The sequence below is a fragment of the Phragmites australis genome, chromosome 7, assembly GCF_958298935.1.
Source record: "Phragmites australis chromosome 7, lpPhrAust1.1, whole genome shotgun sequence".
NCBI classification, from domain to species: domain Eukaryota; kingdom Viridiplantae; phylum Streptophyta; class Magnoliopsida; order Poales; family Poaceae; genus Phragmites; species Phragmites australis.
In genome coordinates this window covers 27,157,156-27,227,454 of record NC_084927.1, presented here as the reverse complement: position 1 = coordinate 27,227,454, position 70,299 = coordinate 27,157,156, and the positions used below count along the sequence as shown (strand labels likewise).

General features: G+C 40.7%; 6 protein-coding genes across 11 annotated transcripts; 2 read left to right on the top strand and 4 right to left on the bottom strand.

Annotated features, from left to right (window-relative positions):
* The first annotated feature begins 5,644 nt into the window (after positions 1-5,644).
* LOC133924490 (transcription factor bHLH153-like) lies at positions 5,645-10,002 on the top strand. Of its 2 annotated transcripts, none has more exons than XM_062370060.1 (6): positions 5,645-6,018; positions 8,567-8,762; positions 8,851-8,916; positions 8,992-9,057; positions 9,150-9,203; positions 9,429-10,002. In XM_062370060.1, the coding sequence occupies exons 2-6, from the start codon at positions 8,604-8,606 to the stop codon at positions 9,552-9,554; spliced, it is 471 nt and encodes a 156-aa protein (XP_062226044.1). In that variant the 5' UTR covers positions 5,645-6,018; positions 8,567-8,603; the 3' UTR covers positions 9,555-10,002. The 2 variants fall into 2 exon arrangements, with proteins under 2 accessions (XP_062226044.1, XP_062226045.1); XM_062370061.1 differs by lacking the exon at positions 5,645-6,018 and adding an exon at positions 6,032-6,833.
* Positions 10,003-18,809: 8,807 nt separating this feature from the next.
* Positions 18,810-20,211, top strand: LOC133924489 (B-box zinc finger protein 24-like). Its single transcript, XM_062370059.1, has 3 exons — positions 18,810-19,264; positions 19,351-19,686; positions 19,796-20,211. The coding sequence occupies exons 1-3, from the start codon at positions 19,079-19,081 to the stop codon at positions 20,024-20,026; spliced, it is 753 nt and encodes a 250-aa protein (XP_062226043.1). The 5' UTR covers positions 18,810-19,078; the 3' UTR covers positions 20,027-20,211.
* A 213-nt stretch (positions 20,212-20,424) lies between these two features.
* Positions 20,425-24,054, bottom strand: LOC133924488 (uncharacterized CRM domain-containing protein At3g25440, chloroplastic). Of its 3 annotated transcripts, none has more exons than XM_062370055.1 (4): positions 23,643-24,054; positions 22,944-23,253; positions 22,074-22,481; positions 20,425-21,671 (listed from the first exon to the last, which is right to left on the bottom strand). In XM_062370055.1, the coding sequence occupies exons 1-4, from the start codon at positions 23,795-23,797 to the stop codon at positions 21,090-21,092; spliced, it is 1,455 nt and encodes a 484-aa protein (XP_062226039.1). In that variant the 5' UTR covers positions 23,798-24,054; the 3' UTR covers positions 20,425-21,089. The 3 variants fall into 3 exon arrangements, with proteins under 3 accessions (XP_062226039.1, XP_062226041.1, XP_062226040.1); XM_062370057.1 differs by having other exon boundaries at positions 20,426-21,671; positions 22,944-23,237; positions 23,643-23,887; XM_062370056.1 differs by having other exon boundaries at positions 20,426-21,671; positions 22,944-23,517; positions 23,643-23,782.
* A 13,571-nt stretch (positions 24,055-37,625) lies between these two features.
* LOC133924487 (probable calcium-binding protein CML22) lies at positions 37,626-38,859 on the bottom strand. The gene has a single exon (XM_062370054.1). The coding sequence runs from the start codon at positions 38,738-38,740 to the stop codon at positions 38,003-38,005; it is 738 nt and encodes a 245-aa protein (XP_062226038.1). The 5' UTR covers positions 38,741-38,859; the 3' UTR covers positions 37,626-38,002.
* Positions 38,860-42,314: 3,455 nt separating this feature from the next.
* Positions 42,315-59,276, bottom strand: LOC133924486 (eIF-2-alpha kinase GCN2). Of its 3 annotated transcripts, none has more exons than XM_062370053.1 (30): positions 58,893-59,271; positions 57,889-57,960; positions 57,726-57,785; positions 57,539-57,644; positions 56,850-56,954; positions 56,135-56,608; positions 55,315-55,446; positions 55,149-55,235; positions 54,978-55,064; positions 54,773-54,869; positions 53,573-53,690; positions 52,871-52,925; positions 52,602-52,768; positions 51,899-52,086; positions 51,085-51,233; positions 50,531-50,780; positions 49,855-50,113; positions 49,602-49,698; positions 46,409-46,489; positions 46,222-46,278; positions 45,882-46,013; positions 45,719-45,805; positions 45,181-45,289; positions 44,963-45,099; positions 44,501-44,605; positions 44,172-44,272; positions 43,982-44,084; positions 43,775-43,897; positions 43,157-43,316; positions 42,315-43,021 (listed from the first exon to the last, which is right to left on the bottom strand). In XM_062370053.1, exons 1-29 carry the CDS (start codon positions 59,009-59,011, stop codon positions 43,206-43,208), a joined length of 3,768 nt encoding a protein of 1,255 aa, XP_062226037.1. In that variant the 5' UTR covers positions 59,012-59,271; the 3' UTR covers positions 42,315-43,021; positions 43,157-43,205. The 3 variants fall into 3 exon arrangements, 2 of the variants coding, with proteins under 2 accessions (XP_062226037.1, XP_062226036.1); XM_062370052.1 differs by having other exon boundaries at positions 43,179-43,316; positions 58,893-59,269; XR_009910817.1 differs by lacking the exons at positions 42,315-43,021; positions 43,157-43,316; positions 43,775-43,897 and having other exon boundaries at positions 44,172-44,256; positions 58,893-59,276.
* An 880-nt stretch (positions 59,277-60,156) lies between these two features.
* On the bottom strand, positions 60,157-64,655 carry LOC133924485 (uncharacterized). Its single transcript, XM_062370051.1, has 8 exons — positions 64,386-64,655; positions 62,741-62,904; positions 62,519-62,581; positions 62,288-62,354; positions 62,096-62,196; positions 61,489-61,533; positions 60,866-61,327; positions 60,157-60,617 (listed from the first exon to the last, which is right to left on the bottom strand). Exons 2-8 carry the CDS (start codon positions 62,870-62,872, stop codon positions 60,447-60,449), a joined length of 1,041 nt encoding a protein of 346 aa, XP_062226035.1. The 5' UTR covers positions 62,873-62,904; positions 64,386-64,655; the 3' UTR covers positions 60,157-60,446.
* Positions 64,656-70,299: the final 5,644 nt, after the last annotated feature.

Genomic DNA, 70,299 nt, shown 5'->3' with positions numbered 1-70,299 from the left:
TTTTGTGATAAAAAAGGTCAATTATTTTATCTAGTAATTAGCTAACAAGTATCTCAAATTTAAAGACGTTTACTTGGATCACTTTCAAAGGTTATAGTTCTAATTCTTACTTATTGATCTTGTGGTGGTATATAATTATTCTGATCAAGAATTTGCATATCAATCGGTTCAATAGTTTGATCAATTGTTGCATTAGGATTTTCATCACAACCGAAACTTGAAACAACTAGCTTATAAAAACTATCGATCGTCCCTGACCTCTTCATCATAACTAAAGAAGTCAATATGTAAAAGCTATCAAAACATACTAAATTTGAAAAACATACGGAAAAGATTTTTCATGGCATTATCAATTCTACTATAATTAATCCCACCCGTACCCAATTAATATAATCTTAAGGCAAAGTTTCGTACCTTTCTGGAGTTTGTGTCTTCGCGGCTCTAGTACTAAAGCAACGATAAGTAACGAGTGGAGCATCTGCATGGACGATTTACAGCGGCACGACTCGAAAAATAGAGGAAGTCATCAAGCACGCGGTGCGAAAAGAGCACGTAAATTACTAATGATAGACAAAAGGCTTATTTACTATTTTTCTTACTCAGGTTAGAAATACAACACCTAGAGACATACTTAATTAAATACTCCATTAAGCAATTAATTAACACCTAAATTAATTCGGGCTCCCTTACTGGTTACTGGTTAGGGGGGCAGGCTCCTGCGGGGTCCCCTTGTCTCCGCCCCTGCATAATCTCCCACGCTGAAACAGTACTATGACTTGCTGATCCACTGAGAGGCGTCCCGTCGTTCTCATATCAGGACAATCGCACTGCGGTACAGTTAGCTGATTAGTTCTGGAAGCTTTAACCGTAAAAGGGAAGAGTTTGCTCCTCACTTACCATAATACAGGTACGGAGCTCTAACTATGCCTGAGAACAGAAAACAGGTACGCATCCAATTCTGCACGCAGGTATATCCTGGTAAGCGCATCTGATCGTGATCGACGACGTTTGCGATCTGTATTAGTTCTTTCCGTCCTCCGTGTCATACAAATTTTAGAAGAGCTAGAGAAAAAGATCAGAGAGACAAACACGTACAAGGGAGGACCTGTAGGCATGCATGCGCTCCCTTCGCCAAAACAGTCCAGGCTCCAGACGGTGTACGTGCCGCAGCTTTGACAAGAGCCGACACGCAAGCACGTTATGTACCCCAGGCCCGTCCTTGGTATCCTTGTCGTCTTGTCGGCACCCGGCGCGGGCCCGTCTTCCCGTGCGGAACCGAAACACGCGGAGGCACCAGCATCCTTTTCACGCGGCGTCACATGCCACATGCACGGACGGCCGCAGACGGCGTGGTGCGTCCACGCACGGCTGCGCCTGCACGGCGCGGCGCCTAACGGACGCGGAGAGATCACGACCAGGCCGAACCGGTTCCAGCCGGGAATTTTTTTTATTTCAACCTTTTAAAAATAATATTTTATAACATCACGTGAAAAACTAAATTTTTAAGAACTAACTATGTTTTCACGCCAAAGTTCTTAGCGTGACTCTCTAACTTAATCAGCCTAATACAGATGGCGTGATCAAGGTGATCACACTGACGTCTGCTTCGGCATCTTTACACGTGGAAGCGACGTGGTAGCTCTGAGTCAGGTGAATGCTTTGGCGTGACTCGGGACAAACATTAAGTGACGCATGAACAGTACCAACTACACACTAGGATTACAAATTTTCACCTCACTTTTTCTCTATTTGGACAGTGGGGTTATCATGCTCCAAAATTTATGAAATTTTCACTACAACAAATTCGATGTTATTGGACAAAGCTAGTACGTCATGAAAGTTAGCACTTTTGTCATGAAAACTTATCTATGATAAAAAAAATTAGCGTTATGATGGTCGCCATAAATAGTACGTTATATAATTATTTTGTAACAAAATTTGTTTGTATTTTCATAAACCTAGAACCCAGATGCCTGCCCGGGCAACCTATTATGTGTGATGAAATTCATTTGTCATTGATAAGCAACATTCTGTGACGTGAGTTGCTAGCTTGCCACATGAGATTTATGATAAAATATATTATCATAAGAGGCATGAAAATATAGTATTTCATATTCTATTTGTACAATTAAATTATATTTGTACATCTATTTACATCCATACAAAATTTACAACATCTATACACTTTCATAAACCTATTTACATTCATACAAAATTTACAGTATCTATACCAATCCAAATGGCTCCTGCAATGTAGATTGTGAAGTCAAACTCAAAGTGACAAGAGAATGAGCAGCGAGGTATCTATGTGGCTAAGCCAAATCAAATCATGTTTCTAAGAATAGTACTCAATTCACTTGTGCATACAATAAGACAAATTATCATCAATATACTGAATGATGAAACAAATAGCTACAACCTAGTACTTAACCGTTGTAATAATACACAAGAAAAAGTAGCATGAAAAGAATGTCAACACGGAGGCCTAATTGTTATCCAGTTTGCATTTAGATTGATACTCCACAAATCCTAAAAAAGAGCAAGGTAAAAAATTCAATCTGCATAATTTGTGAAGATATTAGCACTCCTAAGAAATTAAACATAATACGGTATGATTCGGTTTATATAGATTTGCTCTCAGCTGTAAAACAAATATCAGAGGTGTACTATATGTACAAAGGCTCAATTTACAGGAACTAAGAAAGTAGCATAATAAAAAAAGTCTAGCTCTAATAGTAATTCAATGTCTTAAAATTCTCAATCTAAATCACTAACACATGGGCGCAATAAGTATTGACATCTATAAATAGAAAGCAATCATTATGGGCTGTAATTTGATGTTACGGGGGTTAAAAACGAGCCCCCGTCCGATCCTGCCGTCATTATTCTGCTTTTCAGTGGGTGCAACGGGGAGGGTCCACTGGGCAGCCACCGAGCAACCCAGCGTGCCTGACACAGCAGAGCGGCTGGCGATATGTCTCGAGCCCTGCAACGATATCCCGAGACGCGCTGGATGACGCGCGATGGAACCCGCCGCATTAAATGTTCCCACGGCTGCCTGCCTGGCGGTGGCAGGGACTGACAGCAGGCGCGGGGGAGTGGTTAGAAGTGACAGGTCACGCTCCCTCTTAAATGCAGCATCGGGCCTCTCACCAATTGACACCTCACCGCTAAGCCCTTGTGGGGTCCACCGGCAAGGGGCTTCTCAAGTCCTCGGGGAACTCTGGGTGCTCGGGGACTACTGTTCATAGCCCCGAGCACTCTCTTCCGGATAAGCCTTTTCTTGGTCCTCGGGGAGCTCGGGTACTCAGGGACCATTGTTCATGGTCCCGAACGCCCTCTCCCAGAACTTGTACTTCTTGGGTCCTCGGGGACCACTGTTCATAGCCCCAAGCACCATCTCCCGGAACTTGGTCTTTTTGGACCTCGGGGAAAAGTCCCCGAGGGATGGCGCCACGTGGCACTCTGCTGTCCTGGCCTCGGGATTCGGGGGGCCCTGGTTCCCATGTCACCAACAACAATGAAATGGTAGGAAATGCCTCACCTTAGTGTATGGCAGCTTCCTAGCGGATCAATCCACTCCGGAGAAGCTCCGGTTTGGAGATCGGGCTCCGGAGTGGTGTGCGGGCTTGAGGTTAGATGAGCACGTCTCTAGCGAGGGAGAAGAGGGAAGGAGCTCGGGGAAGTCCTCCGGAAGCTTGGAGAGATTCCCACTGTCGATCTTCGGTTGTCACGAACATCGAGGGGAGCTCTCCTTCTCTCTCTAAGGCGAAGTGGGAAAGAGAGTGAGGAGTGAGTGTGAGAGAGAGCAAAAGAGAGTAATCGATTCACTTAAGTCGAGCCTCTGTGTTCTAGCAGTCGAACTGTTAATGCACCTGGTCAAACCGCAGTAAGTCTACGCGACAAGACCACATGGCTGCACACCTGGTGGTCAGACCGTGGATAAGCCCAGTCAGACCGTGAGGGCGATTTTTTGGTTAAATTTTTCTAAGTGTCCTCTTATCTTCATTCTCCATCTTTTGCTAAGTATTTGAGGCTTCTTCAAGTGCTTTAAACCATCTCTAAAGTACTTGAAACATATTTCGATTTAACTCGATAAACAAATTCGTATAATTACATACGATGATGATCATACCTGTTTAATTACGTAATTAGCATTTTGGGACGTGACAAGATCAAAGTCTTCGCAAAGGATGACTTGGGCTATGACTTTTTTTTTTGGATTTTCACTTATAGATATGAAACCACGCAAGAATATAGAACAACACAAAGTATACACAAAGAATGGATGATTAACGACTAAAACAAAGACTCTAACGGACAGAAAATCACCAAAATAGTAGATGTAAACAAAGGGCTTTGGTAATTCTTTTTTTTTTTGGCTTTTTAGTGGATAGGACGAACACAAAATATATGGAGATAGGGATAAATGATCCTACCATGGCAACGGAGGCTCTGATACTAGATGAAATGAGATCAAATAAAAATTACATGTTTGAGTTCACATTGAATTAAAAAGAAAATATCACATGAAATGATAAGAATGCATATAAATAGAGTATTGCAAAAGAACTAACTTTTTCATCAAATAACCTAGCGTTAAAAATAATTTTAGAAATTATCACACCACATGAGAGGAATATTAGTGATTTTTCCAGATTTTTGGTTATTTCTTTGAGGCCTTAAAAATTGTTAGAAGTTCTAAAAGTAGTATTTTTTAGATTTTTTTATTTTGAAATTTACATGGGGTATTGAAGTGAATCATTTTGAAATAGATTAATCATGAATTATTGAACTTATAGAAAAAGTTTCTTGAATTTCAGAGCACGGCAACTCCACTATCTAAATAGAAAAAAAGAGAAGGAGAAAAATTAAAATCCCAGAGGATACTATTCATCCGACACTCAATGATGATCTGAAGTCATGTCAAAGTATTTGGCGAATATCAGTGTGATTATCTTGATCACATTATATTTTTTGATGTGACCAAATTAAAAGTCACATAATTTTTTTTGGCATGTTAAAAAGGATTAGTTTTTAAAAATTTAGTTTTCTAAGTGTCATTATTAAAATATTAGTTTAAAAAGCTAAAATAAAAAATTCTCCCCTGCGCTGGTTTGGCGCAGTTCGGTCTGGCGCCACGCGGCGCGACGCCACAAGCGGATGTGCGGAGCGAGGCTGGCCGCCCGGCGACGGGAAGGCAGGCAGCAGCAGGCGAGCGGAATCAAGCGCGGCCGGAGCTGAACTAATAAACCCGTTTGTCCCTGTCTCCCTGCTCTCGCTCTCCCGCTGTGGTCTGAGCATATGGCGTCACCTCCTGTCCTCTTCTCGCCTCTCTCTCTCTCTCTCTCTACATCCTCTGGATATTAGCTGTCATGGAAACCGATTGCGACCAAAAAAAAAAAAGAGGCGCGAATGCATGAAAAGCGAGACGAACTGCTAGGCTAGGCGCACATACATGCATGGGACGCGAGGTGTAGGGTTGCCACAAACATGCCATGCGCTCTCATCCATCCTTGCCAGCCACGTACGCCAACGCCAGTACCAGTTGGTGTCCACAGCATCTGCTTTTCTGCGGTCCCGTATAGTTCCGGGAGGGTGCACCTAACGATTTCATAAGAAATCCATTTTCCCCGGCCGTCGTCAGCGCAAATAGAGTAGAGAACTCGTTTTCTTGTATTCGAAAAATAGAAAATCTGTATCTGCATTCTGCAACACCATCCAGCCAGGTAGCAACTCCTCTTCTGTCTATAAATGCTAGCTCAGGTTCTCCCTGACCCCCAATGTTCCCGGCCCCTCTGCGTCCATCCTTAAACCCTCCATAAGCCTCCTCTCCCCTACCCAAGCCTTCTTCTCTTCCTGCTTCCTCTTCTTTTCGGCTCTGGTAGACAGGAGGAGCACGGCTAGCTCCGCCACTGGTTCAGTCGTTTCCCGGCCGGCGACAGATATATAGCTCGTGCTATCTCGATTGCTATCGTCTCTTGTGCTCCCTCTCCTTCAGGGCTGTCATCGATCCTGGTAAGAGCCTTCCCGTTCTCTTGCCTCAGTCTCCTCGATCTCCAAACAGTTCTTGAAGTAATATACTAGTTCTGTATACTTCTAGCTAGATTCTTTATATCTGTGGTTAATCGCTTCTGTATCGCTTCTGTATAGTTAGCAGTACACAGTACTAGCTAGCTGCACCAGTTTACCACGGTGACTTTTTCTTTGCTCAACCGTGGCGCCTCCACAAGTGCATGGATCGTATCGACCGGCCCGCCTTGTTCTTGCATCAGTTCCTCTCTTCCGTACACACACCGACACGGAGAGGGAGAGGGAGAGAGAGAGAGAGAAACACGGAGAGAGAAAGAGAGGAGGCAGCCATGGAGACGACGGCGCATGTATGGCGTATGCGGCGTAATGCACGTACGTGTCAGTAGGCGCAGGCGCAGTGAGCCGAGTCTCGGTTGGCGCGCGTCCTTTCGGCACAGCTGGCCCTGGGGTGGACGGATATCCGGCTACGTCCGCGGCCCGATTGATTAGACGTGACCAGGCGTGATTAGTCGTCTCTAAAGAGAATTTAATTGGCTCGCCGAGAGGTACTAATTACGTCGCGACGAGGAGGGTACGAGCGTATTAAAGGCTGCTAGTACATACAGTACTTTAGTTGGCAGCTACCAGTAGCAATAAGAACAGCACTCTTTCGCAATTGCGAGACGGTGGAAACATTGATGAAGTGGTTTAGGACTTTGCGTCAAGGGGGTAAATAGGGAGCAGCGAGAAAAAGGGGACTGAAATTGGAAACAACCTAGTGCTACTGGACAAATTCATCAATCATGCATGGTTTCTGCTGTGTAACTCCCTATGCACTTGCGCACACACGACGTCTCATACGGTACACGTCAATTCGTTGATTCTTTCTCATTTTATATTTTCTTATGTATCTTTTCAACACGAATCTTTAATATAAACAAACGGCTCTAATAAACTATACATCCCTATGCCCTGTATTTTTGTGTTCCGAAGGGAACAGGCTCTTTGTCCTCTTTACTTCCCTGATTTTTGTTAGTTCCACACGTATCCTTTTTTTTTCTTAAATAAATAATTAAAAGAGAAAACCAAGTATGACACTGGAGTTTACGTAGACGCTAGCTTTGCCTTAATCCTTCCAGATGGATTAACAGGGTGTGGTGGCCTAGCTACTTCTAAGTTCTAGAGTAACTTCAAAGAACGGTCCAAACCTGTCTGCTCTGCTAGTACGTAGTCAGTGGGCCTGTTTGTCTGAAACTCTCAATCAGAATCCCTGGAATGATGCACAAATGGAAGAAGCACCAGCGTCGCTGCTACTGCTAGCTAGCCTGAACAACAGCTGGCGCCTGCTCGTTGTCTTCGGCACCAAAAGATGGGCCCCTCCTAACTGGAATATTATGTGTTGACAAGAATGCGTGTTTGTTCATCATCACAAGCCACACCAACTTATAATGAAGGATATAATATAGATTCGTATAATTGTGCTGCAAATGGTAGCTTTCGTTCATACTAAGACACGATTATGATTTATGTGAGCTATCCCGTTTGGGATGTACTTGTTTTATATATCTATGTCAAGTACTGTTGTGGACTCGGTGAACATGCGGTAGCTTATCGTTTCTTAGGGCTTGGCTTATCGAGTCAGAGGATGCAATAATATTGGACTATATATTGCCTTTTTTTTTTCCTTTACCACACCGCGTACTGTTCACAATATACGAAGCACAGTACACAGGCATGTCTGAAACTGAAACTGAAACCATCAGCTCCTGATGTCCTACAAGCGTTTGGAACTCTGAACTCACACGTTTCTAATGTTGATGGATAAACATTACATTAGATTATTTGCTCTGACCAGTCTGGTCAGCCATTGTTTTAAGTTCAACTGGCAAGACAACCTTTGGGCTATGAATCAACTTCTGCACTCTGTATAAATCCTTGGACTGCTCTCTGAGACCTTGTCTTCTCAATGTGTGTGATCACTTCCAACCAATTGTTTTATGCTGCCAGATAGAACCTTCGGATAAGGCCCAAATGGCATCATTAGAAACAAACAAAATCGTCAATTAACAAACGAACAGTATAGTATTTTAACTGATGGAAGATCGTGGGCCTTCTTGAGAGAGAAAAAAAGGGCAGCAATAAGACGACAGTACTAGCCAGAATCTTGTAGTGCGATTGCCCCCTGCACTGCACTTGAGTCCAAAGGTGAATAGGCTAGGCTTTCGAGGGAACCAAAAGAAGCATTTTTTCTTCTTCTTTTTGGCCACTGCTTGGATTGATTTTCTAGAACAAAGGGTTCTTCAGGCTAATGACACCTTTGACCTTGTCTTGTCATGTCGATCTTTTATTGTTACTTTGAAGCAGTTGAGTAGAGTACTAGCTCATAAAACAACGATAGGTTTCTTTGAACAAGACCTGGCTTTTGAGTAGAGTGATAGTGATCTTCCATGAAACCGACTTGTGAACCAACGATTCCAGCTGCAAAAGTCGGCTTTTACCTGAGTAGGAGCAAGGAGGCTCATCTTGCCTATCCTTTCCTTCTGAATTTCCGCAGGGAACCAGGGTGAAGAGATAGCGAACAGGAGCAGGAGATGATGATGGCTGAAGTGGCCAATCACAGCAAAAGGAACCACACCGACAGCTACTTCAGTGGCAAAGCCGTCACCACCACCAGCTCAGAGGAATTCGGAAGCATGAGCTCCAAGAAGCCGAGGAATACGAGCCCAAGAACCGCTCCCATATCACCAAGGGTAAATGTATACTGTTAATGTTGAAAATCTCTAGCATCTTACTCCTACGTGGTTGTTTAGCTGAAGTTTTCTTGTCCTGATTGAGCAGGAGAAGAAGGACAAGATTGGTGAGAGAGTGGCAGCGCTTCAGCAGCTCGTGTCACCATTTGGAAAGGTATTCGACTACTTCATTTTTGCAATTGAAGTTTCGTTTCGCAAGCTCTGAAATCATCGTTGCTTCTTTTTGCAGACGGATACAGCTTCTGTTCTGCATGAGGCCTCGGGCTACATCAAGTTCCTGCACCAGCAACTCGAGGTCTTACTTTCAGTGACTGCACAAGACACTATGATCTTACTAAGTTTGCTAATCCTTCATTTCTGCTGATGGCAATGCACTGATGTTTGCAGGTCCTGAGCTCCCCCTACATGCGTGCTCCTCCGGCTGCTGGCGCTGCGCCCGAGGTGAGTACACACACCATCCCTCGCCTCCTCCACTGAAATGTGAAAACAACTTGATAGATGCTAAGCAACTCTTGGTCGTACAGTAAAGACCGATAGAATGTACATACTTAAAGTCCTGAATTTGATCAATTCTGCTAGAACTGAAACTCAACTGCATACACCATTCTTCCATCCAAGAAATATGTCATAAGATCATAACACGTCTTGGTTGTGCCATCAATTCAGGATCCCGACCACTACAGTCTTCGGAACCGTGGCCTGTGCCTGGCGCCGGTGGACCTGACGCTGCAGCTGACCCAGAGCAATGGGGCCGACCTGTGGGCGCCGGCGAACACGACCAGGCGCAGGTGAGGAGAAGTCCGCCTCATTAGGAGCCAAGAACCGGGGTTTGGTCTGGACTCTGGAGGAAGTACTGCGTGTGCCGGGTGTAGAATCACAAATGCCTGAGCCTGACCCAATTCAATCTCCTAACAAGAAACCAAGCAAGCATCCCTCTCAGCTTGTATTATAGTGACCTGTCTGTCTGTCTGATCTCCCTTTAGCGCCGGGCATATATGTATGATTACAAATGGTGAGAAACTGCGCCTCTATGTGATATGTAACTATGTGTTTAGTAACATGTTAGCAACCTATTGCTGTCAGCAACTAAAGCAGCACCGAAGCAGTTCCTCAAGATGCCCAGTTTTATATTACTGCAGTAGTTATCAGGATCATGATCCTAGTAGGATCGTTTTTATGCTTGACAGGATGGGATGGTAGAATCATGATTCTATCAGATTTTAAAAAATACATATATTTTATATAAGAATTGTAATATGTTCTAAGAAACAAAGTCTAAAAAGTTGATAGACGTAATTCAATTATGTAAATTTAAGTGCACTTATTCACATCAAATTTAATTAAACCTAATTCTAAACATTATTTAATCAATCATTCAAAAATCCCCATAAATAAATAATAACATTATTTCACATACAACCACATGTAAAAAGTAAAAAGATTTCAAATTAAAATAATAAAACTTGATTAATCATAAGTATTACCTAATTTTAGATGTTGACAACAAAGTTGTTAGGATTAGGATCCTAAGTATGATCCTTATGCGATTCTACTTGACCCTACAATGATCCTTTCACGGAAGGACTTGGATCATTTGCAGTGGAGTGGCAACTGCAGAGAGTGAACAACTCTATAGTAATGCCAAATCTGCACCGTCCGATTGGACAGCAACAGTCAAAATGAATGGCTACAGCAACACTGCTATACTATTATGGTAGAGAACTGTAGCACAATACACATATTACTGTATGCAGCGCTACAGTTCTCTACATTGTCTCCTTCGCTGCAGAGGACCCAGAGGATCTGATCGTGGGATGGTATCGAGATCCTAACAACCTTGGTTATGTGTTAGTGTGCTGAAACTGAAACTGCACCTTCAGGAATGCAAGCCTGACTGTCCTGTGTACGTCTACGAGTGTATAGGTTCTGAGCATGCAAATCTTCCATGCTAAAAATGGCAAGAAGAATTGGGGATAGAACGATACCGTCTCCCTCTCCATGTGTCAAGTGTTGGTTTTTGAAATCTGATCAAACAGCTCTGAAAGAGCAGTGCGGAGAGTCAAAACAGAAACTCTCGTTCTAGCCTTTCTTTCAGTGGACACGTCCTCTTTCTATGCTGCAAATGAAGGTTAAACCGTTCTTTATGCTGTTTGGAACACGGTAATTTCACGATTACAGGAAACAATATAATTCCTGCTAGCATCGACGGGCCTTTTACTCGTCCAACGTTGAATTGAGAGACAGGCCCATCCTGAATGGGCTTACCATGACGGCCCAACTCGTTTGGGTTGTAACTGCTATGAAGCATTTGCCTACCCGGCTGGAGTTAGATGCGATGTTCAATCAAACCAAAGCTAGCATGTTTAATTCTGTACCGACGCACACTGACCGAACGGACCTAACTGGGGTCCAATGCGCTGTGGCCTCTTCGCCTTGCGTCTACGGGACGAAGCAACGCAGGGCACAATTCAGATCGACAGGGGGGATGGCGACGGTTCCCAGGTCCAAGTTATGGATAATAATAAAATTTTAGAAATCTATAACTATTTTCACATATATTAAAAAACTATATTTTTTTATTTATTTTAAAAATCAATAATTATTTTAACACATATTTTAAAAAACTATAATTTTTTCACCATAAGCCCACCCATCATCCCCATGACGTTATAGCGAAAATAATCCTATTATATTATAATTATGATTTTAATGATTAATGATAACATAGTTATTGACTAATATATTTATCAAGAATATATATTAGCAAATCTCATCAACACTATATCCTAAGCGTGGAAGAATTGGACCCTCCCAGGGGCCCTGCTACTGTAGCAGTAGGCATGAGTACTATATGTACCTACATGTATATATATACGTATACATATATACCTACACGTATATATGTGCATACATACGTATAGATATACATGTATATATATGTATACATACATATGTAATTTTTTTTTCCAAAAATTCTAGAAAAATATCGAAATGAATATTAGTTACATTAATAAATCAGCTGAAAAAAATCTACAATGCAAAGAAAAATATCTAAAACTCAAAAAAATATGAAACAAATTTTTTTTAGGTTAGTATTACTTTCACCTACATGTTAAAACTATGTGCATGCATAAAAGTACTATTGTTTTCTCTATAATTAATTTAATGTGTTTAACATTAATAATTTTATAAATAAATATTGAAATGTACAAAATTTGTGAACTTAATTTTTTAGTCTTCTTTTGCCGTGCTCTACACAGCAAAACAAAAATGGGCGCGGCGTACGCGCGCCAATCAGACTAGTAGATACAATAAATGAAGAAGTCATTGAAGCCAGGATAAAGTTTGATTGAATTGGAGAAGTCACAAGAACAATGACTACATCGAAAGATCCAGTGTTACCAGAGTTATATATATCAGAGCATTTTTCAGAAATATGAAAAACTGAATTAAAATTAAATTGTACTTAGCGGAAAATCCGGTGCTCAGAAGATTGCAGACACCGGAGTGTTTCCACTCAAAGGAGAAAATAAATGACTTCACCAGATAGTCTGCTAATCTGTGTGCTTTACACACCAGAGTATTTATTCTAGAGAAGACTGTAACTGTCGAAGACTGAAGATCAATACACCGAAAGGTCTGATGATTAGATAACAATGCACGCCGAAGTATTTTCTAGAGAGTTTGTAAAGAGATGAAAATCAATACACTGGAAGGTTCGGTGATTGAAAGATCTACATATCGGATAGTTGAACAATGTAGAAGATGGTTCGGTCAGGCTCAAGTCTACACACCGGAAAGTCCGATGATAGAATTGAAGGCAACACCATAATATCCGGTGTTAAGATGAAGTTTGAGTAGAATTGAAGGCAACAAACCTATTTGGGTGTCCAATGAAGTCATCACCAATATGAAAGGGCTTTAATCGATTTGGGTTTCAAAGAAGGCTTGAAGTCTACTAACTCGGGAATATGGAGACTTGGGTCACAAGATGAAGTGAAGATTCAAGCAAAAAAACCAAGTGTACAAGATTGGATGCATTTATAAAAATTATGATCATCATATACCCAAGTCCCCATCCAAAGGTGAAATGTACTAAATGCAAAATCGTTTCAATTTGTACATTTACCTTATCTAAGATTGTATGCTCTTAATTTAATTTATTGTAATACATAATGTAGGTTTTTTATATGATAGGTTGATTGTGTTTCTCTCTTTATTATGAGTAATCTGTATAGTTTATTAGTTGTAGGTTACTTACGTGGAACTAGTTTTACAATTGGTATTCTTCATGTCTCATGGACCAATCTATAGGGCACACTCTCCATTGTTATTAATAACAAGTGTATATTTTTCACAAGTATTTAACACTTGTATGCATATATTTAGAGGAGTATATTCTATGGGTTGTGATTTTGAGACTAATATGTATTTCAAGTAATTATGGAGTGATCAACAAGTCTTCAGAGGTATGCAATGCTTAAAGACTTCAATTGATATCATTATGAATTCATTTCTACATTTAAGTTACCTGCATGTATGATATGACTTAAACTTACTAAATCTACTTATTGTCTAGTTGTGCATGTATTGCTATATTCCTATAAGTAGTATTCATAAATGAGTCTCATTATATGTATGCATATATATATGAAGAGTTTATATCACGTTATGTGAGTTTTATGAATTATAATCTTTATTTGCCTTTTTCAATTGATATCAATGTCTTCAATCCTTATAATTGTTATATCTTTTCAATTGGTATTAATTCCTCATAATTTTTCATAAGTGATATCATTCATATGGATCATGTTTATGAAGCTCTCTCATAAATGCTCTAATATTTTCCTTTAAGTTCAACATACGTTTATAGCCTTTTTAAGATTGTTAACAAAGGAGGGAAATTTTGAGACCAAAGCAAGATGCAAGAGAAACAAACAAGATGTAAGAAATATCTTGAGTAGATTGTTGACAAATGGGAATGCATCTCGGATTGATAAAGATGAAGAAACTCTTGCATAGGTCAATTAAAGGTGATAGTGGCAATGAAAAAAAAAGAAGAAGAATTATCTACATGGCAATCACAACAAAAAGGGGACATAATGTTGAAGAAAATTATAGCAAAAAGGGAGATATAATATTGGTAAGAACATGATTGTCCTTACAACTGGTATCATAATTTGTTCTTACCATGCATCCAAGTAAAGATGTATTGTCTTGCAAACTTTTGAAAATTATGCATTTTCTTAATTGGTATCATTTGCCTCTTCCTTTGATTGTGTTGTCATCAATCATTAAAAAGGAGGAGATTACAGCGAAAATAGCCCTATGAAATCATGATTGTGATTTTCATGATTAATGATGACATCGTCATTGGGACTAATATGTTAGTCAAAAATATATGTTAGTAGGTCTTATGGATGCAATACATGAAGAAGCTATCAAAGTCGGGACAAAATTTGATTGAATTAAAGAAGTCATAGTAAAAATATTACACCAAAAGGTCCGCTGTTACTGAAGTTATACACACTGGAGCATTTTCTAAAAAGATGAAAAAGTGAGTTGAAATCAGACTGTACTCATCGGAAGGTCCGGTGCACAGGAGATTGCACACACCAGAGTATTTTCACTCAGAGGAGAAATAAATGACTTCACCGGATAGCCCGTGATATATGTGCTTTACACACCGAAACATTTGTTCCAGAGAATACTGTAACTGTCAAAGACTGAAGATCAATACACCGAAAGGTCCGGTGATTAGATGACATGGCACACCAAAATACTTTTTAGAGAGTTTACAAAGAGATAAAAATCAACACACTGGAAGATCCGGTGATCAGAAGATTCACACACCGGGCAGTTGAACAGTGTAGAAGATGGCTTGATCAGGCTCAAATCTACATACCGAAAAGTCCGATGATGTGATTGAAGGCAACACCATAATATCTAGTGTTAAGAAGAAGTTTGAGTGGAGTTACAACGGCTAGTATCCACTGATGTACACACCAGATGGTCTGGTGATTGTACTACTGCTATCACCGGACCATCCGGTGTTCACAGTAAAATTGAACCGTTAGAGCAACAGCTAGTTGACGAGTTTAAGGCTATAAATACCTACTCACTTGGTCATTTAAAGGGGCTGGAATCTAGAGAACTTCACACACATGAGAAGACATGCAAGCTATTAAAGTGCTTAAAGTGTTCATTCGAGGCAATTAAGTATACCATTAGAGAGTGATTAGTGCTTATAGGCCTAGAGAGAAGTGTTGCTAAGTACTGCAACCTAGAGAGTGGATTAAAGAATAATCCAACCATGTATCGATAGGTACGCCGGTGCTTTGGAGTCTCGGTGACTTATTGATAACTTATTGACCCTTTGATTTGGTGTGGAGCGATGGAAAGAAGATTATGCAGGGATGCAGAAGTCTTTTATCTTTGTGACTAAAGCTTTGATATGAAGACGACGCACAAGTGACCAAAAGAAAGATTAGTTGTGAGTTCTCTTCTTGGTGGCTCATCATATTTGAAGTCTTATCTTGGTGACTTGGTATATTAAGAGTCGTGACCGAAAGAGACTTGGCTACCAGGAGCACATCCTTTGTGAAGCTACAACGTGAATTAAAAGAGACTTTGCTACCAGGAGCACATCCTTTGTGAAGCTACAACGTGAATTAGGGGTGGGTTGTGTGCCACCTATAATACCGGATAAAAATTCCTTGTATCGAGTTTGTCTCTTTACCTTATTACATTTTCTTATTTACATACTTGCAATTTATCTTACTAGAGTAGGTTGCAATCTTCTTGAGCAGTCGAGTAGACACACTAAATAAACCTAAAGCATATTTAGATAAAAATTAAGATAGATTTATCTTGTGAAGGTTTTGGAACTATTAGTTTCTAAATGTCCTAATTCATACTCCCCTTAGGACGTCAGTGTTCCTTATAGGCGTATAATAGGAGAATTAATCGTGACCCCATCTATTATCAGAGGATACAGGTAGACCTACAGTGAGAAAATTGTAGTTTTTACAATATGTGTCAAAACAGCTGTAGGTTTTTGAAATGAACAATATAAATTGTAGCTCTTTTACAACATGTGTTAAAATAATGGTAGACTTTTAAAATTTACTTATAATAATAACTTCGAACAAACCTTACCACTATATTTCTTTTCTCCCCTTCTCAATCGAGTAATGTGTTCATGACGAGGAAGAAATAGGGAATCTTTTTAGATGTGTTTGGTTCTCCACGTCTTCTCTATCATACCTTAGCGCATACATAGAATCTTTAGAATAGTTTGTATTGGAACAAGAGTAGGTCTTATCCTAGGAAGTACGATGGGAGTTTTTTCTAAGGAGGAGACTTAAACTTGGAGACGAAGTTTGAGAGGAAGGAACACCATAAATGTATTGATAGTAAAAATATAGACTGGGCTAGGGGGAGTATCACAGGAAGACTGTGATTGTGCTCTTCCGTGCTGTGTTGAGCGTGCTCCTTCTAACCTCCTTCTTCTAGGTGACCACGACCTCTTATTTATAAGGTAGTACGTAGCTTAGTGCACAATTATCACGATATACAAATATCTAAGATTTGACTAAATTACTGAGCTTTATCTTGGATAACTATCTTTTACCCTACATAGAAGATAAATATCTATTGTGGTAATTATTATGGTGTCTGCCTCCTGAGGGGTGAAACGGTTACCAATTGCGGCCCGGCGCCGCTCTGTCGGGGGTGTCAGGATGACTTGCATCGAACTGGGATGTCAGGATAAGCACCACTTGCACCGGCATTAATCGCCCGTCATCTCGCGGCAAGTCGGTTGTAGGGGTGCCTTTTCTTCCTTGATAGTATCTCCGGAGGCCGGCTACGTCTTTAGGCTTTGGAAGGCCGCATGGGTACCAGAGGGGTGGCCCGAAGGGGTCCGCAGCCTCTGAGGATAAGACCTCCTGCTGAGTTCGGAGGCTAAAGGCTCTGGAGAGACTTGCTGTAGCTTCGAGTTTTCGAACGGCCACGTACGTCCCGGAGAGGTGGCCCGAAGGGGTTCATAGCCTCTGGGGATAAGGCCTCCTGCTGAGTCCGGAGGCTGAAGACTCTGAAGTGACCTTTGATAGCGATCGTCAACCATTATCCTTAAGCTTTCTATTTCCCCCTAACAATTTGTTTAGTTATTTATATCCGTTGTTGCAGCTTGGCTCGATAGATACATATATACATACTCATCTTGGCTCGAGAATAAAGCCCGATTCGAGCTTCACTATGTAGCTGGTCTGATAGACACAATGCTGATATTATATAGACGGATCCACTTATTAATCTCAGAAAATCAGCTTCATATAAATAACCAATCATAATTTTAACTATTGCATCTGTTCATGCAATATCAGATTTAGTTAACTAAATAAAAATTTAACTCAATCTATCCAGATAAATACAACTAATCAAATACTCTTCTTTTTAACCAATATATCACTACAAAACTAATTTCTTCTCAATCTATTTATATCGTACAACTCACAAACCAAACACACACTCTATCGTACGTGGTTTCAGTCGAGACCTAATTCAGCCTCTCCGGATCCGTACGGACATTGCGCGAGTTGCGATATGCGAGGCTCTTCTGTGCTGTGACTGAAGGTACTGCTCGGCGTACGCGCCACCACAGGATCCCCATAAAATCAGCTCGACATGAAAAACCCGAGACGGGCACAGGAACGAACATGCTCAGCTACCCTGCTAACCTGTTCCGTTCCGTGTGAGATGATGGCTAGAAGCAACACGACTGGCGCACAAGGACTCATCACAGGCCTGTGAAATGAACCTTTGTCTTGAATGTGAATGTGACGTCCTGTCCGGCCGCATTCAAGTCCTCTGCCCGTCCCGTTCTGGCTCTCAATTTCGGATGCTCCCTGTTGCGTGCTCGAACCAGTGCTATGCAATTGTGTAGTCATGTCCGAAATGCTATCCTTTTTGGAGGGAGAAATACACAAGTAAATCGTTCGTGGTCTGCCGCTCACGTACAAGCATCTCAGCTCTCTACTTGCAGGCGTAAAAAAAATAAGGAGATTTTACTATTTATTATTGAATAAATTGTCTGTTTTATAATATATTATTAGTGTGTCAATAATATATAGGTATTATTGACACACTGATGATATATCATATAACAGGCAGTGACAAATTGTAGATGGTTAAAAAGATATGAGCTGCCGTGATGCGGGCGTCTGCCTGTAACCGAAGCAATTTCCGGCTGGAATACAGCCTCGGAACTGTAGACACGTGCGCCAGTTCGCGACAGGTGCTGCGACACGGAGTGGTTATCCATTACCCATCGGAAAATATCAGGGCGGGCTCCATCGCCACGAATCCTCAGACATCAGAGAACAGAGGCAGACAGCCCAGGAGGCCAGGACCCTGATTCGCAACGTCCAATTGATTCCGTAGGGTAAATTTCAGAGAGAAAGGGATTATGTTAAAAATGAATTAGAGTAAGTTAAGTTTTTCAACTCTCAGTATCTAATTTATTTAAGTAATCATTTTTATAATTTTTTTAAAAATTTAAAACTATCGTTTGATAGAATTTACATCGATTCTCTTATGAGTACTAGTATTAGAAACCGTACTGCAGCCGTTTTCTTACCAACTTTTGACATCAACCATCGCCTAGATATCTTCGTCATATGACTGCAGTTTTACTTCACTCGTCTGTCGTCTCTCGTCCTGGAGTGTTCAGGTACAGCTCACAAAGTTGTGCTGCACTCATGTCGACACGATTACACATCTTCAAGCATGTGGCACGCAAGAATTTCCCCTGTCGCCGGCCACGCCGGACCAGATACCCTGGCGAACGATGCACGGCCCCCGTCCGAAACGGGAAAGAACCCAGCGCGCTGCTCTGCTCAAGTGCAAGTTGCAAGTGGCCACGAGTCCCTCGCCTTCTCCCATCCACACGCGGGGACCCACCCGGCGTCAGCCCGTACGCCACCAGATCAAAATCTTGGCCCGCGCCGCAGCGCCCGAGATCGGGAGGAGATACTGCTTGCCTGCAGCTGAAGCCGCCAAGGAAACGGAGAGCGCCTCTTGTCCACACAACCCAGCCCGTCCGGCTGGTCCTCCGGGCCCCCCACACCCACCGCGTGCCGGACCGGGGCGTGGCGTGACGCACGTCGCGCGATCTATATGCGCCAACCACGAGGCTCCCCGCCGGTTGTTTGCTACTACTTCGCTCCCGTCCCGTTACCCGCAGCAGCCGGAGTACGTGAGGCCTGAGCCTGAGCCTGAGGTGAGGAGTGAGCGCGCGCGGGCGGGCCGGCGGCATGAGGATCCAGTGCGACGCGTGCGAGGGCGCGGCGGCCACGGTGGTGTGCTGCGCGGACGAGGCGGCGCTGTGCGCGCGCTGCGACGTCGAGATCCACGCCGCCAACAAGCTTGCCAGCAAGCACCAGCGGCTCCCGCTCGACGGCGCGCTCCCCGCCGCCCTCCCGCGCTGCGACGTCTGCCAGGTACGTGTGAATAAGCGGCTCGATCCAGCAGCTGTGGTTTGGAACGCGTATGCTAAAATTCTGTACGTCCGTGGGGGCGCGCGCAGGAGAAGGCAGCGTTCATCTTCTGCGTCGAGGACAGGGCGCTCTTCTGCCGCGACTGCGACGAGTCCATCCACGTCCCGGGGACGCTCTCCGGCAACCACCAGCGCTACCTCGCCACCGGCATCCGCGTCGGATTCAGCTCCGTCTGCAGCACCCACGCCGACCAACTCCCGCCCAATGGCAGCTCCAAGCCCGCGACCGTCGGCGCCGGCGCTGGCGGGGCTACCAAGACACCGGTCCCGGCTGCGCAGGAGGTGCCATCGTCGCCGTTCTTGCCGCCGTCGGGATGGGCCGTTGAGGACCTCCTGCAGCTGTCGGACTACGAATCCAGCGACAAGGCAAGCAACTAACATACCAGAACCTTTCTTGATGACAAGATAGCCAAGATACCAATCGACAGGTGATCGTAGTTCTCCATCTTACATCTGTTTGTGTTGGCTGTTGCAGAAGGAGTCGCCTCTTGGGTTCAAAGAGCTGGAGTGGTTCGCGGACATTGACCTGTTCCATGGCCATGCGCCGGCCAAAACCACGGCGGCGGAGGTCCCTGAGCTCTTCGCCTCGCCGCAGCCAGCGAGCAACGCAGCGTTCTATAAGATGACCAGTGCGCGCCAGAGCAAGAAGCCACGGCTGGAGGTGCCCGACGACGAGGACTACTTCATCGTCCCTGATCTTGGCTGAGATCTTGCATGGTTCTCTATGATGTAATTATATAAGGCAGTTTGGGGCTAATACTCTGAGCCTGAGATTGAGATAGGTTTGATGTATGCGATGAACTTACTTGGTGCATATGACATGTTCACAAATCATTCTATCAAATCCTTACCCCAGTACTCGCCAAAAAAAAAAAAAAACCTTACCAGTGATATCAAAGCTAGTTACCAGTTCTGTATAACCACCTGAACAGCTTCGAATGGATGAATACATTGATCAGTGCTGAATTTACACAAACAGGGAATCACCAATGGAATGAAAAATGCGATCTAAGTACATTGATCAGTGCTGAATTTACACAAACAGGGAATCACCAATGGAATGAAAAATGCGATGTAAGAGATCATTCAGGAGACCCTAAAAATCTGCAGATTGGATAATTTATGCGTTTACACTTCGTACATAGTTCGTTCTACAAACTACTTATAAATTAGCTCATATCTGGTGAAAAAAACTGAAATCTCAGGTTAACAACAATACAGTTGGGGGATCAACCAGCACGCAAGCACGCAGGCAGTCTGGCTCAACTAAAAGCAACAGTAATGAGCTTCAACAAGAGAACCAAATGGAGCACTGCCAGTACGGGATGAAATTCCCAATCACCATAGCTTCCAACGCTGAGAAACAGATAGTTTCTGTGCAATGCTGTGCACCGCGAAGCAACCATTGATACTGACATTTCTTCATGGGTGCTTCCACAAAAATTAGCACGTACATAGGAGGGCTAGAGCTAACACTAGGTCCCAAGCGTTTTCCCCGTTTTGATAAATGCTATGGCACTAAACAAAAGCATGAATCCATACGAGATAATCTCATCTTTGATATTCAAACTATCAATTTCCGAATTTAAATGAGTTCACCAAATTTCAGTTGTATTATGACCACCATAAAACTATTGCAAGTATAAACCCAGGAATGCCAGTCTGTTCCCAGTAGATTATAAATCCTTTTGAAGATGCCATTGAACTGCACGAATAACTTTTCACATTGCATACAAATATCAAGTGCATTGTATACAAATTCCAAATGGTCACCTTTTCTTCAGCAATGAACTAGCTCTCAGAAAGATTTTATCAATCTCGTCAAGCTCGGACACGTTCAGTTCTTTTGAAGGTGAATCAGTCTTACCAGAAAGTGAAGCGATCTTCCGTAGATGCTCCTCAAAATCATCTGGTTCATCATCATTATTTTCTGAGGGAAACTTATCCAGCCTATCCAGATACAAGGGGCGTTCCTTCTTGTCTTCTTCCTGCTCCTCTGATTCTGTCTCAAAAATGTCAGAGAGATCCTCAGACTCTGAAAATGACATAGACTCTGAAGCTGAATCATCCTCAACCTCAGAACTTTCATCTTCTAACCTCTCGGATCCCTCTATTCTTTCTGTTAGCAGGAGGTCTGATACACTTTTATTGCTAACTGAGCTAGAAGACTCTTTTCTCCTTGGCATACTGTTTGCACTATCTGAAATTAAAACATCTTTCCCCGTACTTTGTCCTTTATGCTCTCCAGCTAATTTCATCTGTGCATGAAGATCTTCAAGCTCCTGCTCAAGCCTGGGAATGTACCTCCTAAGAGCTCTGAGACGATCTTTGTATTTGGATTTATCCAGTGCCTGATTGAAAATTTCAAATATTGCCATTGATTAACGAAACAACAAGGCAATTACAGTAACATAAGGACAAAATTTTGTCTTCTCAACTGCATATTTGTTTAAGTTGGAGTGTTTTCTAATTACACCTCAAAAACCCTGGACTCTACCTAAATAAAATTGGCCAGATCATCTCCTATTCTTTCATAAAACTATGTTGAGTGATAACTTGTTGAAAAAGATTCCACAAATTAGGAAACCCTTGTTGTGGCTTATCCAATCCCGGCCAGTCATTGCTTGAAAATTTTGAAACTGTCCTGTTACTAGAGTGTTTTTTATGTTTTTTTCCCCAACCTAGATTCATATTCTATGCTAAAGATATCAATATCTTACTCCATATGGTACAATAGAAAAAAGAGAACATACCTTTTTTCTAGAGAGTGAAACTTTCGGAGACATGATTTCTGGTGGCGGTTGTGCATAGTTTTTCCCTCTGTACATAATAATTGTATTCCCTTCTTGAATATCAAGCACAATCCCACCACTTAGTCTGGCTAACTCTATGGCAATTTCCTTGATCTCCTCTGGTGTGAATGTCTTCACAATTACCTGTAGAGTTTGGTGCTTTTTCCAGTGCAAGTGCATGTTCAAGATCACTCCCTGGTAAATTCCACGTCTTCCAACAGGCACATAGTTTTTACATTTTTGGCCCATCTTGAGGAAATAGAAGTGCTCTTCAGGTGTAAGCACCTCAGGATCGTGTGTAGGTTCTGACGGATCCTCTGGTTCAATTTTTTTCAGTGCTGCAACAAGCCGTTCTTCCTTCTTTCGAGCCTTTATGAGCAATCCAAAAAAAGAACAAGAAGAAATTATTTGTCCGTATAACGATAAATTTAGGAGTGAATATCCACACCAACGTGCATGAAAATAAGAAAAAATACTTTCATCACAATGTTAACTTCAGAAGAGTGAACAGTAAGTTGTAATGCATGCAGGATACAAATGGCAATCAACATCTGATAAGAATTCCCAGAACTGTTACTTTTCCTCCTGAGAGTGATAAAAAAATATGAAGCATAATTACCAGTTTTTGTCAAGAATGAAGGTTCACCATTTCTTAATGCCCAACACGAATAGGAGTACCGGAAATCAAGCTACCTCACATGAAAGTAAGCAATCCTCACTCCTTTATATATTTTTTTTATAAATCACTTTTTTATACTTTAATCTATTCTTCACAAAGAGAGTTATCAAATAAAAAAAGATAAGTATGGAGGGAATGACAATGCAACTTACTAGCTTCAGTTTGTACAAAATCTTCTCCTCCGCAGTCATTCTCTGAATCTCCTTTTTCTTTTTCCATCTCAAGGATTTCAAAAATCTTGTTACTGCCCTCTTTCCTTTCAGCTTTTCTCTCTTCGGTTTTGGTTCACCAGAATCATCAACTGATACAACCGCTCCTGGATTTTGTTGAGCCTCTGCCATAGCCTGATTTTCACTATTAACCGATCGACTTGTATGGATAGAATGGCAGGCTTGAAGGTTGCAACTTTGGAACCAACTGAAGGATCCAGCATCTCGGTTGCAAACCTTGTGGAAAGTATAACTACAACAGTATCAGAACATGGAAAGAGGAAAAGTGCTAAATTATTGAATTGCGTCGTGAATAAACTACCGCCAAGGATCCGAATGTGCACATCCACTTGCACACGCACAGAAACAGATCAAAATGTAACATACTAGAAATCAGAAATGTAAAGACATAGCTGAAAGCACTGAATTGCGCCGACGGTTCCGACTCCGGCATTCCAACAAACACCTGATACGCACTATGCCCCGGGGCAGCCTCTAACGTTTCAGCACATACCTACTGCACAGGAGCAATTGAAAGCACAGCGAAAACACGCAAACATATTTCATCATCGGTTCACTACGTTGCATCGACCACTTAAAGTAATAATCAGGGCAAGAGGATCAGTGAGTTTTTTCTCTTACGATGGTGAGCTGGGCGGAGGCGCGAGCAGCCCCAGCGTCCCGTGGGACGACGCCACCTTTCCGCCGCCAGACGGTGGGAAAAGTGGAAGGGATCTTGGCGGCTGCCGCCGCCACCCCCTTGTGTACCGCCGGAGCAGGAAGAGACGGCTGGCCATGACCGCACAGTACGGCGCGCGTTGCAGGGAGCGAGAGAGTGTGTTCGCGAAACCGGATAGGAGCTTGGACCAAAGCGCGCGGAAGCTTTAGGCGCTATGCCGGAAGAGAGACCGGCGTTCCGCCGATCGCGTGGGGGCTCTTGCGCTGGGCTGGGCAGCTCGAGTGTGCGCCGGCATTGCGGCGTGAGATTTCTGCGGGAGCGGACGGGAAGCGCATTCCTGCCAATGGACACAGTTTACCCGTATCCCCACGGGTAAAAACCCTAAGGCTTCGTTTGGCAGCGGTAGAATACTGCCTCTAGTAGGCATGTTCTTTTAAAAGTCAAAATTTGTATATTTTAACTAACATTTAATTAAGTTATAAGAATATTTAGTTTATAAAAATTATACATCTAGGTTTATAATTTAAAATGATTTCACAATATAAATATTTTGTAGCTATAAATGGTATATTTTGTGAGAAAATCTTAGTAAAAATCTAAATTTAAAGATCAAAACTAAAAGAAATATAAATACTATTTCTGAATGGAGTGAGTACTAACTAAGGCCTCGTCTGGAAGCTCGTGTATTAGCGTGGATCGAGCCCTCATTCGGCCTGCTAGGAAATTTTATACACATGTGGCCTAAACCACGGGGTGTCCAGAACATGTATTTGGTTGGGATGTGGATCAGGCCAATCCACACCGAACCAAGGGAAAAGAAAAATCCCCATTAAGGTGTGGAATGGGACGACTCTCGCATTTAGCGCTGGAGGCCGCGACACCCGCTGCTCTTCTCCTCAATCCAACGGTTGCGGTGCTGCTCCTCTTCTCGACTCCGGACTCCGACAATGCCCTTCCCTCTACCCCGGCGAAGTTAGCCGGTGAGATCCTCTCTCCTCCCCAACTCTTCTCCTCCTCTTCCTGCACCTACTGGTACTACTATGGTTTTGCGTGGTGAGAAGTAGATCCCGTTGTCCAGCACACCGCCGCCGTCCCCACCCTACCTCTCTCCTAGCACGCTGTCATCCCACCCCACATCAGCCCCAGCACGCATATTACTACTTATTGCCACATGTTGCTCTGTCCTGAGCAATTTTGATTTAGGTTAAATTGCAATTGATATTTATTTTGTAGAAAAATAGGTTTGAGAATAGATCATCTAACTAGGAATAGAGATGAAGACGATAATGAGATAATATTCTTTCTTTTACGTATTTTGCATCTGTTGGGTACTAGTGGAGGGAGAGAGAAAAGATAAAAGCATACATCTAGGTTTCCTGACAAGGAGCATCTAAAAGAAATACTTTGACACACATGAGAAGAATTGTCTTGTTGTATTCCGTATGGAACCTAATATCTTTATAGCGATTACAAACTTCCTTAGCACGGACATCTCTTGCATGATACAAGAGGAGTTCGAGTTGAGGAGAAATTAGGTTTCTTCACGTTCATATTGTCCCATAATGCAAGTTATGAGGACTTGCAATATGAATTTCAGCACAGTGGAGAAGCCATCCACCGGCATGTTAAGGAGGTGTTTGTTATAATCCCAGCTCTTACCTATAGATTTTTGAAGCCTAATGCTGCAATCAGAACTCACTGAAAGATTAGCAGTGTTCCACGATTCTTCCCTTACTTTGAGTGAACATTTTCACACTCTTGTGTTAGATATTTTTCTATTTTTCCTAAATAATTCAGCTTAGTCATATGCATATTTTGTTCTTTCAGAATTGCATTGGAAATTGATGGCACACACATTTATATTACCATTTCTCATGAAAAGGCTGCTCCTTATAGGAATAGAAAGGGTACATTGAGCCAAAATATCATGCTAGCCTACGATTTTGACCTGAAATTCACTTTCATATCATGTGGTTGGAAATGATCTACCACAGATGCTAGAGTCCTTAGACCTGCACTACTTGGAGGTTTTCTTGTTCCTCAAGGAAAATTATTTCTTGTCGATGGTGGCTATGCTAATATACCACCCTTCCTTGCACCCTATCGTGGTGTCTGATACCAATTGAAAGAGTTCGGTCGTGGTCACCAACGACCAAGAAACTACAAGGAGTTATTCAATCATCGTCATGCTATATTGCAGAATCACATAGAGAGAGCGATTGGAGTTCTAAAGAAACGTCTCCCTACCTTAAAACTAGGAACATTGCATCCTATTAAGAACCAAGTGAAGATACCAATGACAGCAACGGTGTTCCACAATCTTATCTAAATGCACAATGAGGATGATGGGTGGCTCAATGACCAACCAAACAACATATTACCTAAAGAATTTGTTGATCTTCCCAGAAGAGACAATGACTACAACAATGATGTGTGTCACTTAACAGTCAAATAGACAATGGAAATTATGTTAGAGATATGATTGCCATGCAAATTTGGGATGATTATAGTCATAACTAGTCATGATAGATGGGTGTATTTCTATATTTGCACTTTTTCCCATTTGTTTGGATGTTTAAATTTAAGTTTCAGATGCTTATATAATATTAATAAATAATCATATGTAATTTTGTTTTCAATGCATTCAGTGAAATAGTACAACCATGACATTTGGAAGAGGTTCTCTAAGATTCAACATGACGCAAGCTGCATTTATGCAAATGAAGCTATCGCCAAGTAGTGGTAGACAACAAAAGAAGGGAGCATCACCGAAAGTGGCACCATACAGAAGAAGAAGAAGAAGGTGTCATCACCAAAAGGTATTTGCTTTTGTTTTTTCCTTTTGCTTGAAAGTCCTTTCGTGTTTTCCATAAGTATTATTTGAGTCATCTTGAATTTAGTGCAATATTGTGTCACGTAGACCGTTCTAGACTATCTTGGAACACTGGACTCGAAAAGGGATTGGTTGATTTGCTTCATCAGCACAATAATGACTCCTGCATGGGTCAAAATGGATGGTCATCGGAAGCATGGAACATAATTGTTAGATTTTTCCACTAGAAGTTCTCATCTGTCTCATTTTCGAAGTCCCAAATTCAAGATGAAGAGAAGGAGCTCAAGAGAGAGTATAATATGCTTAATGAGGCTAGGAAACAAAGTGGGACACATTGGAGCGAGCACAAGTGCATGATAGAGGTAGAACAACCCATTTGGGATAACATCATCAAGGTAAATTGATTATTTGTCTAATTCTTGTTTTAACTCATGATATTAGAGATGTTGATTCTTGACGATTCTTGTTATATGTGGACTTTATATTAACCTCTTTTGCTAATTAGTTGTTGTATTTCTTATATTGAACAATTCTTCCCTAAAGCTAAGAAGTTTCAGACTAAGCCTTTTTCTCTCTTTGATGCTTTGGGAGAGTTGTATGATGGTAACATAATAATGTTGAATCTTTAAATATTCTTACCAATAATGATGAAGCAAAGACACTGAGAATGACCCTTCTCTATTGTTAAATTCCTGGTGCAGGCCATACTACTGAGGGAACCATGAATTTTACCTTTGTTGAGTCAACCTAACCTAGTATCACACAAGTCAATAATGATGAGGCACAGGACACGGAGAATGACCCTTTTCATGGTGTACATGATGACGAGGAGGTGATGGTATTGCATCAATCAGAATTCAAAAGTGTTGCTTCTTCCGAAGAAGACTTACTCTAAGAGAGAGAGGATGTTGCCCAAAAGAGAAAGGGGGAAAGGTCGGACAAAAGCGCAAGAAAACTGCAAATATGCCTGATATGATGGGGAAGTACCTAGAAGCTAAAACAAAGCAAGTATAGGAGGAGGCTGCAAAATAAGCTAGGGTTAAAGCTAAGTCACAAGAGGATGATTTCTCCATCAAAGCTTGCATTGCCATTGTGAATATAATACAAGAACTGTCAACTGATGAGAAGTCTGATGCTTTTGATGTTTTTAGGATACCCAGAATAGAGAGATATTTATGAATGCAGAAGCTACCTCGCGATTAATTTGGCTAAGAAAAAAATTGTGGAAGAATTATTTTATGTTTTATGTCTTCTTCTAGTTCCTTCCATAACAAGTTATGCTTGCTTTTGCTTGAGATGGTTGGTGTTTATGAACTTCTGGAATTAAATAGGTAAAATCCTGATGAATCTCTAGTGTTGGTTGTTTCTGTTCATCCAAAGTTTTGAAGCCTAAATCAAAATGAATTGTCCATGTTTCAGTACTTCAGTTAATTTTAGTATTAAACATCTTAGTTCTATTTGAAATACTTGATTTTGGCTTAGTGGTCTGATCAATATGAAAGAAGTACTTGATTTTGGCTTAGTTGTCTGATCAATATGAAAGAAGAAGCTGCGGAATCATTTTGCTATCTACCAAAAGGATTGTCACGTCCTAAATCCTTAATCACATATTTAAGCATAATTATACTTCTTAAACATTATGTTTAATTTTGTGTAATTTGTTTTGTAACTCTAGAGCAATTCATTTCAAGTCAATTAGATGAGAGGACGAAATCCAGGAGAGAAAAGAATGAAATTCGCAGTTAAAACAGACTCTTTCTCTAACACGTGGGCCCCACCAGAGTGAGCCAACCACCCCACTCTCTCTCCCTCTAGAGTGGCAGCCCTCTCTCTCCTCCCTCACTCCCTCACGCCACCCCACCGTGCTCCCCTCCCCTCTCACTCTCCCTCTCACTCCCTCTCTCTTTTCTTCCAAAATCCGAGCTCAAGAGAGGGATTTGAGGTGAGTATGTGATACCATTGCGACCACAAGCTCATGAGCTATCCATCCCTCCAATTCATTTTCGTTTTCCCAGAGGATTTGAGCCGGATTTGGTGTCTTTTGGTGTTTATAGTTGAAATGTGAAGAACACCAGATTTCTTCGCCTCTCGAGCTTTTCCCTCCGTTTCCTCCTTCAATTGGTGGTCCACAATCTTGGTAAAGGCCACGGTGAGTCCCCTAAACTCCCATGACAAGAATCCGCCTTTTGGATGGTTGGATTTCTAATTTTGAGCTAGGGGTTTGAAGTTCATGAGTTCTTGATGAATTAGAAGTAATAGCCGAGTTTTGGTCGATTTCGGCATATACATGTCCTACGCGGTAGAGGAAGTCAATGTGATGCTCTAAGTACAAGTCCCCACTCCAAATGTCGCCGAAATCGTCACTAGTGAGCTCCCAAAGTGCCCCCGACGACTCCCAGCGGTCTGACTGCAACCCCAAGGTCGGTCAGACCGCCAGGGGCCAAAACCCTCTGCACGGAGGCGGTTTGACCGCCAGTATACCTGCGGTCTGACCGCTGTATACCCAGACATCACAATTATTGCTTACTAAAATTTGTAAAATTCATAATAAATTCTTTGTAGCTCCAAAAATTATGAAACAAATTTGTTTTCATAATAACCTACTCTACCTATTAAAAATATCCCCAACCATGAAATAATGAATTAAATTTCTGAGATTAATTAATTAGCTTAAAGCTTCATTAATTCACCATTAATTCATCATAAGTCCAAAATTGATGAATACAATTTTGCTAGTTTTCTTATGACTTGTTCTATCTAGGAAAAATATTTCCATCCATTATGTGCATATTATGGCATATTATTGTATTTCATCCATACTCATGGCATTGCACACGTTATTCTTTTTAGAGAACGTTGAACCGGTAATCCAGGAGAGCGAGGAAAATTTTGGGCAGCCACCTAAACAGCAAGGCAAGCATCTATCATATTGAACCATGTCAGTTGAATTGAATGAAGTCTAAATATTGATAAATTATGCTTATGTTTAGGTTTGCAAGTATAGGAAGTTGATGTCGGGCTTTTATAGGTAAAACCTATGTTGATCGCATTGTCTTTACCATGAATTATTGTTGATCTATATCCTTGTAGCCTAGGTTTATTCATGATAAGATCTAACTTAAAAATGATACGAAATACTTAGCAATGCATAGATCCTCGGTAGAAGTCGAGCGGTGGAACGTCCCATTGTTCGTGAGCTATAGGTTAAATTACTTTCACAATGGTTACCGTGTTGGGTTGTTGGTGTTGGTTGATCGAGTTGCGAGTATGAGACGAGATGTGGATGATGTTAGGGGTGTCATCTGCCCTCAAGGAAAGTCCGGGGTAGTTCGGGAAGGAAACCCGAACACCGTAGGCCGCTTGCATCGTTTAAAGCCGATCATCAGGGTAGTTGGCTTTAGCACTTATCTTACTCACCACATGCCGATCTAATGGTAAGGCGAGTCGAATACCTTCGCAGCTGTGACTTTGTGGGCGTGGACATCGACGGTGTGAGCGAGCGGACTTGTAAACGGTACTGGTTTGCTTCGAAAGTAGTTTTAGTATCGTCACGCCGAGCGATGCATGCCTCACACGGTTGGGACTGGTTGGGAAAGGTTGTCACGAGTACCCCTTGTGTGCACTTTGGCCGGTGACACAAACCGTATGATCCTCGTGTCGTGTGGGTCCAAGAGTATCCCCTGCAGGGTGTATAAACAGTTCGAACTGTCGCGCTCTCGGTTATAAGCATGCTATTGTTTCATTTGCACCCGGTCGTAGAGTTCTCGTGGTTGATTCGATTGTATGGTTCGAATATGTGGTTTGTGGTTCGGATATATGGGAGGTGATCGAGATAGCATTTGTTATACAATGATACTAATTTGGCTTCAATTTCATATGATTCACGAAAATAAGAACATGATAGTGCAATAAAAATGATTGATGCAGTCATGTGCTACTGGTAGTCATGAGCGATCAAAGACAAAGGCACAAAGCAAATAGAAGCTCTGATGTCAGCGACCATTTAGAAAGTATTACATTAAGCATCCTTCAGACACCAGAACACAAGTTGGATTAGGAAAAAGAGTAGAAGGTAAAAAAAAAACAGAGCAAAAAAGGATTACTGAACAGAAGAGAGAATTAGCATATACACAACACTTGCTGTCACTTGAAATTGTACTACCCGTAGGTAGGAGTAAAACAATTGCCATGAAGGCTTGACTACCAAATGAATCAATGAAATATATATGTCAGTAGTTATGTAGCCCAAGAGAGAACACCTTTTTTTTCATCACGGGCTCAAGGGAGACATACAAGTCTACACAGTCATGTTAGTATATCAGTATATTTCATCTAAAAAATGTTTACATATACTAACCAAGTTGTGAAGTATAATAGCTAACATGGCTATATCAGCCCCCAACCAACCACTAGACAACTAAACAAAATTGGCAGAACTGATAAGTACAGTAACAAAATTAAAGGATCCTACACAATCTACTGAATAGTTTAAGCTCCATGATGTTGCAAGAGATATTGAGGGTGCAATATTACATGCACAACATTAAGCTCATGCTACTTAGTTTAATTTTGATGTGGAAAACTTGGGACAAAGCACAAGCTTTATGTGCACTACAAGCACAAACCTGGCTATATTACCTTTTAGTTTTTTCTTAGCCATAATAAGCTCGCGATTGGTTCAGCAGTCAAGAATATTTTCCTGTTCTGTACATCCCTGAAAACCTTGACTACATTTTTGGCCGCCACGCCATTTTCTATCAAAGTACTAATATATGACTAGTGCAAGACCAAAATGACACAGCATAATTAGTAACACGATAGCTCGCTGCCTCGCAATTTTAAAGACTAAAATGGTGAGTTGATTTCCATAGTTGACTAGTTTACTCCAATATTTAACATGACAACTCATTTTCTGGAAAGACTGTAAACAAGATAATCTTTTGCACATAGCACTGACCATCTAAGATGTTCAAACAGAATTGAAAAAAGGAAAAGATTTTCTGGAAAGACTGCAAACAAGATTGTCTTTTGCACATAGCGCTGACCATCTAAGATGTTCAAATAGAATTGAAAAAAGGAAAATATTTCTGGAAAGACTGCGAAAAGGGAAAATACATATCACATAACTGAATAAATACAGTAACAAATTAGTAAAATTTCTATAAACCACATATTTCTAAATTGAAACCCCAAATTTCTAAATTTGAAACCATAGCGCACACAAACAATGGATAATTTAATAACTATAGTTATTGATCCCAACTTCTGGAACCAGCCCGATTTCTGACATACCTGCAATTAGCATATATAGCAGCAGCATCTCCTGATCTACTAATGAAATAACCCAACCCAAAGTAACGCCCCAACTGATGCCATCGCCGAATGCACCACCACCCATACATGAACCGAGGAAGTGCATCACTGAACTCAAGCATACACGAACCGGTGGTGGAGGCGGTGTGCAAATTAAAAGAAATGCGAGGAGAAGAGGCGAGAGGAGGGGAGTACTGGAGTGAGGCGCGGTGGCTTACACTTACACGATGTAGATCTTGGCCACCATGGAACCGGTAAGGGGTGGAAGAGGAGAATGAGAAGGAGGAGGGGGGAGGGGGAGGGGAAGTACCAGCAGCCGGGGAGAACTATGGAGTTGAGCTACCGAGGAGAACGCCAGAGCTAAGCTCTGTCGGAGTCACTTGCGTGAGGGACTCTGTTCTCGGCCTCGAGTGGGGATGCGTCTTTCTCCCGTGGATCAGCGTGGATTAGGTGTGGGTCGCTCCAATCCAGAGTTTTTATTTTTTTTACATTTTCTAACTTAAAAAATTAAATAAATAGTTTTCAGATGAAAAAATTTACAAAAATAGGCGTCTACCGCTCTCTCAAAGGATACCACGGTGGTAAACACAAGAGAGGACGGTTAGCCCTTGCAGTCAACTGAGAGGGCGGGTAGGTACTGTTCCCACGACGAACAGTATTCAACGCTCAATTTTCTGTTTCCATCTCCTCTGTTCAAAATAGTGATCTTCTGTTACTCCAAAAATCTTAAATTTTTTTACATGTTCCATAATCCATGTGCAACCCGTTTTAATTGAATTCACTTAAAAATTTAAACTAAAATTCTCTAAAAAAGTACTTTTATAACTTTTAGAAATTGTTAGGGCATCAAATAAATTTCTAAAAACCTAGAAAAATTCACTAATATTCTTCTTATATGATGGACTAATAATTTCTAGAAGTTATAAAAGTACCATTTTTTTAGAATTTTAGTTTAAATTATACACATAATTTTTAAGTGAATTCAATTAAAACGGGTTGCACATAGATTATGGAACATGTAAAAAAAATTTAAGATTTTTGGAGCAATAGAAGGCCACTATTTTGAACAGAGAAGATGAGAACAGAAAATTGAGCGAAGAGAAAATTGAGCGTTGAGTACTGTTCATCGCGGGAACAGTACCTACACACCCTCTTAGTTAGCTGCAAGGGCTAATGTGCTTGCCACCGTGGCATCCTTACCACCCTCTCAAAGGGTTGTAGCCCTTTGAGAGGGCGGTAGTCATCTATTCCTGTATATTTTTTCATCCGGGAGCTATTTATTTAATTTTTTAAGTTAGAAAATGTAAAAAAAAAAAACTCTCCAATCCACGGCCTAGCCAAATGCGGTTTTGGTCCACGATGGGGATTTGGCCCACACGTGTATCTGGTTCCACAGGTGGCCAGGACTGGGACTCAATCCATGCCGATCCGCGGGCTGCTAAACGAGGCCTAAAGGGTATGTGTTTGAGATATATTCTTTTATTTGTGGGTTTAGGTACGGGTTTGATATTAAATCAAATGGGTAGAAAGAAACAAGCATGAAATAGTCGTACTCGTGCTTGCTTCGTCCGCGTACCCGCTTCAAGCATATAACATATGGGTCTAAATCATTTGGTTGTATATAAACTGGCGCCTGTCGCCCCCATCCAACCAACCGCGTCAGCCACCACCGCCCTTGTTTACCCCCATCGCGCCGGCCACAGGCGCCCTCGTCCACCCCACTGTGCCGACAAGTGCCACCCTTGTCTGCCCCACCGCGTCCCCAGTAGGTGCCCCTGTCTGCCCCACCTCGTATACAGGCATGCCTGTGAGTATTATACTCGTTGCCATCCCTAATTCGTATACATAAATCGTCTGAGCTCAATACTCAGCTAGTCACCTTTGATTCGTGCATGGAAAGGAACATATGGCTGGGATTCTTTCTACCTCCTCCACTCTTGTACCGGCAAGAGTTCTTTTTAATCAAGAGATTTACTAGTTTTCGGGAAGATATAATATAAAAGTAAACACTCTTGTAACGACAACAGTGCTAAAGTAAATTACTCATCGCTAACCCTATTACAGAATACATGTTTTGCACACAAATGTGCAACTTTAATACAAACATGATTAGCATAAAAAATCAAAAAATCAAAACCATTCTGCTAATCTTTTGATATCATCGAGTAATGAAATCTTAGATCTCTCTTGCTGCTGGGAGCTTACCAGTTGAAACCTGACCTTGAACGGGTAAACCAAGAAGTTGAAGTCTTGTCGAGGTCATAGACCGGAAATATTCACTCCAAGTCGAGTCAATCTCAATCTACTCGACTAAGCACAGAGGAACGCCGCACCATTGGCCAATCAAACAGTAACAGAGCGGGTTGGAAAGATTTTGATTCGTTCGCCTGACCCGTTGGCGGTCCAAATCGCTGACAAATAAGCGGAAGCGAAACTTGCCAAGTTTTTTTTTATATATATATTTTCTAACATTAATATTTAAATAAATAGATCTTGATAGAAAGAATTATAAAAATAGACGCCTACCGTCCTCTCATAGGGCGGTAAGCAGTTCACCGTGGCAGTGCCAGGGCTAAGGAATTGTTTGTTTCGGATTGTAAAAGATGTAATGTGATCATAATCTAAAAGCTGAAAAAAACAGTTGGATTATAAAAGCTGAATTGTGATCACAATTCAAAAGATGAAACAAACAACTAGATTGTAAAAGCTGAATTATTACAGTCCAACACCTAGATTGTAACAATCTAACAATCCGCCTTCCACTAGTTTTTACAATCCACAATCCAGCTTCTTACAATCTATAATTTACAAATTACTTTTCACAATCTGTAGCTGAAATAAATTGGCCCTAACAGCCCTCTTATAGTGTGGTTACCTCATGTGAACAGTGTTTCATCAAAATCATAGTAATCATAGTAATATTTTTCCTCCTATCTTTTTTATACAAAATTGTGGTCTTCTGTTGCTCCAAAAATCTTAATTTTTTTTTTACGTATTTCATAGTTCAGGTGCAACCTATTTTAATTGGATTCACTAAAAATATGTGTAGATTTTAAACTAAAATTCTCCAAAAAAGACTATTTTATAACTTTAAACAATTGTTAGGGCCCCAAATAAATTTCTAAAAATTTGAAAAATTTAGTAATATTCATCTTATGTGACAGACTAATTTTGAAAATTATTTCTAGTCCTAGACTATATGGTGAAAAAGTGATTTTTTTTAATGCTCTATTCACATGAAATGATAAAACTGTATATAAATAGAGCATTACAAAGTAACTCATTTTTTCACCTTATAGCTAGAGCTGGAAATAATTTTAGAAATTAGTCGATCACATAATATTAATATTAGTGAATTTTTCTAAATTTTTTGGAAATTTACTTGAGCCTCTAACAATTGTTAAAATTTATAAAAATAGTCTTTTTTGAAAAAAATTAGTTTAAATTCAACATTTGCTTTTTAGTGAATCTAATTAAAATAGGTTGCACATGAATTACGAAGTACGTAAAAAAAAATTAGGATTTTTGGAGAAAAAAGACCACAGTTTTGTATAAAACACTGTTCACTATTTATTTAAATATTAATGTTAGAAAGTATAAAAAAAAAACTCAAACTTGCCTGCCTGTGGTTAACCTGAAGATGGGCTCTGCACCAGCACCACGCCGAGGGCCGCACCGCCGCGTACCTAGGATCCATTAAGAGTGTATATGGTTGCAGGGATGTTTTTAGATGAGAGATATTTATTTAGTTTTTTATGTATTTGGTTGAAGGATAAATTGAATGAGAGGATAACCAGAGAGAATATTTTCGTTAAAAATTGTTGGACAGAATCATCTATATTTTAGATGAGATTTATCCCTACAGTACATTCTGGTTAGTTAGAGTAAATATACTTTATTATTAATATGTTTTAAATAATATTATCTTCTAAACCGTTTATCTGATTTACGATCCGATTGTATTATTGTATTTATTATAATTAAATCAATAAAACATGATCTCGTATGATTATATTTTAATGAAAAATTAAATATATATAGCAATATGAGTCATACAAAATTTTGACTAATCCTAACTAAATTTTATCCGTCAAACAAAACAAAAATTATATCGTCATATCTATGCTATCAAATAATAAATTGGATCATCTCATCTAACAAAATATAGATGAACATATTCCATCTAACTTTGTCCTCTAATTAAACTCACCCTAAACCGACTGGTAAAAATGGGTTGTTTGACGGACCTTCAGGAATTATTAGAGTTGGTCATTTCTAGCTTTAAATTTTTTTAAATTTGAAGCTGTGGAAAGATTGAGAATCTTTAGTGTAAATATTTTCTTTTCATTTTAAACTGAAAATAGATATTTAAACCATCTTATTTTATCATAAAACTTCAAATCATATACTCCCTTCGTTCATAATACATGACGTTTAGCTTCTTCAAATTTGTTTAAAATACATGATGTTCTACAATTTTGAGGTAACTTTACCTCATATTTTCCAATTTTACCTCTCCATTAAATCTCCTCTTTCCAATGCAAATCTTATTTTTCAGTCATGTTACATCATTATTACTCATAGATTAATATGCAATAAAGGAGGGTAAGATAATCATTTTACCTTTCACCTTAATACTTATATCCAAGTCTACAATGTCATGTATTATAAGATAGAGAGAGTATAAATCTACCAAACATAATCTAAGTTGCACAAGAAGCATCAGTAGTTTGTCTTGTTAAATCGAACCCACGTCGGCCTCCTCTCGTGCCGAACGGCTGACCCACTACCGGGTGGGATTTGGATCCCTGATTTCACATCGTTTGAAGTTAGAGTATTGTAGCGTGACTTTAAACATATGTGTGACGCTGGATTTGCAACGGATGCATAAGATTCAGCGATACAACAACACTGTAAACAGTGAACAATTTTTATGAACAGCAAATATGTACGATATATTTTATTGTTACCCTGTAACTTTACAGTGTGAAGTCAGGATCCAAATCCCTGCCGGGTGGCGACGGTCGAGCGAGCCGCACGGCCGGCGCGCGCTCGACGCGTCGATCGCGCGGACCGTGGTAGGCGTGCGGGCGGGCTAACCGATCTCACATGGCGTCGCGCGCGCGGTTCCTTTCGCACGGCCGGCCTGCGGTCCCCGACCCGTCTCCTACGCGTTGTTGCTTTGGTGGCGCTGGGCCTGAACGGCCGCCGTGTCCTGCAGCGTCGATCGCACGCTGCCGCGCGTGGGGGGCGGAGGGTTTTGGCTTGTGGGATTGAGGTGGGATTAGGGACTGCCGCCTTTTGGTGTCATGCGGAGAGAGGCTCGATCGCCGATCGAATCCTCGCTGCTTCTTTCTTTCTAGGGGAAACGGATTTCGTGCCGTTGATTCAAAACGAGCTTCTTTTCAGGACAAATCACCTTGCTCATCGTGCCATCCTGCAGATCACGAGTTAACTAGAGAACAAAGATTCAATTTATTGGGCAAGTCAACCCGTGGATGGATTACAGGATCATTGACATATTTTCATCCAAGCACTATCTCAAGCGACCTGTGAATTCACACTAATATAACTTAATTAACTAACTAGTTATTTTGATCTAGTTAAAATAACTAATTAATTGATTAAATTGAACCAAAATGGATCTGTGATGGCTCTACCCATCCCTAGAAATAAGGGAAGTTAAGGATTCGGCAAATGCGTAATTTGGAGCGAAGAACCCTGTTCTCCCACTAGCGAAGGAGGCTAGCCAAAAACCCGTGCATGCAGTTTGCATGCCTGTCTGGATAGAAGAAAATCCTGAAGAAAACAGGGAAAACCTTTTTCCCTTGAGCAATACTTGCGAGCAACAACCAATACAATAGTTAATTAGCAAGCCCATCAATCTCTAACAACAAATGACAAAAGAAGATAGAAAAAAAATTCGAGCGTGGTTACGCGAACTCCACTCAAACCTATATCTACAGGGCGGCACGGGGCTTAAGCCTCTTTTAACTTCTAGTGCTTTATGGAGATGAAAGAGATAGAAGGAAGAAGAAGAGAGGAGCTGTGAGGAAGAAGGAGATGAGCCTCCTAGTAGTCCATCCTGCAGCCGCCACTTAAATTCTAAAACGAATCAAGCATGGAGATGCAGTGCACGGCACTCCATAGCCACACATGCATCAGCAGCTGGCGGAATCACCCGAGCGTGGCGAGCCCGCCGGCGCGCATCATCTGGCAGAACTCGTGGAAGTCGACCCTGCCGTCGCCGTCGCGGTCGACCCGGCCGATCATGCGCCGGCACTCCTCCGCCGTGCGGCCTTGCTTCAGCCCCAGCGACGCCAGCACCGCGCCGAGCTCGTCCACCGTGATGTACCCGTCGCCGTTGGCGTCGAACACCCGGAACGCCAGCCTCATGTCCTCGTCCTCGTCCTCGTCCTCGCCCTCCTCCTCCTCCCCCTCGCCGCGGCCCTTGCCGTCGGCCTTGTCCCCCGCCATGATGGTGCGGTATAGCTCCCCGAACTCCTCCACGTCCACGCACCCGTCGCCGTTGGCGTCGATGCGGGCGATCATGGACGCGAGCTCGTCGCCCGGCACGGGCATGCCCAGCTTGCCCAGCGAGTCCTCCAGCTCCTCCCGCGTGATGCGACCGTCGCCGTCCCGGTCGAACAGCTCGAACACGGGCGCCAGCTCCGCCGCGTCGGCCTGGCTCCCCGCTGCCTGCTGCTGTCCCGACGACGACATCTTCTTGGGAGACGGTGGCGCGGTCTGCGGCGGCGAAGCTGCGTTGGTGGACGTGGCAGCGTCGCGGCCAATCGGGAGGATGGAGGAGAGGTTGGTGGGGAGGTAGGAGAGGAGGCCGCGCGGGAGGGAGGGGACCTTGACGAGAGGGGAGGACGGTGGCATGGCGCGCACTGTGTGGGCTTGGCAATGCATCGAGTGTGGGGAAGGGTTTGTGGAAGTGCTGTGCTACAAGCAAAGCTTTGCATTTGCCATGGTTGTATTTATACCGAACCTTCTTCTTTAACTCTTTTTTAACGAGAGAATAAACCGTATTTGTATGTCAGAAAGGATCTTTTTTGTTTCCACGTCTTGAGTTGAAGTTGACTTTGGGATAAAGTTGGAGTTTCTTAGGCCATCTTCAACCATATTTTCTTTATTTCGTTCTCTTTCTGATTTTCTTCCTCGTCCTCGTTCTTATTCTTTTTATTTTCTCTTATCTCCAATAGCTTATTTTCGAGGGGAATCACAAAGGAAAAGGAGAGAGAATCCCGTCCTGAAGAGAATGACTCTGGGAATCTCGTCGTGACGGGAACTGTGAAGAGAAACTGAAAGTAACAAAATCCTTTCACGACGGGAATATCACCCCTGAAGGGAATCCCTTAAGGCTAGTCTTATAATATGATGTGGGTGTTGTATGCCAACAAAAAAAAAATGGTGTCCATATGTCATATATGTCATGTAAATCTATCTCTATCTTAGTAAAACAGAGTTAAAAAGAGCTACCACGTTTGTTCTCAAAGCTAAAAATTATCATAATTATCGAAATAAATAAAATGATCTACACCATTGATTGTTAGATCATCTAATGGTCTAGATTAAATCAAAGAGTCCATATCAAATATAATTAATAAATAGCTAAATTCGGAATTTAAGATTATGAAAATTTAGTAGTTTGATTTCTATACAAATTGGGAAGCAAAATATATAAATAAAGAGTCCATGATACAATTAATCAATACCTAAATATCGGAATAAAAAATAATGAAAAATGAGTATATTGATTTCCCTATGGCTTGGAAAGCAAAATATCTAAATAAAGAGTTCATGTAAATACAATTCATAATAATTAAAATTATGATTAAAAATGGAAAAAGAAGGGTTCATATCAAATACAGTCTTGGAATAAAAAATAAAAAATAAATCAAGTTACTATAAAAATCATAATTATTACCAAAGCAATAGATTCAGAGGCATTGTACAGCTTAAGGTCAATGTGTCAAGCAGTCAACAGGGCAATGCACAATATGCAGACCGCAGATGATGAAAGTCATGAGTCCAGGCTCGGCCCTGATATTTCGGTGGTCCAAGACGAGATTAAAAATGGAGCCCTATTATTAAATATAAATCGTCCAGATCTAATTTTTTCAGTTGGCCTTTTTGGACCGATATACACAGTATACATATACATATGAGGCCTTTGGATTTTGAGAGCCCAGGGCGGTCGCACCGCTCGACCCCCCTCCGGACCGGCCCTGGTCATGACCTCCAGTAGTGACAAATCATCAATAAAATCTATAGATCAGCATAGGACATACGATCAAATCGGTAGGAGAAGATATGGACGTGGTTATATCGGGCTTGGGCTGTGCAACTCAAGATGTTATGTCAAGCATGCGATGAGGTAAGGTGTAGACCGTAGCCTGTAGACGGTGCAATCACGATCTCCAACAATGACTTTAAGGGACATTGATAAAAGACACTTACAAAGCCAAGGATCAAGGCAATATACAACCGACAAGAGCTAAGCTTGGCCCAAGCAGCTTGCGATCACGGCAGCAAGTGGGTGAAGAGAATGGTTCGTGCCTTTGTATGATCAATATATGCTTATACAACTATGTTTGATTGAAACGTTAGAGAAATTCAGAAATTGGATAATAGATTTATTGATTAATTATATAATATGAATTTACAATCGAAGTGAGTATAAAAAACACAATACAACAAAATTAGCCATGCAAATACGCGGGCCACCTTGCTAGTTTGCGGGAAACTAAGGGAAAGATAGTTTTCTTACAAATGGATGTACTTTGCCGGTATTATGTTTTGCCTTCAAAGAATAATCATGTCAATGAGTATAATTTTGGAGAAAAGGCATGCAGCATGACTGTTGCGCGCTCAGTTTTTATGAGTTTCTAGAACCAAATAAACTAAACACCATGCTTACAGTCTATTGACGAAGGTTGTGGGATACTGCTCTTCGATTTGAGAGTTACAGGAGAAATATTTGCTGTGATTCTTTCCTCAGACCTGTTGCCACGTTGAAATTCGTTGAACCGAATATATATAGGAAAGTATTATAATGAAGAAGCTGACAGCTATTTTGCCTCTACCTGATCTTATTTTTCAAAGCAATTAATACCTGATCGCGCTATCGACATTTTCGTTCCATACAAAAAGACTTGTTGTCACGTTCATGTTTTGATATACTTACAGACAGAAAAGAACAGGCGGAAATGCTGGGCCTCCTGACTCTCCAGTTTCAGCTTTAACACTTTCGTGGATGACCATCTTCTCACGTCTCCAAATGGAAGAGGAAATAAAAATTGAGCTCCTGCAGCTGCAGGTTGGCACACCCTTTCTGAAAGAACAAGTGAAAATCATAAGATACCAATGAAAGCAATGGCCCCCTATCTTTCTGCACCCGAACGCGTTTTGACAGGTAGTTGGCCTGCACTCTTTAAACCATGTAAGGTACTCAGAAGCAGAAACAGTCCGTTTTTTAAAAATAAAAATTGATAAAAGTTATTATTATTATAAGAAATTAGAAGCTAGTTTAGAAGAGTTTTTTATCTTTAAAAAATAATATTATAGAGAGTATTACATATATTACACATTTCATCTGAAATTAAAAGCCAATTCCAAAACAGTTTTTCCACACCGACTTTTAAAAGCAACTTTTGAAAAACAGCTAAGCCTATTCAAACAAGCTATAAGATACAAAGAGAAAGAATACTAGCAAAGATAAAGGTCATCCCCAGTAGCGTAAGCTTTTGCCGATCCGGTTCTCTGTGTGGCTACCGTAGCCATCCTTTTGCTGGTTCCGCCGAGGTGAGTGCTACAGTTCCTTTATCCGGTGCTATAGGGATAGAGGTGCGAGGGGGCATATCTCATATTTGAGTTACTCTCTCGTATCTATCATTATTTACAGGTCAACTCAAAGCGCGTCGAGCATCGCCTACCAAAACTGTCACGGGACCGTCGGATGCGGATCGTTTGCCGTCCGATCCGACATGGATGGCGCTCGGCGCGACAGCTGCCCGCGCAACCGCATGAGGGGCCGTGCGGGCCGCACGTGCCGACAGGCCGATGTGTTCCAGAATCAGGTACGCAGAGGGAGGCAGGTGAGCCTGAGATGGCGGGTGATGAGAGCTTCACTGGATTGCGCAGCTCATTGTGGAGTAGCGTTATGGAGGCTTGAATTGAAAAGGGCGGTACTCGGCTGGACTTAGCTGTGGTGCTCGTGCACGGAATTCAGGACTTCGTAGATTAGTCTCCGTGCTGAGAATCTTTTGGACATCTTGGGTTAGTTTAATGTAGGAGATGCTAGTAGATGATTCCCTCTTAAAACCCTTTGAAGTCGTAGCATGTGCAGCAACCAGTGCTGGTGTAAATTTCTCACGGGCAGGCGAGCAGCGCTCGTCTAATGTGACTAAAGAAGAGATGGTTCGAGCACAGAGACAACAGCCTGCCAAATCAATGTGGTGTCAAGAAAAAGTTTGACAAAATATGCTCGAACTGAAGTGAATAGGGATGAAAGTTGAAACAGCATCACACCAGCCTCTTAATGCTGAGTTGCTACAGTCTATCACATCACGGAGAAGTGCAGTTCCTGGAGATGCACACGCACAATCCAAGCACTCGTGATGCCTTACAATGGGAACAAGTGGCCCACAGCCGACATGGCAAATTGTACTTTCTTACCACAATATGATGTCGCAAAACTACACGCCTTTGTTTTCTCCCAGCTCAGCCAGTTGCAAATCGAGCGAACAACCTCAAGAATGTAAAATTTTCCTGTACATGACGGACTACACCAAACCCAACTATGTACAAGATAGACCTGTAGAAAATAAGAACGCGCACACAAGAAAAGGCAGCAAAACTAGCAGGATCTGTTGCATAGCAGTTCTGCTACCAACAGGAAAACTGTGCACCTTAGCAGGAGCAACTGTCCACGTCTATGTAACCCCAAAACTGCAGAATTGCACCAACTACCCGCCATCTTGTATTTGAAGCAACCTCGCATAGCATTGGTGCTCAGGAGGACAACCAGGATTACACCAATCCACCAATCACCACGCCATCTTGAATTGAGGCCACAGGGTAGCCAAGACTGCAGATAGCTCCCCAACAACCTCGCTATTTTTGCGCGCAAGCCATCATGCATGGTTTTGGTGTGCATTCACATGTTTGAAGAGAAAGAAGTGCTTTCACCTGGAAGTTTAAGAGAGAAATACTAGTAACCACAAATTTGGCTCATTCAGAAAAGAATGGATTTCAAATAATAGAAACTAATACAAGATAAATAAAGATTCTACACAAACAAGGTAGATAAAAAGTCGGCATTGCTTGATCCTTTGCTAGGGCAAACCTGGACATAAAATGACAGGTCTGCTGATCAACTCCAGATCGTAGGATTTTTGAATTGTAAACATATTGCATCAGATAGGAACTTTACAAGTTCCTCTCTTTTAACTTCCTTCTCCCTTTTAGCATCAAGATGTCGAACCTGGGCCAAAGATGACAAAAAAAGGACAATTGATAACAACTTTCTCTGTACCGAGAATAGGCATTGCAAATTTCAAGAGCAGTGAGCAATCAACAGATTTCCTTCATTTTAATTTCCAAACAATCATTTTTAATGTATCTTAAAGAGTTCACAATTTCACGAGATACTTTCTGCCTCCCATCTTTAGATTAGATTTTAAAAAACAGCACAAAACATGAACTAGTGAATAGTGATACAAAGACCAATTTGATCCTTAATCCTAGTCAAGCAAACAAATGCAGTGATGTTGACATTGGTCATATATGCTCAACATACTAGAGAAGTTTTGCACAGCAGAAATGCAAATAGATGCATAAAAGCAAGGCACCTCCCCCCTAGCATATTTTTTTGTGAGAGTACTTGGTAACTTCTCGAAACAGCAAAAACACGACACAGTAGCACAACTTTGATGTATTTACCTTCACAAGATCTGTTTGTGAGAGACCTGCTTCAGTGATAAATACAAGGCATTTGATGTCATGATCACTGGCATATTCATATTGTTCTTGAAGACTTGGGTCTTCCTGAGGAACGAACTGAGCCTGATAATAGTAAATCTATCAGCATTGATCATAATAGCTTCACTCTCCTCACCGATCCTTACCTGTGATACTTTCAGAACTTACCTTTATGTTAGCTTTCCAAAGCTCTGCAACAAGCTCCATGCGCTCATTTAATAGACCACCACCGCCCCTTGAACAGACAAGTACACTGATGCTAGGTTCGATCCTGAAGGCCACAGAAATTTGTTTATTTTTTAGGTCATAGGCCACAGAAATTATTAGTGTCGTAATTCAGAAGTATCTATATGATCACCTGGACAGTAACCTCGGCAACCCCAGGTCAGATGAAGGATTATTAGGAAGGAATTTCTCGAGTGCGATGCTCACACCAACAGCACCTGGGGGTTTGGATTTCTGAGCAGGTCATATCAAATAGAATTAAACACTGAAATAAGTTGACAGGCCTCTATTTTCTTTTTCATCAAATGAGAGGTATTTGTGGGAGAAAACAACAATTATATAGCTTCCATGACAAGTATGTGAGGCATCTAATATTTTGCGCCATCTATATGTATTACTTGTTACTGTAAACACATTCAAGGTCTCTCCTTAAACATACAGGAGGTATCAAGTATAACTTACATATGCCTTATCCCAAGCTTGTTCCACCAAACAATCATATCGTCCACCAACTGCCAGCAACTTTTCATGGGAACTAGATCCCTGATTACCTTCTTTTGAGTAGACCTGTGTCGAGACAGGGTAAATTGCATGTGCCATATCAAGAACAAAAATGGTGAATTTCATCAACACTAAAAAAAACTTTGCACATTTTGACATGTCATCCACTAAATCATAGGACTGAACTAGGAAAATCTTAAGAATGAGATGAAAAATGCAATAGATTATTTTCTTTTCCTTTTCAACTATTTTTTCTTAATCAATTAAGACAAGGAATAAATATAACATTAGGATGTTATAGTTAAGTTTCAAGATGAGGAACGAAATAGGGCTCTCTCCCAAGATAAAAGTGCTCTCTACAAAATGTTCAACAATGATTTAGAACCACACAAAATCCAAGATGTAAAGGTTACAGTGCTTCACCTGAAAAAACAGATCTGTATAGTAACATTCTGAAGGAGGCATAAGTACATCAATAGTAATGTGTTCTTGAACTGACCATACTCTCAAACATTTCAGAAACGCAGATAGATCATCAAGAGCCTTGCAAGCAGATTTATCTACAACAAGAAACACACAAAAATGGAAATTTAGATATTCCTAGATTTAAGCAGCCAATTTAGAAAGATAAGAATCGCTACCATGGAACAGGGTCCCCCTTAATCTAGCGAGTACTTGATCTGCAGGGCCACAAAAGCGCTGATCTGCTTTATGTAGCTTTTCAACAACTTCTTCAGAAAGACGAAGATCCTAGAGCATTTGATAAATCAGCCCATAGCATCAAAATTATATGCCAAGAAATGTTTCCTTCTCCAAAAGATGTTCATATGCATAACAATATAGCACAACCACTTCCACGGAAACTAAAAGATTACCAAGAAAAAATATTTCCAGCAGCAGCAGTACCGGCTATACGAATGGTTGGGTGTGAAGAAGCAAGCTCATTTAGCTAATGAGAAACAATGTAAAATGGAAGTTTTTCCAAAAAACAATGAACATGGTCATGGAAGATAGGTTGTGGAGTAATAAATTATATTTTCTTCCGTGAATCCAAGTGTATGAAGTACAATTTCCTCATTGCAGTGCTATAGAGGATGATCTTATAAACAATAAAACAATTATGAAGGTACTCCTCGAATAGTGCATTGTACTGTATAACTATGAATATTTTTCTTATACCTGTAATAGTTGCCCCCTAATTAGACTCCATTGTGACTTGCGATCAGCCTTATTTGGCCAATATTGAACAAGAGTTGAAGATAGAAACTGAAAACAGAAAAGAAAAGGCATCAGCTAAGATGATTGCAAAACTTTCAGAAACAGGTAAGACAAAATATCATACCTCAGCAACATTCTGTCTTCGTTCCTGAGAAACTCCAGCCCAGGAACAAACTGCTTCAGCAAGTTTGCTGTGATTCAGACGTACAACTAGTGCCTTGGAATCATAAAAACGGGTCCCAAGGTCCAAAGTCACCTATCATTGCACAGAAATAATTATTTATATGACAACACAAAACTGCATTTTCAATATTAAAATGCACCTTCCAATATAGTTTTGCCTCCTTCCAAATGATATTCTTGCATCTTGCCAGACGAAAGATAAAATAATAACAAAATGATAGACAATGTAGACATAGAACTAAGGTAAGAGGATGCCAGTATGCCACATGGAGATATGCTACCTTAACGATTTCAGCCTCTGGTATTGGTGAAGCACCGCCAATAATGTCAAAATCACCCTAACAGGATATCAACATTATCTTTGAGAAGGATTTTTTAAATTATTTCGTGAGAGGGAAAGAGTAGAAAATGAAGGGTGTAAATTACAAAAATATGTTTACAACAATTCAGTCTATCCAAAGCATTTACCTGAAGAAAACGATAAGGAGTTGAATGGCCAACAGCTCTTCTATGAACCCATGATATTTCATAACGCTTAAATGATGATGTCTGCAGATGAATTTGTGAGTAAGCGAGGAGTAAAACAGAAAGAAAAGGCAAAACAATGGTATGATTCTAGAAAATCCCAAACAGCGGCTCAATGGATGGCCAGTTGATTGAATGAATTTTCCCAGGATACACTACAGTATCAAATCCCTTAGAAGGTGAACTAGCAAATGTGATCACACAAAATGCACATCCAAATTTACTACATAAATAAAACTCAACCAACCTAGGAGAAACTAGGTGGCATTAAGGGTGTAAGTGGAGCAGGCCGCGCTACTAACCTGTTGGGCTAGCCTGTGTCGCAAGCCCAAATAATGCCACGAATCAGCCCGCCTCACTAGAGCGGTCTACACAAGCAAGCTCGCGAGTAACCAGCAGCACCGCAAGCCCGCAACACAGCAAGACGGCTACTCAACTACCGCAAGATCTAGGATGCCGTGAAGGCCAAGCAAAGCTTCTGCGGACGGCTACTTAACTACCGCAAGGACGACACGCCTTCTAGAACCCGCACACTGTCACCCATATCCGCGACGGGAACAGCATGGTCACCAAGTTCATCGTGCAAAATATGAAGCACCCATGAGCGCGAGCAGGGGGCGCAGGATCCCGTGGAGCCGTCGCTGCCACTCACCCCAGTCAGGGCTAGCAACGCTGGTTGTGGCCTCTAGCACGTCATTCGGCACCGGCGGGCTCAAGTCCCCACTCTGGGACTTGAGCAGGGGTCATGCCTCCCTCTTAGGGTCAGTCAGAGCCACACATGTACAACTTCAACTATCACCAAGTCTTAGCTAGGATGTCACAGCTTAGTAAAGAAAACCAATACCAATCTTAGATGAGCATTACTAATATCAAGCGATTGAAGCCAAGAAGAGAAAGTGACTGCACTATGCTTAACTTGCTCACTCCTAATCTACCACACCATTGATCTCATTGCCTAATCGGACCAGCTCCAAGCCTCACCAGAAGCAATCTATCTTCCAATCAACCACCAATCGAGGCAAACCACTAGGACAAAGGAATCGGTGAACAAATATGAGAAAGTAAGTTCTAAACCTCAATTTGTTTAATCCTTTGATCTACTCTCGATTTGTTCAGTTCTTTCTCGGTACCACCCCAAATCTTGCCTAGGTTCTCAAACACAAACTCAATTGCAGAAGTGTTGCAGCCTCGCCTTCTGCCTGTCGCCAAGACGCCCGTGGGTGGATCTGCCACCACTCGTCGCGAAGGCCGTCGTGCCAGCGCAATGCTCCAAAAGAAGCCTGGGGACGCGTGATGAAGAAGGTGGCCCACACATTGGAGCGTTGATGATGACTAGCTAAATGTCCGTGCATTGCAATGAAAACACAAACATTGGACGCGGAACATTAAGCACAAACTCAAGGTATGGAGATGTGGATGCGTCATGGGAGCGACATCGAACAAGTACATTGGGACTGATGCCGTAGTTTGATTTAAGATTGATCCAAAAAGGAAATTATCCGCTAATTTCCCTCCTAATTTCTTCATTTATTTTCATTAGTAAAACAGATCCTATATCTGTAGCTAGTAACAATACGTGAAGGCTAGTGGAAAAGGATAGATAGCAAAATTGGGTAAATTATTCAAATTTACGGGTTTTTATTACATGTGAGGATAGTAAAAGAAGATGTGACGCAGGAATCAACTCGTGCTCTAGTGGTGGGGGTGTACACCAAATTTACTACATTACCATTTGGAATAAAACAAAACAATCATTGATATGTCTAAACTATAAGGTTTTCTCCTATTAGGGTCTGTTTAGTTGAGTGTATATGCCCTAACTAGGCTCACGGGATGCAAAATCTCGGTGTTTGGTTGCATGCACCACCTCTAGGGTCTAGCTCAATCGATGCAAAATCATCGTGCCAGCCTGGCTCCCAAGAAACGGATTTCGATTGCGTTTCTCTAGAGTCAGGCTCGCAGGATGCAGGCCTGACTCAGCTAATGATGGTATTAGCGTATAATTAGTGAGTATTAACTTACATTAGTACACTTCAAATGGATTAAGGCTTAATATGATAAATTAAGTACTATAAAATGTATTTATGTAAAATAAACATCATGTTAACACTTGCTTTTTTATTTTAATCTCATGCAATATATACTCATACGGGTAACCAAACACAATCTCTTCTCAGCCAAATTGAGCACATGCAGACAACCAAATAAATAACACTGCATACACACAACCTGGCTTAAATGAGTTTGGCTCACTAATACGAGTCAGGCTAGGGCCATACGGACAATCAAACGGACCCTTAGGGCTTCAGGGGCACAAAAAGCAATCAATTAACAACTGAACATGAATAAGTATTGCGCAGAAAGAAGCCTTCACAATTTACAAGTAGGCTAGTACTGCATTCAAACCTACTGATATAGACACATCACACATGAAGTTAGTACCCCCTCTATTCTCTTTTACTTGTCCTGTGTAGCCATCTTTAAAAAAAAAATTGACTGCAAATATACAAAAAAAGTAATTAGTTTTTTCAGTTGAAACTTTTTCCTAGTAGTCATTATTTAGAAAAATATTTTTTTACTAAATTTGCTAATATTTCCTAAAAAATGCTACGATATAATTAGAAAAAAGTAATGGTCAAAAACATATCCTAAGACTCCAAAATACTCCCTCTGTTTCTTTTTATAGGGCGTATTAGGATTTGAAAAAGTCAAACTTCGTAAGTTTTGACTAACAATTAGTCAAATTATATTATATTCATGTTTAGTGCACAAAAGTTGTATCAATATATTTGTATTTCAGATATCTTTTAATACAGAATTGATTTTGTAACAATTGATATTAATTGTAACAGAAATTAATGGTAAAAGTATACTTTTAAAGGCTTTTTCAAATCCTAATAAGCCCTAAAAAGAAACGAAGGGAGTAACAAGTAAAAGAGGGCGGAGGTAGTAGCATCATTAGAAACATATCCAATGTAGCAACTAAATTATTTTGTAAGAAAAAAAGGTAATAAGTCAAATTAATCTAAAAACTGGGAATAGGTATAATATAAAAATAAACAAAAATAGAAGCATACACATTCACACAGGTATAAATAAAGAACAAAATCAATAATGACAACAACTTGTCACAGACCTGATTAGCAGCAATTGACACAACAAATGGTGTCCGCAGCTCATAGCAAAGTTCTAGCATCTCTCCTCCTTGAGTCAAGATTTTCACCGTCTTTCTCCTAGAGATTTGTGAACAATTACATCAAATTTCAGTACAGAGCATTAGTCATATAACAGGCACCACTCATCAGTTTCTCTCTTATAAGATCAAACATCCGTCAGCTATTCCTCCTAAAAAACATCTGGTCAGCTAAGTGGTCTAGAAATCAACACACCTATTTTTGGTAAAATTCCCTTCCAGAGTATGCAAGGGTGATATCTGGAACCTTTTAGCACAATGTCGCTTGAAAACCTCCTTGGCAACCTCAATGATGGTATCCAGAAGTTCACTATTATCATTGTTACCGGTGAACTTTTTGCTGCTTTCATGTTGGCATTGCATTTTGGCAATCAACCTGTCCTCGTTAAATACTGTAGATATAACCCGGTCATAAACATACGTGTCTTCTGGTGTCTGTATCATTCTAAGTACATCTGTATCAATTGCCAAAAAGCAGTGGCAGAAATCAGTCAAACAGATCAAATTGGCACTTCAAATATATTCAGTTAAAAGGTAATCGCAGTGTCTATTTAGAAAGAAAAGGCTCTAAAAATTTGGTTTAAATAGAGGCAAACCTACTGATTCATTCAATAAATAAAGTGACCATGCAGACTGCACTTGAGCAGCCGAATCCACTCACAAAAAAAGGACAGAGTACATGACAGGTGCACAATAAAGCAGACAAAGGCCCCGTGATATTTATGCAGCAGGACCATATCAAAAGAGCAGAAACCTCAAATTAATTAATTTAATTTCTTTCAGAAGTCATCATCTTCAATCAACAATCAGGTCAAGATCTGTTCTTTAGGTGGTAATGATGTAATGTTAATGCAGCAAAGTTAATGGCTTACCATTTAGCCACTCGTCTTCCATCCGAGGAGGCAATTCATTTTGCAAAACCTCGACAGCAGATGGGCGGTCAGATGGGCTTGGAGACAGTAAGCGTCTTAACATGTTTGACTGACCAGGAAATTGTGCTGCCCATGACATTGGAGGATCCCCCTTCTGTTTAAGATCAGAAAGAACAAGATGCCTTTCCATCGCCGTGGCAAATGGATGCCAAAGCTCAAAGAATATAACTCCCAAACTGTACATGTCAACCTGACAATTGACATAAATAATAGTCAGGTAAGATTGAAATTCCTACAGTCACCTAGTCGGTATCAAGTTTCTAACATATTAAAAGGAAAGAACAAGTCATATTTCACCAAAATTTTGAAACCAAGGGCAGGAGCTGTGCCATTCATTTCAAGAAGAGAATACACTGGCCCAAAGGGGGAACACCACAAAAGGAAAAACAAACACCAACACATATCCCGGTAGGACACACCGATCATATTTCACAAATAGATAGTTTTTTTGTTCATTTTTTTGTAAGCTAAAGGAATTAATAATTTGTACTGACCTTTTCATTTATCTGTGGCCATTTCTGCTCTACCTCAGGTGCGGTATAAAAATATGTACCAACTTGGCCAGTTCCATCCATTGAAACACCTATTGCCTCAGTAGGAAGATATTGGTCAAGATCTAGTTGCTCCAGCTTCAGAAATTTGGCTGACAACAGTGATAAAAACGTTTCAGTTGAAAATCTTCTTCAATCACCTGGAGTTAAGCTCCACGTAGAATATCGTAAACAACTAACTATAAAATCCCTGTGATTCAGGATAGACCTTTGGAGAAGTGCACGTAGTCATGATTACAAAGTAAAGCACGACAGTAGAAACAACACAAGTAAATCAGTGGACTCATTCGACAATTCAATTATCAATATACTAGAGAGAGACAACTGAAGTTGGCAACTTCATATGATCAAACCGGCCACATTATCGTAAATACCGAACTGGCGTATGCATTGAATGTTGTATTTTCCAATTCCCTATGCAAGAATGAAATAGTGACAAGGCCATTTCATTCTATATCACTCATAGCATAGAAGCTGACAGATCACATTTTAATACTTCATATTTAGAAGACATTTTCCAAGCTATCAGGTATAATAACATGATAAAATAAGAATACTGCTTGATGGAGATACATAAATTGGATTAATTCACAGCATCACAACTCAAGAAAGAAATAAAGTATAAGCAATAATCCCATCTTCTATGACACTGTATGATTTTTTGTTTAACTAGTACATACTGATAAAAAAATTAGATAAAAACCAAATAAATTGAAAAGATATGTCAGTTCTGGATATAATCACAAAGCGTACATACCAAGACCAAAATCCCCAATCTTAATATCATTGCGAACATCAAAAAAGATGTTGCTGGGTGTCAGGTCTCTGTGTATGATTCCTTGACTATGGACATGAGCTAGGCCTTCCACAATTTGTCGAAATAGGTGCCATGCGTGGTCAACATCAAAAGATGAACTGTATGTCTCAAAATCATGTCGCAGGGTCCTTCAAACAACAGTCCAAAAGCAGTTAGATACAGAGCAACCGTAATGAATTCTTACTGTAGAATAGCATCAATGACTGAAAACGCAAAAATAAATATTTCTTTGTATAGAGTCCCAAAAATCCGAATTATCCGGCCAAGGAGAACCCTTAAATGAATTATAAGTTCATCTTTTTTTACCCTGCAGATATTAACTTACACCCTCCAATTCTTTTAATAAGGTGTATTTTTGGGATTAAGGAGATTATACCAATAGAATGATCGAGGGAAATGACCATAATATCCCAGTATGCCTCAGGAATAAGAGAATTCTTAATATTATTACAAAGAGTGAGATCTTTTCAATCATACAGGTATAATGTATCTTTGATCAATTATAACATAGAGTCCAAGAAATATGGCTCAAACATCCAAAGTTGGAGAGTTTCTCAACAAAGAGAGAATAAATTAAAATAAAAAAAGTCGAAGAAATCACAGTACAACTTTCCTTAGTGCATAAAAGCATACTGAAACGCACCTAGGACAATACTCCATTTGGATGTACAAGTATGTGGATTCCTGCTTATTTCCACCACCTGCATCCGATAGGCTTATGTCGTCATAACTAAAGATAGAGCTCTCAGCAGTGCGCGACCCACCAGCATTCAAAACATGATGATGGCCGTATTCAGTTTCAACCCATGCCTGGCATCTCAACGACAGGAGAGACAGAATTGACCAACTACATAATTTTGAGCATAACGGCTATTTTCATAAGTAAAAAAGCACATATGCGGAGATGTTCACCTGGTAATAACGGACAACATGTTGATGTTGCAAACGTGAAAGTGTGGCTACCTCTCTGAGTACCTTGTCAAAATATTAATGAGATACATCAAAAGGCACAAAAGATGTGCTGGAGAAAACTCAAACAGCAAACAAAAAAGAACACATCCCCATAAGTTACTAAATAGTAACTACCAAATTGAACTTGAACATCCAATATAACAGCTCATATGATCTATAGGGAGCCGCAATGCCTGAATTATTAAATATATTATACAACATACCCACTAGTCAATTACCGTCTCATTACAAAAATTGCAGAAGTGACATGAATTTGCATGGTAACAGTGCATCTACATCTACAGAACCTTGCAGTTCACATTACAGAAAAGAAACGGCTGAGGATCTATATGCTATTATCAAACAAGTTTAGAACATGTTAGCGCTCACACTACACATTGTAGAAGCCCTTTCAATAGTTAACCTCAAGGAAACAATGGCGTAGACTGGGACTTAATTGGCCCAAGCCAAAGAAATAGAAATACAAGTAAAAAGATGCATAATTACCAAACAAACAGAGGCTTGACTGATGGCAATTTAAGTGATTATCTTTAGGTTGCTTCCACCATCAAGGTGATTTCCAAATATGAACATAAAACGGATACAACAACTGCATAAAGCAACATGTTTCAACTAAAAGAACAAGATTGGATATATACAAACCTTAGAATCTTTTCATTCACTTGAGGACTTCTATCCTTCAGGCGTATCTTTTTTACAGCATATTGGCGTCCATCTAGCTTGTTTTTGCACAATGCAACACGACCAAAGCCCCCCTGACCTGTACAGATGATGTCTTCAGAGTCAAGCTAATATATCAAAATGCATAGGGAGTTAAATTGCAACTCATACAATTCAATACTAAAGGTGAGATATATTAATCCACTCTACCATGCGCAACAGCAGAATTTCATATACAACATATTCATAATGAAAACCAATCATCGCACAATAAATACAGATTTGCAGATATAATACAGTGAATCAATAACATAACTTTCAGCACAAGAACGCTACAGGCTATCAATAGAACCGATGGCTCTAGTCACCTAGTTAACATAGAGTGGGCTAAGTATCTCGAGCCAAGAGCTGCTACCAGAAGGCCTAGAATAACAGAAAGAATGGTTCGACGATTGATAATTATCAAACAAGGGGGGTACATAATACCCGCTGGCATATGACCTAGTTAACATAGGGTGGACAGCTACGGCCAGAAGGCCCAGAATAACAAAAAGAATGGTTCAACTTCAACGATTGCCAATAATTGAACAAGGAGGATATCCTCAGGTCTGCTGGAGCTAGTCACCTAGTTAACATAGAGTGGGCAAAGTACCTCAGGCCAAGAGCTACCAAAGACCTAGAATAATCAAGCCCATTCAGCATTAGTGCATCACAGCCTTGCATGAATTCTTTTTGGTTTACATTAAGTTTCAGAGTTTTCATAAAATACTACTCCCTTTGTTCCCAAATGGATATTATTTTTATTTTTGACAGTCTCCAAGATACTATTTTGACCATTATTTTTTATAATAGTATGATAATAAAAATTATAAAAGATATAATCATATGAAATTACTTTTGATGACAAATCTACTAGTATACTATTTCATTTCGGAAATTATAAATACTTTAGTTATATCAGTGGTCAAAGTTTTACACTGATTGCATGTATTCCAAAGTAACATCTCTTTAGGAACAGCGTGAGTATTTAGTAATATTTCATTTACTTACATATTTCATTTGTGCACATATAGCAAGCACTAATTGGGAGAAACACCAACGGACAAAATTTTCAGGAACTTTGCAACTGATACATCCTGAAATAGTACAGTAAAACATTACCAATGGGAGTAATAAACTCACCAATTGAATGAAGCTCCTCAAAATCGTTCAAATAGCGGGAATTTGGCCTAGATGATGAATTATCAGCTCTCCAAAATAGAGAGCACTTTGAAGAGGTCTATTCGATGTCATCAGGAAGTCAAGTAGCAATTAGAGATGATCAACATTACATTGTATTAGTAGAGGTAAATCATGAGCTAGCAGAAGATAATCCAGTGTAGGTTACCATTTGTTGCCCAAAAACATGACCAAAAGTTTCCCCAAAAACAGATGGAGACTCAGAAATTAAATCGTTAGCCCATTCAGAAAGAACCTGGTTAGAAAAATGTGAACCATTCAGTTAGAAATGGTGACAAAAAGAAATAAAGAGCAAGCATAATGACAATACTAGACGCACTCCTATGTTGTATAGCTCCGATGATATTGCTGGCAAAGCAGCTGAAAGAGAATCCTTCGACGCACAGGCCATACGAAGCAGGTGCACCTATTTAAGATATCAAACAAGGTTCAGTACTTAAGGAGAAAATGTCACTCAAAGATGGTAACGAGAAGAAAAAAATTACCAGAATCAAATCCTTTTTCTTATTCCGCAAAGCATCATCTAACAAATCTGAAACATAAGATGGTGCATTTGAAGACCCAAAGTCTGAATTGCAATCTTCTTCATTCCATGCTTCATCTGCAAGGTCAGATTCCTACGAGTATTGATAAATATGCTGTCAGATTAGTAGTATAAGCCATGTTTTTCTACTCAATTGTAGACGGGCTACTCAAAAAGTAAGAAGGAATATATTCTAAAACGTAAAGCAGGAACAGAAGTATCGGTCACGTGGTGTAATCTGCAAAAACAAATAGGTCACAGAGCGATTAACATGGCAGTAAGCCAAGCTGCGAAGCAGACACATGAAATACAATATACAGTCAGAAAAATGATATATACCAGACACTTCACATGTTCCACTTCTATCAAACCATCAAATAAACATTTAAGGTTTTTAGAAACAAAACTTAACACTGGACAAAAAAAGGCATCAACAAGTAAAATCGAAAGTAGAACATAACTATTTGCATAAATCCGTTACCAGTAAAAACAATAATAAAGATTACAAACCCATGAGGACAATTAACAACTCTTATAAAAAAAAAGCACTCAACAGTTGACATACAAATCAGGACATAAATTGTTTCCTTCAATCTCATACTATTATAACACTATTATGTTTTTAGGTTTTTCCATAAACATATTCCTTGAGAAAGACTAATCCTTGAGCAACCCTAGGTTAAATTTTATTTTTCTTTGTAAATTTATAGAAATGTGATGCTATAATTTATTCATGAAAAACATTAAAACAATAATAACCTGCAAGAGTTCTGTTTTATTACCTCAGGTTCATGTAGACTGCTAAAACTCCTCTCTGGAGTATCTGATGTATTTCCCGCATTGCTAACAGACAAAATTTTGCTATCAGTTTCAGTTTCAGTTTCCTCTGCCACAACATGTAAATTTGGAGCTGTCTCCCTTATGAAACCATGCTTTGTGACATTTTGCTGTTCAGCTTTATCCTCAGATGAGCCTTTTGCAATATTAACCTTATCAGCTGAAGCATGGGATTTTTCAACGATTGTTTTCCTCTTACTTCTAACATTAGGTTTAACCTGAGATCCAGTATTTTTCCTGCCATTATCAGTTGCCAGATCTGATCCTGGTCCACTCCAACTACTATCATCGTATAACTGACTATACAGATCAAACGAGTTATATATGTAAGAGATTCCAGGGTAAGGATCACTGTCAAGGTTGAGTTTCACATCTTCATCAGTAGTTTGATGTATTGTGTTCAAACCCAAGCGAGGAACCTACAGCATAAGTTAATAAGAAACTCAAGTATGATCCAAGAGCAACAGATGAAAGAATATTGTGAAGCCATAGATCAATAAAAAAGGTTCAACACAAAGGATGAATCATGAATTCATGAAGGAACAAAAAGTTCAAAACAGCAAAAAGTGTTACGCATCCTTAATTTCACTACACATACACCAAAAACGAAGAAAAAACATCTTATACATTCTATCAGATGCCATGAAAAAACTGACTTACAGTTCTCACTGAAACATGAGCTGGAGCGATTTCTGACACAAACTCTTGGGCAGCCTCAAACAAATCGAAAATCATAACGCGCCCTTCTCGAGAATAAATGTTTGCCTAACAACAGGCAACAATAAATGAGTCAAAGGTGCTTAACCTATGCACACCAAAAACATACTAGGGAAAAAGCAATCATTACAGTTGGTATTGCTTACAGAAAAACAAAAGTTGAATTTAGATAATATTATGAAATCAGTATGTTCAACTTTGCAGTCTTAATACAATGTTAAACAAAACACTTTATTATTGATTCTCTTGATAGACATACTAGAAAAGGGTACCCACACCTTTATTAAACATGAAGTGATAAGGTGATAATCAGATTATTTCACTTACGAACAGAATGAACATAAACTACTCCAGTACTTGCCCATATAGGAGTAGAAGCTGCTTTACGGTTTGAACCCAAATACCTAACAAAACAATGCATACACATAGCCTGCATTGTTCTTGTAATTTTGCAGCAGGACAGTTCCAAAAATAGCAGAGTTCATCAAAAATAACATTTATAGCAAGCCAATAAGCAATATGACCTGAATCCCACTAATTTGAATGTGGCTTCTTGTGTTACTGACGCTAATACCTATAATCTCTTAGTAAAAACAGATCATAGTAATAAAGTCAGGTGAAGTCAAATATACCTGATCAACAAGAAGGGAAAGTAGTCGATCAGCATCTTCTTTAGACAAATTTTGTTCAGGTATGATCCGCAACTTCGGACATTTGTGGGGGTAACCAGGAAAGCATCTATATTTAAATCATGAGGTGAATGTCTACTACTATAAATAACAAACAAGTATAGGTAATGGGCTAAAGAAAGACACTTACATTACATCAAGAATAGCTGAAACATTTAGATCTTCAAAGCCCGTGCTGTCAGAATAAGGCCTGTTCAAATTATTCGTTGGTAACAAAACTTTAGTTGTTAAAGATGTATAGCGAAACATCTATATGTACTCTTTGATCTCACATTACATTATTAGAAAAATACCTGATGCATATGCTAAATCGGGTCTGAGGTGATTCCGATGTTACTTTGAAGTCCTCCCGGAAAATTGAAGTCCTAATTGATGTAGTACCAAAAGGTGAAGTTAAGATTATACAAGCAGAAGGGTTAAAAAAGGGGCACAGACTAGATAGCAGATAGAAACTCTGTCTGCTTTTATTTGACAATTCGCAAAGTTAATCGATCATTACTTTTCTTATTAGTAAACAAGTTATTCAGTCCCACCTAAAACTCATCAAATCCAAGTTAAAGCGTTTTCCTACACTTAATGACCATGCAGATAGTAGATCAATCTCTAGTTCAAACAAACATATCCAATTATACTCCACAGACCATAGTTCAAACCTAGCAATTACAAGTAACAAAATAAATAAGAGTATAAGAGGCTTGGCGAGTAACAACAGGTTGAGCTTGCGCACTCATAATCTACTTGTTCAAACACCTGAGTAGCAGAAGAAACGGAACTATATTACATTGTACCCGTTACCAACAGTTTTAAAATAGACAACACTGCAAAACTCTACAGAAGCGCAGCCTTATGATTTTCGGAACGATGAGCACTAAGGGCCTCAGAACAGTGACTAATGGAGGGGATCACACATTCACACCGCACTGAGATCATTGGCCGGGAATTAGAACCACCTATCACTAACAGTACGGACATCCAATTACCGCAGAAGGGAAAAAATGTACGGCAAGCAATAGTGCAATACGGTGAACCAACGCCACTCCGGAACCCCGTACGAGCACCAGGAAAGCGGGACACATCTCACAAGCCTTGCAATTCGAAACTCCGAAGCAGCTAACCTGACGCCACCAGTGATTAACTCCACACGACACGACGCGACGCAATAGGAAGCAGCCAACCAGCAACCGCGAATCCACAGGCCGCGCGATTCAAATCCGGGACGGCCTCGCAACAACCGATTCGCCAAAATCCGCTAGGCGAGAGGAGAAGCAAGGAACCGGTGGAACGGGGGGTGACTTACAGGGCGGTGAGCTCTTCGTCGAGGGCAGTCTGGTCGCCCTCGAGCTGCGCGGCGTGGTCCTTGGTCGCCTTGCGCCCGGCCGCGCCCCGCTTCTTCTTCTTCCTCGAGCTGTGCCCCATCGATCAGTCGGAGCGCGCGGCACGGCGCGCTATCGCCCCACCGGAGCAGACGGGAGTGGAAGCGGGAGCGACGGGTGGGATGCGAGGAGATCTGCGCTCGCGTGGCGTCGGGCGAGGCGGTTTTGACGTGGGAATTGGGAGGGATGGGGGGCACGACGGCGAGTCGGCTCGAACGTCCAGCAACTGTCGAGTGGGCCCAAGTCTCGTGCAGAGGGAGGCGGCGTGATTTTTGGCCGGGAGTGAGATATTTAACAATTGGGGCAATTCCTTATACGTCAGAGATATGTCTTTGCGTGAACGTATGGATCTTTCTCGGTTAACTTACTGATATGTGAGGTTTAATAGCGTGTTAGGAATTTAGATTTTAACTAGTGATATATGATAAATTATTTATTTAATAATTTATCACTCTTACGAGATGAGCTATAACAAATTTACTATCCTAACCTAAGTTAGTGACTCAGGTGCATATCGGTGACAGCAAGAATTATCACTTCTTAAACAACTACAGGTGCAAATTAATTAAAATAAAGATACTCATCTATCCTCTTTAGTTTAACTAATAAATTTTAAAAAAATATTTGAGAAAAAATAGTATTTTATTAGTTAAATTAGAGAGAGCGGGTGGATATCCCTAGGAATTAATTTGCATCTGCTCGCGACTTCGGATGAAAGCGAACCCGGGCTACTGCTGCTAGTTTTGGGCTTCTTGCCGTGCGCGCGACGAAAAGATTTTCCTTGAGGAAGTGAGATTTCAAGAGCTCAACGGAAAGGAAAATTGAATTTCGAGTTCTTGCCACTTGCTGGAACTACTAGTCAAATTTCGTTCAGAATTAATTTTGTCGTTACATTTGCTCTTGCTCTACTGGATGCGATAAGGCCTCGTTTGAACTCGGAGTTTCGCTGGATTCTCACAATGCTCTTTGTTTTTCGTATAGTTTGTTTGGGAAGTTGAAACACATAAATTTCATAATAAGTTTACAAAATTTACGAAGCTCCTTCGAGAGCCAACCCCTTTTCCATACATTGCCTATACCGAATTGGCATATCGACAAGCGACCTTTAGATTGAGACGCTTAAAAATCTAATTTTTTACGAGTCACAGAGCATTGGGCCAACTCTAAAAAGATGCACAGTTCGTAACATTTTGTGAAAGTTGCTGATACCATGCTCTGAGTTGCCATCATCATATATTGGTATGCAAAGGCCACTACAATTGCCTTCTGTACTTAACAGAACAACATAGATCTACAAAACAATAAAACATTTGCGAAATTCAACACTTGTGCAAGCTCAACTAAGCATACTCCCCCCCCCCCCCCCCCAGTTTTCAACCTACTACCAAAGAATTAATGGAACTATGCTTCGCGGTATGTACAGCACTGTGATAGAACCAAAAAAATGTGTTTTGAGGCCAGGATGTTCCTGGATTTGGTCACTTGAAGAAGAACTTCCAGACCTCCCTGTCAGATAACTCAGTTAAAAAGTGGCCACCAAGGACACTTTCCTCTTCCATCAAAGCTCGAAGCTGCCTCGCACCGCCATTGGAACCAACCAAATTCTTCTTTGAAGCCACATACAAGACCCCATATGGAGGACGTAGGCACTGCAAGAGTAAAATGCACAGTTAGACAACCAAAAACAAAATCAACATCTCAGAAAACAAAATAACACTGTTACTCTGAGAAATACTTCATATCAGGACCTAACGACCTAAATACTCTCTATGGTCCTGATCAACAAAGAATCCAAGAAGATTCAATGTTGTGCTACATCACAATTTCAGTAAGATGCACAGGGAAATAAATTAGAAATGCAGGTCCGACAAGGCGATAAGGAGTTTGAGGAGCTGACCTTTGAAATAAGGGCATAGAGCTTCTTCAGAGAGTTCACTGCATAGGGGACGTCAGAAATCAAAATCACATCATAGCCACCATCTGCTTGGTCGGCCTCAATAGCCCTCTCCCATGCCCGGCTACCAGAAAGCTTCCTGGATCGCCTGGGCAAGTAGTCGTGACCAACTATACTGCTCCCGTCATGGCTACTGAAGCCATCCATAAAATCATCCTCAGAGAAGCTTAGGTTTGTTGGAGCTGCAGGTGGCTGCACAACTGAGAGAATTGTGGGGAGCTCATCCCATTCCCCAGCGTAGAAATGTACATTGGGATCCAACAGCTGCCTAGATGGTGTAACAGGGCTCTCTGATGGTCTGTTCTGCTTGTCCCGGGCCTGCTCAAGATTTGCAAGAACATTGGGTATTGTTCTGCATCGTATGGTTTCTGCATTTATGTCTTGAAAGTGAACTGTGGATGCACCCTGCAAGTAGCATTTAAGCAAGAAGTAAGGCCATTGCTAGTCATGTGACAAGTGAAAGAAAATACATATAGTTCCGAGAATGAAGAGAAACATAAATCTACTTTAAATAAGCATATCCGTTTATTCAACAGCTATCATAAGCAATGGAAAGACAAACAAACCTTCAAGCAGGCAAAAATCCCAGACAGACCAGATCCACATCCGAGCTGCATCAATTGTCAAAACAAATTAATAAATCATGAAGTGGTCACAGATTTAAAAAATTGTCCATGCTGAAAGTCTAAGGCCGAATTTTGAAAAAAAAAAATGGGTACATTTGAATCTTAGAACGAGTTAAGCTATAGTTTAAATGGGCAAGCTATAGCTCGTTTCGGCGAAGCCACGATTGATCTTGCCTAGTGTTTGGCTCCGTCGAGTCAAAGAAGCAGTTACGACTCGTTCGCTTCGTGAGCGTGAGACTTGCCGATGAGAGCGAGCCAATTCAGCTCTCCACGCTGAGCTACGTTTTCCATGCCGATGGAGGCTAGCTTTCCCCTTAAAGCCAGGATTTTTTATCGGTCCCAGAAACCGAAATTGGCCAGACTACAATTTTTCTAGGCGCAGATCCAAACGTACCCTATGTAGGTGAGTTGACAACTAACTTAGCAGCTTCTTTTCGTTACGAGTCTTATGGAAGCAAAAGCAGTGCTAGACACCAAGCAAGTCTGTACAGAGCACCAACTAGATAGAATAACTAGATAAAAAGGTAAGTATTCTCATATGAGTTACCTCTAGAACCCGCTTGCCCCTGAAGCTCAACTGTCCATCACGGATCTCATTTTTAAGAATGTTGACAAGAGTAATGGAACTCTCCCAATATTTCAGAGTTCCTGAGGAAAAGGGGGAAAACAGTATGTTTCTACATTTAGAATACATTTATATAGGACAGAAGTCTTGGAAGCTGATTTACTAGAAGGTTACCATCATATTTTGATGATGTTACTTCAGAAGGTGAAAAGGCTATCATATCTGCCACGCTGACCTTCCCCTGAAGAACAAGAAACATATTGAAGCACTGAAGATCAACTTAAAGTTCAAGTATTTGAGCAATCAGCGAAATTTGTATCCACTACTTAACCTTGAAAATATCAAGACCTTTGCTAGTTTTCAAGGTTAAGTAGCAATCAGCGAAATTTGTATCCACTACTTAACCTTGAAAATATCAAGACCTTGCACATCAACCTTCTCTCCAGCATATTTGTAAGGATGGGCACTCTGAAAAAAAAATCAAAGCATATCATTTTTATCCATGAAAAACAATTCAAGAAAATTATCAATTAACGGTTCAACACAAATTCTGCAAAAAGAAGAACAATATATACACTTGGAATCGCATATATGAATGATGACCAAAAAGGGATCAAACAGGTGTACCTTTGATGGGATTATTTCAACAGTTGGTGATGGTAAATGCATATCCCTCTCGGTTACAATCGGCACGCAACTAGTGGTCTTGCTGGGAAGCAAGCCAGGGAAACACTGAACCAGTATCGATGGTGCCTTCATTGCGCTACTGTTAACTTCCTCTGTTAAGAAAGCTGAAAGGAAAAGAAAATGATATTATCTCAGTTAACTTTTGCCTTCAAACAGAAACTGACCACTGACTGCAACAAAATGAAAATCAAAACACTTGAACATGAAAAACAGATACCCTTTATATTTTTTACATTCTTAAATCTGAAAAAATTATTTACAATGTTTACATCAGTAACTTTTCTACAGTTAAGCAATCTAATTTCTCTAACAGTAAAGGTAAACAAGACAAAATTACTAGGCGTTACCAAGCACAAGAAGATGGCTGAGTATTGAGGAACAATTTACCATATTAAAATCCACCCATTGCCTGACAAATAATAACTGCTAAGTGCTAACTGGTTTTACAGTCTCACCGTTAAAACCAAAGTAACGCATGATGCAAAATAGAGTTATTGATGCAAAATAGAGTTATACTCCGTTACTTAAATAACCAGACAGCCGTACCATTACAACAATAATGCCAGACAAAAAGGAAACTCTATGTTCTGTGCTGACTCAGTCAGATCAGCTACTCTCAAGGACCACCAGAATCACTAATACTCAGAATGGGCACACAAAATGGAACTTCCCAATTCGGCAACCAAGTTAACCACCTTTCTAAAGGAGTACATTAAAACATAATGCTAGTGTGGTAAGCTAGTAGTATTATTCAGTAACCATCTGGTGACTATTCAACATTCGAATCTGCAAAAGTAGAGCTCGCAACGTACCCAACTAATCTAACACCATCCTTCAATAGGAAAATCCGAAAAATATTACAACTATGTGCGATAATCCACCACCTACTAGAGGCTCCAGTGAGTATCATGGAAGAACGGAAAGGAGCAAAGTTGCACACACAGATGGATTGCCTAGTTTCACTATTTCTCGCCCAAAACTGAAAATTCTAAACACAAAAAATAAATCCAACCGGAATTTACCAATATAACAAGCACAATATTGATCGCTAAAATTCAACAGGAAATCTGGAGTCTCCGTGGTCTTCTACCAAATTCACTTCTTCGGTTCTTCTCCACATGACCACATCAACGTCAACTCTACAAACACCACACTCTCAAGCCACTTTAACCATACAGATCAAGCATGCACAAAGCGTCTAACCACAGTACTACACAACTACCTCCCGGTTGGTGGTTAAAACAAACAAACATAAACATCAGAGACTACCATGAAAGGGGGCAAAAAGCTTCCTAAAACCCAAATCCGCGCACCAAAACCCCAGCAACCCGCAAAATTCTCAGTTAATCCGGTCAGTTTCCTTCAGATCAAACCGTAAAACAAACAAAAATCAACCACCCACGCGAAGGAATCAAACCAAACGACCGGAACCTCGAACCGTGACATCCAAGGAAAACCCCTCCTTTTCCCCCTCTCAAACCTTGAACCGCGACCTGACAAAACCAGATTCTACTGCTCCCCGCGCTGTCCCAGCCAAATCTCCCCCGAATCGAAAAGCACCCGAGGAGAAGAACGGAGAGATTACCTCCTCGATCGGAGCCCGGGGGGGGGGGGGTCCCAACAGAAAGCAGCGCCCTTCTCTTCCTTGTTCTTCCCCCCTCCAAGAACCGCGGCCAATTGGCGAATGGCCCCTCCAAATTTCGAAGATCTCCGCTTTACGTCTAGACTGGAGCAGTCCGGGCTCGGGAAGGTGGGCGCGGGGTGTTTGTATATATACGCAGCGGAAGGAGAGGGAGGGGAAGCTTCGCCGCTTCTTCCATGGCTGCTCGTGTACACAAATTAAAGAATTCGTCGGCTCATGTGACAAGCGTCGATTTTTTTCTCTCTCTTGACACTGGTGTAATTACCGGATTACCCCAGGAAGGTGGTGGTGGTGGTGGAATATACCGCGCCGTGTGGGAGGGGTGTGAATCCCGAGGGTCGCTTTTTCTTCGTGGTGGTGGTTCTAATCCCGAGAGTAATGAGCCGGTCCGCTGTGAAGAAAAGGGCCCAATAAGAAAAAGAAAAAAAGACAAGGCTAGGAATCTAGACTCAGTTTTTATGTCGCTCGTGACGAGCCAAAACTCAGCAGATCAAGATGTAGGAGTAGGACAGGTGAAGTTAGTTAACAAACAAGAGATCATAATATTATACTCCGGTCATAAGTTGGTGAAAAATATACTAAAAGAGCAAACAGTTTGGCGGTTTGGTTAGCTGGTATGTCAAATTGTATCCTATCATTCTCTAATCAATAAAAAGCTCGTTTCCCTCGGAAAAGAATAGTCTTTATGGTGCGGTTCTGCATAGTGTTTTAGAGTCTTATCACTGCTTCAGACCCTCAGCCGTACCGTCACTTTTTTTTATCACTGTCACATACTCACAGTGACACTCCACCCACCCAGTAGGCGCGCTCCAGCTTGGAAGATGACATGGCACGCGGAGTTCTCGTGGAGGATCGACGAGCGGTGCCGGATGACCGGATCCATGCTAGCCCGGCACGATGAGACTGTCGCGCCTTCGGATCGGGCTTGGACCTAGCCGAAGATGACTCGGGCCAACCCGGCCCGGAACCAACAGCACCACGTGTCGTCCCAGCCCGATCCAAATCCCAGCTCAAGTCCAGACAGGGCCGCCTCCATCCAGCCAGCCCGACGATCCAGTCGAGTAGCCAGCAATGCACATCTCAAGCGTGTGACTGCTTTTGCTCGAGCGGAATTTGCTGTCGAATTCAGTCAGTGGCTTTCGATTATTTGTCATCCGTAGCAGCGCCAAATTAGAGCACCGGTATACAGTGAGACATGACATAAAAGTTACAGTATAAGATTGTGATTAGCAGTAAAGGAGAAGTTGGTAGGCTCGTGAAACGTACCGTTATATATCCTGCTAATTTTTGTCCGAAAAATTTCCACACATCATGGCTTTCGCTCCTAGGTGGTGGACACTCAATCGGTGAATTTCTGAATGTATACTAAGCTTATTTCTAATAGATACTTCAAAATCAATTTATTATAATATTATTATAATATCTTCTATTTTTTTTATCACCAACAGTTATCATATTTACCATCTTTTATTACTCTTTCTTCTCTCACACTCACATGCATACTCAGTAAACAGTGATACAGACTACTCAAAACATCGACAAATTTACCTCCAACTAACTACTACAATGTCACGGCCGCAACACTTTAGCACTAGATTCGGACTATAGGACTCTGTTAGAAGACGATGTGACTGCTCACAATCGGTAAATCACTCTGAACCGTGATGCCGCACGGGGATACCGATCCCGTTGGAGATGGTGTAACACAGTAAAAATGTCCACCCACTGCTGAACTCGTTCCTGTCACGAAGCTTCGTTTACTGAATCAGCTTTTCATGAGCCATGCATCACGTGAGGCTTTTATCTAGACGCGCATCTACCGATCGGGATATATCACGTACAGAAGTTTTCATGAATCAGGCGTGAACAAAATCACTGCATCTGAATGCATCAAACGCTGGACCACCTGTGGACGTGTTTCTCACTCGTGCAAAAATAGCACTCCTCCTAGTCAAAAGCATCGATCACTAGCTTTTGACTAGTGTGTTTATGAACAGATAATACAACTGTATCTAGTACGAAGGTGTAAAAAAAGCATTATTAGCTTTTTTTTTCCTTTCATATAGTACACTGTAAATAATTAGGTAGAGGAATCGATGGATTAATACTAGTAATGCATTGTCAACCATAATCTAAATCGTCATGATGGATCAAAGACTGTTCAGCGAAAAGATGCGATCAAATATGTCGAGAGACGACGCTGGCCACGTGTGCGTGAAGGTGCCAAGCGTGCGATCCTCTGCAAAAAATAAATAAATTCCCCTTTTGTTGACTTGTACTGCCATTTGATCACGCCCTCCATCTTTCCAGCAGGCGTGTGAATTTGCCTTGTGATGCGTGATTAAGGAGGGATGATCAAGAGATCGAATGTCAACACTAATCCTTCTAAGAAAATACTAGCAATATTGTGACACATAATAATACAGTACTACTGTATGTCAACAAGCTATTGGTAGGTGGTCAAAGAGTGCACAAGTGTTACGTGAGATTATACTCTAATTTTATTTAAATATATATTAAAACACATCTAAATATATGTGTGGATGTTAGTGTGATGTGCGTGCGTATATCCAACTTATACTTAAAAAAATAAGCTACTGGGAGTCCATTAATTCAAAGTCACTGGACACTCATGCTCTTATTCTTGCATTTGTCATTACGACCGAGAAGTTCAAAAATCTATTCTTACAAAACATACAAAGAGGTTAGTGCAGTCGATTAATTAGGAGCGAACGACCGAGAAGACTAAACGAAAAGTAGAGTAATTTTAATTAGTTTAGCCAACGAACCAACCAAGGGAATAAGACAGGTTGTGCCATGAGCTAGCTCCGGATCCGGTCGCTCGATCAGCGAACCCGGGCGCCGATCGATCCATCGAATAACCTAAATTATTCGTTAATTAATAACCCCCGCCGCGCGTGCGCCGCTATAGTTTAATGCGTGCTATGCGTGCAGACTGTGTGTAAACAATGGCGCGAGCACGCACGCACGAGCACCAAATTGAGAAGTAATAAAATTTGTGCACCAGCTGCTTCGCACGTAACAGTACACGCTGTCCCACGTGGGAAGTAGGTCTAACACGGGGTGCAGGTGAGAGCGTGCGCGGCAGATAGGTTCACGTGGGAGCAAGCGTGAGAGCATACGCGGCACGAGAGTCCACGTAAGAGCACACGGTAGCGTGGACGCAGGACGTGGATCAGCGTGGGGAGCAAAGTGAAACGTAGACATCAAAATATCAAAAACAGAACACATACGAGTGGAATATGAATCATTATATATTTTTTAAAGCAATAAAGATTTCTGTTGTTTTCAAATTGCACGTTCTGGATGAAACCCAAATTCCCCGTATCCAAAACAAGTAGCAAAGCAAGGAATTTGGCGCCGCTCCGTAACTAGAATTCCTCTTCTACTGGTTTGCTAACGTCACTCGGCCACGGACGCCCGCCGCCATTTCGGTCAAAGCGCTTTTGCTTCGGCGCACAAGCAACACGGATTTTTGGAAAAAAATATATATATTTTACAGAAATTTTAAAAATATTGCACAAATTTGAAAAATTAAAAAAAAAACTACTGTGTCGCGAGTTCATTGTGTGAAATCTAGTTTTCGCACCTTGAACTCGCAAAAACTAGATTTCCGGATGTTGGTGAAGCGAAAATAGGAGTTTTTGATATTTGAAAATGTGAAAATGTTTTTTGTGAGACGATTGCGTGAAAACCTCAATATTTTTACGGTACGGGTTTCCGCACAATGATTGTGTGAAAAATCCATTAATTTCGATGTTCGTCCATGCACTCTCACCTCTTATCTCTGCTGTCGATCATCTCTATATCGAAAAAATCATTCACTCGGTCGACCGGTTCCAAGAGAAGAGAAGGGTGAAGAGAGAAGGAGGGGGAGGAAGAAGAGAAGGAAAGATGAGGGGGGAGGGGGAGGGAGAGGAAGAGGAAGGAGAGAGAGGATGGAGAGGGGGAGTGACCGGAGGAAGAAGAAAATAATTTTTTGTTTTAGTATTTTTTAGTATTTTTATTGTTTAGGTTATGTACAGCTTATAAATATTTAGTTATGTTATCATATAGATTTATAAATTAATTTGAGATGTTAGTTCTAGTTTTTAGTAAAGTTTTATTTAGTTTTTAGTTTGAGAATATTTTTTTAGTTCGTTGTAAATTATATCATGTTGTAGATATGTCAAAAGCTATAAGTCTTAGAGTAAATATTTTTTAAGTAACATTTATGTAAGCTTTAATTACATATTAGGGAAAATTTTGGTTATACTGATTTAATAGGTAAGTATGAATAGGGATTAGAAAGATTAATTGTATGTTTAATATGTATGTAAGACTAGGGATTAGAAAGATTAATTGGAGGTTATATTTTAGGTTACTAAGATTTAATTATGGTACAGAAATTATGGTTCGAAGAATTTTAATTTGAGTTTTTATTTGTTTGAATAGTAATCGTAAGTTGATAATTGATATATATTTTTACATCGCAGTTATGTCAAATATTATAAGGCTTAGAGTTTTCTATGGAAATGGTCAAATCTGAGGCGGTTTATCTCATGTTGATTTGAGCAATTTTCCGTTTACCATCCTTAAGCACCCAAACTCTGAAGGTACCAAGATGAAGAAAATGATAATATGGTTCATCCAATATTTTCAGTTGGATCATGATATTTATTCTGTTATGGTACAATACATATGGATTCGTATTATGGATCTAGTTTTTCAGAGTTAAAGTCGGTGTCTTGGACGAAAAGATGGTTAAAATTGTTGGAATGGTGTGGGCAATATGGGGCTAAGTACATCATGCTGGTGCAGACATGTCCAAAAGAAGTGTATGACAGTAGCAATGCAATGACACCAGTATGTCCAAAAGAGGTTGTTATCCATAGGCATGTGGGGGAGGTTGAGGGTCAGGCTGACGCACGTGAAGAAATTGTTGTTGAGTTTGAGAATGTGGACCGTAACACAATTCATGAGGAAGAAGTCTTATTGCAATCTGTAAATGTGGATGATGATGATGATGATTCATCTAATACTATCATCCCATATCAACGAAATTGACTTGACAACACGAGGATGCAAGTTACGGAGAACCATGATTCCCCTTGGAAGTATGAGTCAAGTATGGTCCACTTCAATCAGGTCTTCTCCAATCAGTTTGAAATAAAGGATGCAGTAGCACGATGGGTAGTGACATTACATAGAGAGGTACGGATGGCTGCATCAAGCCTAGAAAAGTATAGTATCAAGTGCATAACTCATGAATATAGTTTTTATATTTTTGCATACAAGCTGAAGCGTGTACCCATTGGGTAGCATCTAAAGTAGTTCAGCACAGTTTTACGCTACAAAAGGTAGGTTGAAAACACCGCAACCTCACTGCTACACTAGTTGCAAATTAATTGTTCATTGAGATTATTCAGAATCGGGATATAGAATGCTCGTTCATCCAACGAGCAATATTACGATAGTTTAAATATAAGATTACTTATGAAAAGGCTTAGCGTGTGTGAAAAGGAACTGATGTTGCCTAGAGGGGGTGAATAGGCGAACCTGTAAATTTTATAAACTAAACACAACGGATCAGCAAAATACGGATTCTCCGTAGATTTTTTTGGAACCTCCAAAAATATATGGAGGTTGCGCAGAAATATACGGATACTTCATATATTTCTGAGAGAACTTAAATTGATAGCTATGCAACAACAATGTAGATCAAATTCACAAATTACCAATCACTAGAGGATGTGTTCCAAACTATTTCTCCAAGTAACTACAGCTCAAAACTCACAACAACATAGATGGGAACAAGAATATGTAACAAATCATAAGAGATTGACAAATGAGACAC

What these genes read in the sequence shown, in the direction of transcription:
- LOC133924485 (XM_062370051.1), bottom strand. Translation starts at nt 62,872, where the DNA reads ATGAAGGCACCATCGATACTGGTTCAGTGTTTCCCTGGCTTGCTTCCC. An exon ending in AAGGTCTTGATATTTTCAAG is followed by an intron (nt 62,355 to 62,518) that starts GTTAAGTAGTGG and finishes CTTGTTCTTCAG; the next exon opens with GGGAAGGTCAGCGTGGCAGA. An exon ending in AACATCATCAAAATATGATG is followed by an intron (nt 62,197 to 62,287) that starts GTAACCTTCTAG and finishes CCTTTTCCTCAG; the next exon opens with GAACTCTGAAATATTGGGAG.
- LOC133924488 (XM_062370055.1), bottom strand. Translation starts at nt 23,797, where the DNA reads ATGGCCAGCCGTCTCTTCCTGCTCCGGCGGTACACAAGGGGGTGGCGG. An exon ending in CCTCCGCCCAGCTCACCATC is followed by an intron (nt 23,254 to 23,642) that starts GTAAGAGAAAAA and finishes ATACTGTTGTAG; the next exon opens with TTATACTTTCCACAAGGTTT. An exon ending in TTTCACTCTCTAGAAAAAAG is followed by an intron (nt 21,672 to 22,073) that starts GTATGTTCTCTT and finishes ATTTTCAATCAG; the next exon opens with GCACTGGATAAATCCAAATA.
- LOC133924489 (XM_062370059.1), top strand. Translation starts at nt 19,079, where the DNA reads ATGAGGATCCAGTGCGACGCGTGCGAGGGCGCGGCGGCCACGGTGGTG. An exon ending in CGCGCTGCGACGTCTGCCAG is followed by an intron (nt 19,265 to 19,350) that starts GTACGTGTGAAT and finishes GGGCGCGCGCAG; the next exon opens with GAGAAGGCAGCGTTCATCTT. An exon ending in ACTACGAATCCAGCGACAAG is followed by an intron (nt 19,687 to 19,795) that starts GCAAGCAACTAA and finishes TGGCTGTTGCAG; the next exon opens with AAGGAGTCGCCTCTTGGGTT.
- LOC133924487 (XM_062370054.1), bottom strand. Translation starts at nt 38,740, where the DNA reads ATGCATTGCCAAGCCCACACAGTGCGCGCCATGCCACCGTCCTCCCCT.
- LOC133924490 (XM_062370060.1), top strand. Translation starts at nt 8,604, where the DNA reads ATGATGATGGCTGAAGTGGCCAATCACAGCAAAAGGAACCACACCGAC. An exon ending in CCGCTCCCATATCACCAAGG is followed by an intron (nt 8,763 to 8,850) that starts GTAAATGTATAC and finishes CTGATTGAGCAG; the next exon opens with GAGAAGAAGGACAAGATTGG. An exon ending in TCGTGTCACCATTTGGAAAG is followed by an intron (nt 8,917 to 8,991) that starts GTATTCGACTAC and finishes TTCTTTTTGCAG; the next exon opens with ACGGATACAGCTTCTGTTCT.
- LOC133924486 (XM_062370053.1), bottom strand. Translation starts at nt 59,011, where the DNA reads ATGGGGCACAGCTCGAGGAAGAAGAAGAAGCGGGGCGCGGCCGGGCGC. An exon ending in TCAGCTATTCTTGATGTAAT is followed by an intron (nt 57,645 to 57,725) that starts GTAAGTGTCTTT and finishes ATTTAAATATAG; the next exon opens with ATGCTTTCCTGGTTACCCCC. An exon ending in CACAAACAGATCTTGTGAAG is followed by an intron (nt 43,317 to 43,774) that starts GTAAATACATCA and finishes TCTTTGGCCCAG; the next exon opens with GTTCGACATCTTGATGCTAA.